Consider the following 57951-nt stretch of genomic DNA (forward strand, 5'->3'; position numbering starts at 1 on the left):
TAACTACAGTTTTGAAACCAGCATGCCTAATTAACTATAAAAAAGCTCAAAAATCAAACTCAACAGAAATTGTGTTACAAATTGTTCCCCAGTGTTATCTGTGGGGTTTTTTCATCTCTCATATACAATTGATCACTGTAGCAATGCCTTCTCCCTTTTCTCTCAATCTGCCTCTCCCTTGAAAACCTTTCTTTTAACACTCTGTAGCTGGATCATCATTAATCAGGATTATGTTCCTCTTGCTTCTACACAAGAGAGATTTTGATGAAAACAAAGCTTACGCATCTCTTTCTAGACCACCCAAGCTTCTGCATATTAGTAGGAAAAACCAATCTGTTGCACATTTAAGTACATACACAGTAATTATGGATGGCCCCCAGATGTAGCAAGCCAAATGATGATAAATCTTGCCATCCTATGCTATAGTAGCAAAGAAAAAATATATCTAGTCATAAAGCATTACAAGCAATTCTGCCATTGTCTGCTCATACAACACGCACAGCCAAAATCAGATAAACCACATTAGAACTTAATCTCATCTAAGAATACCAACCACTGTAGCAGCCATCTCCAGTCTGGTATCCTCCTTCATATATCTTGGCCATCTTGGCTGAAGATTCTGAAGCCAGAATCCAAACACATCTGGATGGCATCAGGATAGGGAATGATCTATATATTCATTTAATGCTGAATGGGGGGGGGGGGGAGAGATCTTCAAAGGAAGCAGGGAAGAAATGCAAAAATTCTACTTCAAGGTACATATGCTCTCTGGAAATTAGGTTCAAAGGCAACCTACCTTTCATTGCTGTCCACTGGAGAACAGTGACAATATTAATAATAAACCTCATTTCTTAATTACTGAAGCTCGGATGGAATACTGAAACTGAAATTGGTCTGATCCAGCAGGCTCTCTAAATTCCTCCCTCTGACTTGTCTGGTGTCTTCCTTCAATCCCCTTTATAGAAGTGGGGCTGCTGATCTATCTGGCAGTTGTTTGTACTTCAGAGCAAAGTTAGCAACCTGGTCTCCAAATGTTTGGACTAACTCCCATTAACCATATTTGCTGGAGACAGCGGGCTGCCTATATGTTTTAAAGTGTCGAGAGACTAATTCCAATATGATAGTCCTGCTAACAATTCACTTCTTATGCTTGCTTCTATGCTTAATGCTAGATATTTTGCATGTCCAAAGTCCACTTGAGATGTTAGCAGCTAATCATTTTATGCTATATGTCCAATATAAGTGATGCACCTGTGTTCCCAGTGATGAACTGTATTCGGTGCATGGTTAGATTCGCCGTTCCAACACGACATTGGAGGGAGAGATACTTACCATAAATCAGGAAAAGCATCTTCCTAGCATAAAGTGAGTTGGGGGTCATTCTTTGTCAAGGGGACTAGGTGAAATTGAAGCCTTATTTGAAAAGAAGCCATCATAAAAACAAGATATGTGATAGGAAAAATGTGTTCTTTCTAATGAAAGAAAAATGAAGACGATTGAAGGTGAGAAAAGAGCAATAGGAAAAAAGTGCTCTTTCTAATGAAGATGATGAAACAGCTGTTTTCTTACCTTCAATCGTCTTCGTTTTTATTTCATTAGAAAGAACATACTTTTTTTCTATCATATATGTTGTTTTGTGATGGTTTCTTTTCAAATATGGCTGCAAAAATCACTTGAGTGGACACCTGGTCCACTTGACAAAGAATTACCCATGGGCAGAGGTTGCAGTCATGATTTTCCCAAAATTGCAAAAATATAGCCATCATACTATTAAATAAACCCACTAATTGGACTCCTCCAAGGCCTCCCCTCCTGATTGTAATGCAATTTTGAGAGTGTTCAAGGAGATATTCTTTTAAATACCTGGATCCTTACAACATTACAAATTAATCTCAACACTCGAAGTACAGTTCAGTAATCCCAGTGTGACAGGACTAGTGAGATATGTGCTTTATATCCATCCCTCTCATGAATTAGGCAGATTGGGTGAAATTTTATAAATGGATAGAAAAGGAATATAGATAAAAATTAAATTATTATGATTAAAGGAAAAAATGGGAAAGAAATTGAGGACTTATGAACTGCAAGATAAGGACATGGAAGACTTCCATAAAAGCTGGGACAGGTGGTATATCTGGGTTGCAAAAAATAAATTAGAATAAAAATTTAATTAATGAAAGTAAAATTAAAAAAAAAATTAGGAACCCCAATATCAAATTTAGAAGTAACAAACTCAAATACTATTTATATACATTAATATACCATAGCACCATTATACCATTGAAACAAGGATATACGATTGATAAAATGATATGAAGATAATGGAAATGTATTTATGTAACCGATGTATAACAAAGCAGTAAAAGGAAGATTTTCCTTTGTAGATCAGACATAAGCTGCACACAAAATTCACTACTCCTAGAGTAGTTCCAATTGTAAATAACAATATCAAATATGTAATATATAAAGCAGAGTGCTTTATTTTCTCTCTTTTATCTTTTTTCACACTTATTTCTTTTTCTACTCACCCTTCCCTTTTTTCTTTACTTAACTCTTTGTGTATATACTGTTGTATTGTATGTATTGTTGTTTGTTATGTAATTTTAATGTAAATACTTAATAAAACTTTTTTCTAAAAAAAAAAAATTAAATTATTATGATTAAAGGAAAAAATGGGAAAGAAATTGAGGAATTAGAATAAAGAACTCTAGAATAAAGAAATCTAAAATAAAGATTTAACAATATAGATATGATGTTAAACAATAAGTTTAAAAGTGATGTTGACAATCCAAAGAAGTATGGGAAAACATTACCAGTCTGTTAAATGTAGTATGTATTAGAATTAGGGAAGGGTTTAGAAGGAGAAAGGGGAAGTAGAAAGGAAGGAGAGGGAGGTTAGGAAAGGGGAGAGTAAGAAAGTAGGGAGATGAGGAGGAGATAGAGAAAAGGGAGTGTAAAGAAAGGAAAGAAACACTGATCAATAACAGCAAGATTAGGTGTTAAAATAGGCTGTTGAATTTTGAATGATTAGAAAGTGTGTGTGCTATTGAAATATTCTTAAGGTATATGCAGTGGTGGTCTACTAGCTGGAATGCTAAATTGTGCTCGCAATTTTGCTTCTGTACCTGTGGAGGTAGCAAAATCGTGCACGGAGCTGCAGGTGTGACCGTGTTTCGACAAGGTTTTTTTTTTGCTTCCACGCATGCCGAAATACGGGCGCACCTGCAGTTCTTGCACGATTTTGCTACCTCCACAGGTGCAGAAGCAAAATTGTGCGGGCCCGCAAGCACTTACGAGCCCAGCGGCAAGCGCAATTTAGCATTCCAGTTAGTAGCTCATCGCTGGGTATATGTATTAATGTATATATGGAAATTGTGGAGAAAAAAATAAAAATTAAAAAAAAGAATTAGGCAGATGCAGTCTGCACCAGTTACAGTTTTTGGGCTGAATTCAAGATAGCTTCATGAAGGATTCATTGCAGCAATCCAATCCAAAAGCTCCTTGGGCATGGAGCATTGACATTATGATGGAGTTATCCCAGTCCATATAGGATAGTAGTTGGCAACGTTTGTCAAAGTTGGATGTGGATATGCAAGTACTATATCTCCTTTAAAAGATTGTGCCATCCCATTTTCTTTTGTTTGAAGGCTTTCCAATAGCTGAGAAATCAGAAAACATACTCACTTCTCTTACCCCTCCCCAAAACACAAAACCACCCAACTACCATGAACCTAGTGTTTCTGGCATTTGCCTTCAAAGACAAGAAGCAAAAATACTTTCCAAGTCCTCCCATGACTGAGGCCACGAGACACATACACAACTTGACTTCCAGCTCTCTCCTCTCCACCTCTTTTGTTTTCTCCAGCATAATGCATTATTTCTCTGTTGTTCTGAGCTCTGTAACCAATAACAAATAGATCAAATAGATTCTGGTTTGGTGTGATTATTGCCAGGGTACAAGCAACACAAACATCTGCATTGGCTTTCTCCCCAGATTTCCAGACTGCTGTTAGATCATAATACAGAAAATCCTTTTCCTGCCTCCTGTTCTTTTGCTGGATGGGCAAAACAATACAGCCAATAATTCTTTTTGAACTGGAGATCTAATTCAGGAATTAAGCCCTGACATTTAAATGCCCTGTAATTAAATGATGCTCACAGAGCCAACACTTTGAGGGCTCCTTCAGAACAAAAACAAAACAAAACGCAAAGTTATGGACCCACCTCTAAAGAAACATTTGGATCCTGGTTGTTTTAAAAAGTCTCTTGACAGCTAATAGATCAAGTATGAGGTTTTAAGTACAGATATGGATTCGTTCTCACTGCTTCCATAGATTCATTTCCTGTTAGCATCAGCTAGTTATTCCCTGAGCCCTACTGAGAATAGGGGCTACCTCTGTGTTTTGCCACAAGGACAAAACCAATTCAAAAAAGTTAACAACTACTTTTGTCTTCAATGCTTGTTTATGAGTAGTGATGTAATCGTTGGCATGTGTCACAAGAATTTATGAGAAACATGTTTCCTCATCAAGAGATGAAAATATGAATAGTAGCAAGAAAAAAAGTACACAAAGAAAATGTTGCCATTATCTGTGCCAGCCTTACCCAACTTGATACTTGACAAGATGTGTTGCACAATATTTGGGTGTTTGTCCCAACAAGTAGAGAACACACCTGGTTGACCACGGCTACTCTTTTATACTGGTTTCTTTTTCTGGATCGAATACATGAAAGGTTATTTCATGGAGATAAGAACTTGAATGCAATTATAAATGTTGTCTTCATCAATCTTGGGAAACATGAAATTAATCAGGGATCTAATCTCTGTCTGGGAAAAAAAGGCCTTTGTCCATCAAAATAAGGGAGAATTGAATGAGAGGGGTCTTTCTAAGCAGAAGAGCTACACAAACCAAGATTAGGTTTGCTTAACTTATATGGGCTCAACATTTCTTAGCTCCTGGAACACCAAGTATCACCTCTTCTCTGCAACCCTGAACAGAAGACTGTGTTCCCAAAACACTGATCTTTCTCCAAGCCAATTAGCAGAGTTTATTAGTCCATGTGTCAGCCATTCAGTCTTGGACATGCCGCCTCCTGCCTGTCATTTTCCGGCGCTGGGACTTGCTGGTTCGTCCTATTCTTGTGATTTGGCCTCTGTTCTTTGTCCCTTGTTTGTGGTTGTTCTTTTTTCTTTTCCCCTTTTTCTGAGCACGGGAATGCAAAGAAGCAGTGAGGGAAGAAATTCTGTGGACAAGAGAAGAAAATAATGATGGTTTCTCAGTTTTTAAAAAATAAAAGCTAGCTTTTAATTCTCGGGTTTATTCACCCTCACCTATCTTCCTCGTAAACATAGCTGCTGTAGTTTTCAAACTACCAGTAGTCCTTGACTTACAACCAGTTAGAACTGGAATTTCTGTCATTAACTTGCTGAGGTCATAAGTCAAATTAGACCTGATTTTACAACAATTTTTAAGCAGTTGTTAAACAAATCACCGCAGTTATGCAAATCCAGCTTTCCCGATGGGCATTTTTTCTTAGAAATTGGCAAAAAAAGTTGCAAATCAGGATGAATGTGCCACAGGATGACGCAACTGGTCATAAATTTGGTTTGATTACCAACCTCCTGAATGATTATGCAACCCTGGAAATGATCATATGTGCAAGTACAGGCTATATTTTTTTTCCAAAGCCATTGAACAGACATAAAATGAAAAGTTCATTAGTCAAGGGTATTATACTGGTTTATTCAATGACATTATAGTGGCATAAAAATCTAATAAATAATAATAATAATAATTATTATTATTAATAATAATTAATTATTATTATTATTATTATTATTATTTATTAGATTTGTATGCCACTATAATGTCATTGAATAAACTATTATTATTATTATTATTATTATTATTATTATTATTATTATTATAGAAATTATGATTATAAACACAGCTTAGAGCTATGTGCATCCATCCAATTTTAGGATCTTTAAATATTTAAAGACAACTCTGAGCTTTAAAGACACACAATAAACAGATAAGGGGAAAAATAGTCTCTTTGGACTAATTATGACTTGAACATTCCTGTTATTTTAAAAATTTCCAGTCCTCTTCTATTTTATTTTTACATGGATTAAAAAAACCCTGTACATCTGAAATTTTCTGGGCAGATTATAAAAATTAAATGAAACTATGCAAATTGCAGCACTATTAAGCGATAACAAATCAATCCATATTAAGTAAATAAACTCTGCAGCAATAAATTTAGAACTAGAGGGAGAACAGAAACTGTAAAATAAAAAAAAATCCCAACATATTTAAAAGGGCAAAAAAACTAACTCATTTGCCTGATGGGAGAAATATATTTACTAGGTGTAGGGATATTTGTATACTTTCTAAACAAGGTACAGTGTTCCCTCGTTTTTCACGGGGGATGCGTTCCAAGACCACCCGTGAAAAAAACATTTCCGTGAAATAGAGAAAATATATTTTTTAATATATTTAATGAGTATTTGGACTTTTAAAACCCATCCTTTGCATTAAACAGCCATTCTCTAATGTTTCTCAGCGGGAACTACATGTGATATCCTACCAGTTTCTTTAATATAGTACAGTAGTACTGTAGAAGAATTTTATGAATTTTTAATGGATTTAAATTTTTTAATGGATTTAATCCCCCTTTGAAAACCCGTGAAATAGCGAATCAGTGAAAGATGAACCCTGAAGTAGCGAGGGATTACTGTATTCCATAAGAAAGAACCAGCGATGAGAAGATTCTTCAGTCACATTTCTTCCTATCTCAGCCAGTAATATCTTTACATAAATAACACTTTCACATAATCCTCTATGCCCTCTTCCACCTGACCCTACCATACTTAATTCTATTTTTTATTTTTAATATCACATCCCATACGTATCTACTCAGAACAAAACCCCTTTAAGTTCAACGGAGTTTACTCTTCACTCAATGTTAGAATAACCTCTAAGCAAATCTTCAGAAAACAGGTGGGACATTCTAAATGGTTTGATAATTGAAAGTAAGCCACACAATTGTAATACCTGTCAGACAGAAGAGGATCTCTAGCTTTCTTGGGCAATGTACATGTATTCAAGGCATCTTCTCCTTCTGGCTCAGTATTTTCATTCTAAAAAGAAGATATGTCAGCTAATAAAGAACACCGCAATAAAACCCCTAGACATGCAACTAGAAACATGATTTGATTTTGTAAGCAAAATATTAAAACCTGAGATTAAATGTTAACACTTTAAAGAGCCGGGGTGGCGCAGCAGGTAGAGTGCTGTACTGCAGGCCAATGAAGCTGACTGTAGATCTGTAGGTCAGCAGTTCAAATCTCATCACCGGCTCAAGGTTGACTCAGCCTTCCATCCTTCCGAGGTGGGTAAAATGAGGACCCGGATTGTGGGGGCAATATGCTGGTTCTGTTAAAAAGTGCTATTGCTAACATGTTGTAAGCTGCCCTAAGGAGATGGGCAGCATAAAAATCAAATAGATAGATGCTAGATAGATAGATAGATAGATAGAGAGAGAGAGAGAGAGAGAGAGAGAGAGAGAGAGAGAGAGAGAAAGAAAGAAAGAAAGAAAGAAAGAAAGAAAGCAGCAATCAATACCAAGACCAAAGGTGTAGAGCCAAAACGTGGCATCAATCATTTAGCACAGTGGTGAAATTTGGCTTCTAGTTGGATGCAGGCAGGCTATTCCCTTCTATAAACTTTGAGAACAGCTCAAAAGACATATTCAAACATAGTACTGGGATCTTGCCTATTTGGATGCACAAATACATGTATGTGAGAAATGTGTAATATAACAATAACACTTAGACTTATATACCACTTCACAGTGCTTTACAGCCCTCTCTAAAACGGTTTATAGTCAGCACATTGCCCCCCAAAATCTGGGTCCCCATTTTGGAAGGATAGAAAGCTGAGTCAACCTTGAGTGGGTTAGAATTGCTGGCAGTCAGCAGTATTAGCCTGAAATATTGCATTCTAATCACTACACCGCCATGGCTCTTGCATAGTGATTAAAGTGTCAAATTATGGCTGTGGAGATCATAGATTAATACTTCTCACTAAGGGATGTTGGCCAGTCTTGGGCTCTTCTGCCAAGCCTCTTTTGCATATTTTATTTTTGTGCCTCCTAGTCAATGTTAATTCCTGATGACGGGCTTATTTTGTTTCCCTAAGATTTTATATATCCTTCCCCAAATCACCATCCAATTTTTTTTTTTTGTTACTAATATTTCCCCCCTCTTCTAAATTGCTTTCTTTGTGCCTATAGACCAGTGATGGAGAACCTATGGCATGGGTGCCACAGGTGACACGCAGAGCCATATCTTTTGGCAGGCGAGCCGTTGCCCTAGCTCAGCTCCAATGTGCATGTGTGTGCCAGCCAGCTGATTTTTGGCTCACAGAGAGGCTTTGGGAGGGCGATTTTGGATTCCAGAGAGCCTCCAGGGGGATGGGGAGGGCGTTTTTACCCTCCCTCAGCTCCAGGAAAGCCTTTGGAGCCTGGGGAGGGCAAAACATGAACCTACTGGGCCCACCAGAAGTTGGGAAACAGACCGTTTTGGGCCTCCAAAGGGCCTCCAGGGGTCGAGGCAAACTGTTTTCACCCTCCCCAGTCATTGAATTATGGGTGTGGACACTCCTGCAGGCATGATAGCGTATACCCACGCTCTTTCGGCACCCGAGGAAAAAAAGGTTCACCATTCCTGCTATAGACTTATTTATGACTATATATGACTTCTACTAATAGTTTGAATAAACCTTAAAGTCTATAGATCTTATAAATATTATTAACTTTAAGTATTTCTTCTATCAGAAAATCTATTATTTTATCTACCATTTTTAATTTATAAAGCCTCTTTTATCTATGAGAAATATGTTAATACTAATATAATCTCTAATAAATATTAACTATACTGTATTATAATTAAACCTTAATATAATCTATACAATATTCAACTATATTATCTATATAATATTTTAATTTATAATATATAATGATAAGCATCCGTTATAATTGGTCTCTAACAGGTATATGTCTATATTATATTATAAACAAATATTAATTCATTCAATATATTTTATACCAAAAAAATGTATATAAATATATTTTTAAATGAGTAAAAAGTTTGGTTTTTATAGCTGTACCACAATCATGGTTACAACATAATCACTGCTTTTCAAGTAGAACTCGCTTATCAGCTTCTGGGTGCAATTCAAAATCCTGGCTTTCACTGATAAAGCCCTTTATGGCACAGGGCTGGGTTATTTAATGAACCAGCTATTATGGATAGCTGTCCATTCCACAAAATCCAACATAAAAGATAAAATGTGCTCTGAGTCCCTTCAAAGCCAGGGTGGCGCAACAGGTAGTGTGCTGTACTGCAGGCCACTGAAGCTGATCTGTAGGTCAGCGGTTCAAATCTCATCACCGGCTCAAGGTTGATTCAGCCTTCCATCCTTCCAAGATGAGTAAAATGAGGACCCGAATTGTGGGGGCAATATGCGGGCTCTGTTAAAAAGAGCTATTGCTAACATGTTGTAAGCCGCCCTGAGTCTAAGGAGAAGGGTGGCACAAAAATTGAATGAATGAATGAATGAATGAATGAATAAGGACCCGGATTGTAGGGGCAATATGCTGGTTTTGTTAAAAAGTGCTATTGCTAACATGTTGTAAGCCGCCCTGAGTCTAAGGAGAAGGGTGGCATAAAAATCGAATGAATGAATGAATAATACCAGTAAGAATGTATGAGGAAGACCTTTTAAAATTATGGAGGTATACATTCCTATCCCAAGCAGCATATCCTGATATCTGGACAGCTCTGAATTTATATATGATTTAACCCCCACCATCACACTCACACAGAGTAAGATGTTACATTTTTGTGCCATTTTATATTGCATTGTGTGTTCCTACAATTGTTGTTCACTTGCCTGCCTTCTACACCTAGGTTAGCCCACTAGAGTTGCATTTGTGAATTGGGCAACCACATAAAAATTACATATAAATATTTTTGTTAAATTAACAAGTTAATAAAAGACAGATATATTACCTCTGTTAGCCCCAGCACACGAGCACCAGAAAGGTCTAGGTCACTGATGGTAGTAACAGTGACCGTATGGTTTGGGTGATCATAGCTCACCGATTCTGTTTGGGATGTCACTAAATGTTCCAACTCATCAGCTTCTTCTGAGAAGATGAAATAAGTACAGTCATTTTTTTTGTGTGTGCAAAGGCAGTTTCTTCAATAACTCAGTTAAAGAATGGCATCTATGTGCTAAATGAAAACCTTATGGAAGGAATTATTTAAGCTTAGACCTTTCAGCCCTGCTAAGAGGGTCACTCAGAAAGTAATGCACCCCCCCTTTTTTTCTCAGACTACGGTAATGAAGGTGCAGAAAAGAGCAACCAAAATGATTAGGGGACTTGAAACCAAGACTTACGAAGAGAGATTGCGGGAACTGGGTATGGATAGCCTAGAGAAAAGGAGGGCCAGAGGGGACATGATAGCCGTATATAGGTATATGAGGGGTTGCCACAGAGAGGAGGGGGCTACTCTATTCTCCAGAGAACCAGAGGGCCGGACGAGGAACAACGGCTGGAAGCTGACCAAGGAGAGATTCAACCTAGAAGTAAGGAAGAACTTCCTGATGGTCAGAGCGATCAACCAGTGGAACAACCTGCCTGCGGAGGTTGTGAACTCCCCAGCTCTGGACACTTTCAAGAGGAGATTGGACTGCTATTTGGCTGGGGTGCTTTAGGATTCCTGCTCAGGCAGGGGGTTGGACTTGATGACCTGCATGGTCCCTTTCAACTCTCTCTCTCTCTCTCTCTCAATAAATAAATAAATAAATAAATAAATAAATAAATAAATAAATAAATAAAGGAATGAATGAATGAATGAATAAATAAATATGAATAAGAAACTTTAGATATACATTATGTGAATTGTCAGGAGTGCGTGTGTAAGTTTTGTGTTTCTTCAAACAGATAGCGTAGCTGCAGCAGTGTTTCGAAATGGCATCTATAAGTGATGTACGTTATAAGCAGCGTGTCGTCATTGAATTTCTCACTGCGGAGAAAGAAACTGTTGGGAACATTCACAAATGTTTGTGTACAGTTTATGGAGAATCTGCAGTCAACAGAAGTACGGTCAGTTACTGGGCACAGAGGGTGAGGCCATTAGAAGAACAGAAGAACAGAGGGTGAGGGCCATTAGAACAAGGAGTGGTACCGACAGGGCATACATGTCCTTGTGTCTCGCTGGAGGAAAACCATAGAACAAGACGGAGATTACGTGGAAAAATAGGGAGTGTAGAAGAAACATCATTTCTTTCTTGTGTGTAAGTTTCATTGATTTCAATAAATAATTGTTGAAGGAAAAAATGTGGTGCATTACTTTCTGGGCGACCCTCGTACATTCTATTATTTCTTTATATATGTAGGTTTAATGACAATTGATGTCTCCACCTCCAAACCTATAAACTGGAATATTTTAAGAGATGATAGACCTTAAGGCAGGTTCTTTTGTTATCTTTATTTGCCACACAATCATCATTATTTACTACACTACACAATTCCACCAATGATGGACAGACTTCTTCAAGCTATCAAAAAAAAGAAAGAACTCCAAACATCTCTTTAGCCATATCCTGACAACCTTCTCTACCTTTTCATTTGCATCATTTACCTATGAAAATATTATTTCAGTTTTTTATATGTATATTTTCTTCAAATGCTTATTATAGCAGTAAAACCTAATACAAATATACATAAAGAGAAGAGAAAGGGTTAATAGTGTAAGGAATAAGGAAAAAAGAGAAAAGTAGAAATATTAAAAAAAAATGCCTTTCAATCTTCACTGCAAATTTAAATAAATTTAGTGACTCTTCACACCTTACAATTATTTTTTCATCTCATAATCCCATTGCTTATCTATAAATAAATCCATTAAAAATCATCTTTTCAATACTGGAGTCAGTAGAAAGTCTATGCAGTAATCATTCTTCTAAAGACAAAAAGTTTATACAGTGAAAAAAAAATCAGCACTGAATGTCTGTCTCCTTCCAAGTTTGCGGAGAGGGGCGGCATATAAATCCAATAAATCTAATCTAATCTAATCTAATCTAATCTAATCTAATCAACTGTTTGTAATTAACAGCAGTGGTCTAAACGTAATCATAATTGAGTAATACAGAAAACAACCCCTAGTAAAAGTGTAATAAAGATTATAGATTAGCAAAACTATTCATTAACTGGTCAAATTAAAAGGTGGTTTGAATCATTAGTCATATTCATTAAACCTTATCTTAGAGAAGTTGTATTGATCAGCTTTCTGTTGTCTAAGTTGTCATCTTATACATTTTGGGATTCCAGGCTACATCTTCAAATAGGACACTTACCTAAGGCTTCTTCTCTCTCCTTCAACATCTTCACGTATTCTTTATGTCTCTACAAGAGAAGCAAACAAATAGATCTTCCAAGAGTTTTCAGATCATCTCCTAAATTGACTCAAATTGCTAGTTAAAATCCTGCCAATGAGAAGTCATGCACTATTCCTACTATGTCGCTGTAGTGGAGTATTTGGTAGAATAATGGTACTGTGTGGTATTTCTATATCAACTTACCAAAATCAATTTACTCTGTATTATACAATCAAGGCGTACAATATCTGGAATCTCACTTAAAACAAGCCAGTATAACCCATGGCGCTCTAAGCAAAGCTCTCTTTTCCTTCCCCACAAAATCTTTGCGTCAAAATGCAAGCCATATTCAGAGGTACTCCATTTTATTTCCAAGCACATACAGTACAGCGTTCCCTCGATTTTCGTGGGGGATGCGTTCCAAGACCGCCCGCGAAAGTTGAATTTCCGCGAAGTAGAGATGCAGAAGTAAATACACTATTTTTGGCTATGAAAAGTATCGCAAGCCTCCCCTTAACACTTTAAACCCCTAAGTTGCAATTTCCCATTCCCTTAGCAACCATTTAGATTATTACTCACCATGTTTCTTTATTAAAGTTTCTTTAAAAAAGTATTGGACGAAAGTTTGGTGATGACATATGATGTCATCGGGCGGGAAAAACCGTGGTATAGGGGGGAAAAACCACGAAGTATTTTTTAATTAATATTTTTGAAAAACCGTGGTATAGACTTTTCGCGAAGTTCGAACCCGCGAAAATCGAGGGAACACTGTATATCTTTGTTGTTTAGTCAAAAGTAAGGTCAATTTAATTTGGTAATATACTGGTATAACATAATTAGAGCGAAGTCAAAATGGTGAGAGTAAGTAAAATATCAAGCAAATGCAATTTACATGTTTGGAATATCAATAATAAATGGCAAAAATGAAGGCAGCTACCCAAAATGTTTGAAAAAAGTCATTTTTGGAAGGAAACAAAACAACAGCTGCTTTACTTTTGCAGCTGTTGCAGCTGTCCATTTCCCAGACAGATCTCAGATGAAATCATACCTCTTCCTTCATCTTCTTTTCTTCCTCCTTCAATTTGCGCTTTATTTCCTCCAAAGCTACTTTCCTCCTCTCAACCTTACGTTTGTGAAACCCTGTCAAGAACTCCCTGGAAAGAATAAGCACAGTAGAGTAGGCAGCAATAAGTTAGGATTACCCTTCTGCCCATGGAATCGGTATTCTACAAATACCTTATCCTGCATAATCAGTAAGCAAATACCTGCACATACAAAATATTTTAAAATTTTATTTATTTTGATTCACTGATTATTTATATGCCGCCCCTCTCCAAGGACTAGGAGAGTCCTATAGATAAAAGCATACAATGATTTGCCTATAGATAAGGGGGTGTTTATGCATATGTTTTGGGAATGTCCGGTAGTGCAGAACTTTTGGAAAGAAGTGCAAGAGGGTACTAATAGGATGTTAAATATACGATAGACAATTACAAAGGAAATGGCAGTATTAGTTAAAAGGAATGAGTTGGGAGAATTTAGAGAAATAAAAGAAGCAGTGATAGAAAGCGCTCAGGCGGTAATAGTATTGGGCTGGAAGGATGCGACAAAATGGACAATACAAAATTGGTATCGGTACATGGCGGATCATATTCAGTTTGAGATTATGGATAAGAGGATGAATTTGGTCAACAGAATTCGAGACCAAGGTATAAAGAATAAATTAGAATTACTTTATAATATGTAAATAGATATATTGCTCTTGAATTAAAATGATATATAGAAAATATGCCCCCCATTTTGGTGGAGGGGTATGAATGTTGTTTGGTGGTGGGCACTTTAAACATTGAGCACATTGTTATGTGTGGTATGAATGTTTTATTGATATATTGTTATTTGTATATATATTTATATATATTTGTTTTCATAGATTTTCACGGGTATATGTATGTAGATTGTTCTGAGTTCGGGTTTTGCCCCGTGTAATATTTTGCCTGTCTATGCGACGTTTCGGTGAAATCACATTCACCATCATCAGGCTGAAGTTGTAAGCTTCGTGCTGCTGTAAATATATATTTACAGCAGCATGAAGCTTACAATATTTACAATATTGTATAATATTTACAATATTACTATACAGTGGAACCCCGACATAAGAGCTGCTCTACTTAAGAGCAACTCGAGATAAGAGCTGGGAGGGGAGAGATATTTTTGTTCTACTTACAAGCCCAAATTCGAGATACAAGCGCCAAGGAGCTGTCTCCTGAAGCCAAACGCTAACTTCCGCGTTCGGCTTCAGGAGACAGCTGCGAAGCGGCGCGCGTGTTTTAAAAGGTTGCAGCCGGCCTGGGGGGCTCGGGGGGGGTGCTTGCAGCTTTCTTTCTTGCTCTTTTTCTTTCTCTCTTTTACCTTCCCTTCCTCTATTTCTTCTTTTCTTTCTCCTTCCCACCTTCTTCCCTCCCTCCCTCCCTTCACTCATTCCTCTCTTACTCTCCCCTTTCATAAGTTTCCTTGCTTCCTTCCTCTGTTCCTGTCCCTTCCCCCTTTCTTTCTTTCTTTCTTTCTTGCTCTTTTTCTTTCTCTCTTTTACCTTCCCTTCCTCTATTTCTTCTTTTCTTTCTCCTTCCCACCTTCTTCCCTCCCTCCCTTCACTCATTCCTCTCTTACTCTCCCCTTTCATAAGTTTCCTTGCTTCCTTCCTCTGTTCCTGTCCCTTCCCCCTTTCTTTCTTTCTTTCTTTCTTGCTCTTTTTCTTTCTCTCTTTTACCTTCCCTTCCTCTATTTCTTCTTTTCTTTCTCCTTCCCACCTTCTTCCCTCCCTCCCTCCCTTCACTCATTCCTCTCTTACTCTCCCCTTTCATAAGTTTCCTTGCTTCCTTCCTCTGTTCCTGTCCCTTCCCCCTTTCTTTCTTTCTTTCTTTCTTGCTCTTTTTCTTTCTCTCTTTTACCTTCCCTTCCTCTATTTCTTCTTTTCTTTCTCCTTCCCACCTTCTTCCCTCCCTCCCTCCCTTCACTCATTCCTCTCTTACTCTCCCCTTTCATAAGTTTCCTTGCTTCCTTCCTCTGTTCCTGTCCCTTCCCCCTTTCTTTCTTTCTTTCTTTCTTTCTTTCTTGCTCTTTTTCTTTCTCTCTTTTACCTTCCCTTCCTCTATTTCTTCTTTTCTTTCTCCTTCCCACCTTCTTCCCTCCCTCCCTCCCTTCACTCATTCCTCTCTTACTCTCCCCTTTCATAAGTTTCCTTGCTTCCTTCCTCTGTTCCTGTCCCTTCCCCCTTTCTTTCTTTCTTTCTTTCTTGCTTTCTTTCTTGCTCTTTTTCTTTCTCTCTTTTACCTTCCCTTCCTCTATTTCTTCTTTTCTTTCTCCTTCCCACCTTCTTCCCTCCCTCCCTCCCTTCACTCATTCCTCTCTTACTCTCCCCTTTCATAAGTTTCCTTGCTTCCTTCCTCTGTTCCTGTCCCTTCCCCCTTTCTTTCTTTCTTTCTTTCTTTCTTTCTTTCTTGCTCTTTTTCTTTCTCTCTTTTACCTTCCCTTCCTCTATTTCTTCTTTTCTTTCTCCTTCCCACCTTCTTCCCTCCCTCCCTCCCTTCACTCATTCCTCTCTTACTCTCCCCTTTCATAAGTTTCCTTGCTTCCTTCCTCTGTTCCTGTCCCTTCCCTCTTTCCTTCCTTCCTTCCCACCCTCCGTCCATTCATTCACCCATTCCTCTCTTGATCGCTTAAAGCCGGTCCCTGCTGCAAAAAGGGTTGGGGACCTCTGTCCTACAGGATTGGGTGGCAGAGAAGTTGAACATATGTAAATTTAAAAGTTTAAGAAAGTTTACAAGTTAAGTGAAAGAAACTTCATTATTCATTTATATGTACATGTACATTTCTTCATTAAAAACATGTCTTTCTGCATAATTTAGACTAACTTTGTGAGTTTTTTGAGGGCTGGAACCAATTAAAATTATTTACATTAATTCCTATGGGGAAAAGTCGTTCGAGATAAGAGCTGCTCGACTTAAGAGCCCAGGTCCGGAACGAATTAAACTCGTATCTCGAGGTACCACTGTATTTACAGCAGCACGAAGCTTACAGCCTGATGATGGTGAATGTGATTTCACCGAAACGTCGCATAGACATGCAAAATATTACACGGGGCAAAACTCGAACTGAGAACAATCTACATATATATATATGTATGTCACATGTTTTTTTGCTGAATTTGAAAATTAAGGGAGACTAGGATAGATCTATTTCGGCCTTATTTTGGCCTCATCAGCTTGCCATACCCACTGGGAATTGAACCTGCAACCTTTGCCTTGTAAGGCAGAGAATTATCCTCTAGGCTACAGTATCCAATCCCTTCAGCTCTGTACCAGGGAAAGGGTTACATATTTTTGTGTCGAATTACCCTGGTGTATTGAAGGAACAGCTCCTTATTTGCCTCTTGGCCCAACCCAGGGCCATTTCTAAGGTAGTTAATTTTATTGATTTATGTGTCACATGTTTTTTTTGCTGAATTTGAAAATTAAGGGAGACTAGGATAGATCTATTTATATATCTATTATATATTTATATATATTTATATATCTATTATATATTTATATATATTTAAAAATGCAATGATTTGCCTATATTAAACATTCCCATGTAGACATCTCATGATGTAGTCATGATGCCGACTAACATAGATGTATGTGTTGGCTACTGCAATACATTACTTAAGAGGCTAATTCATTTGTGCATGAGGAAAAGTGGCAGAACAAACTGGATAACCATAAAGCTACAGTTTTTTTAAGACTCTCAAGGAGTAATACAGGTAGTCCTTGGCAACTGCAATTGGGACCAGCAACTCCTTTGCTAAGAGATATGGCTCTGGCAGACTTACACTTGTCCCACAGCAAGCATAAAAGTGGATCATCCAAGGTTAAGCACAACATCTTATGCCTGACTTCCTGGTGGCTTCTCCCTTGATTCTGCTTGTTGGAAGCAAGTGTTTGGTTTTTAAGAAGAGCCTGGACAGTCACTTGTCTGAAATCCTATATGACCACGAGGAGAACCTACGGCACGTGTGCCAAAGGTGGCACGTGGAGTTATATCTGCAGGCAAACAAGCCTAGCTCAGCTCCAGCGCATATGCGCTTGCCGACAATCTGGTTTTCAGCTGGCCCCACTCATGCTATCCCTCCCCTCTCCCTCCCAGGAGTCTTCATTAATTTTTTTAATTTACTTGATTTCCCCAAGATGAAGAGGAGAGTAACTCCCATCACTTCTCAACCAGCATTAACCACCCATTGAATAGGTTCTGTAATCCAAAACAACTGGAAGGAACGGCATTGGGGGAAAATCGACTTTGAAGGGAATTCCAAAATTCTAGCAAGTTGCCTCTTTTGTAAATAAATCCATTATGCTGTGCATTCTGTTGCACATGTACACTGAAATCTAATAAGGTAAAGCAGTGTTTTTCAAACATGGCCACTGGGTAGGAATTCTGGGAGTTTAAGTCCACTCATCTTAAAGTGACCAAATTTGAAAAACATGATGATGTCCGTCCATGGTTTTCAAAGAAGACCTTGACATCTTGGAGGGGATATCAAGACTTGTGTGTGAATTGGATTAAAGTGAGGGAGAAGTGCACATAGTCAGCCTCACCCTCTCTTCCCAGATTCCATCTTATTCCAATAGCAGGACAAGAGTCGAGACAGTTGGAGATGGTTTGGGCGCAGTGGTTGACCAGGCATCTTTCGTGTCTAGCCATGCTCTTAGCATACCACATCGCTTGTACAAATCTCTCTCTCTCTCTCTCTCACACACACACACACACACATCCTATCATTAGTAATTTCTGCAGAATGCTCCAAATCTAAACAATCTATGCTTAACTCAGGGTGTCCAGGGGGGAAGCATTTTGAAATTTCCTGGTTTTCCCCTGACATTTCCCTGTAACCTGCAATCTAGTTAAGGTGCTGCCGTAGATGACGTCACACCAAACAGCTAAGCCATGGATAAATATCGGTAGCTGAGGAAGCAAGTTGTTGTCACAGTTATGTTAATTTTTGCTTGATTCTGCCAGGCAGCGCGGTCTTATAGTTGCCACGACTGGAGACCCCTGTACTAAAGCAACGTATGTCTGAACCTTGCAGCAAGCATCTCTGTTCAGCTTCAACTCTTCTCTCGCCATGCAAAGAGCCACCCGGTAAACCTCCTCTCCTCGCAGGGGGCTTCCCCACGGGAGAGATCTGCACCCCGAAAAATCGCACGTGGCCCAGCCAGGGCCTAAAGGGTAGATCTCCTGGGCCTGCTCCTTTCCCCTCTCCCGCACTCACCGCCGGCTCTTCTCATCGAAAGACACAACTCTCCGAAGCATCGCTTTCCCATCGCGCCTCGCTTTCTTCTTGCGGCCCATGCCGGCGATGGACCTCTTCCAATTCCGCCGGGCAGAAGCGGAAACCGACGCTCCGCCTCTTCCGTCGCCCTTGCAGAAAGCTCCGCCTCTGCTCTCACTTGAATTAATCATTGCTGGCCTTGCTAGGCATGTTCTATGTTACCGAGGTCCTTAAAAAAAAATAAAGTCGTGCAATCCTTACGCGACTTTTGAGACTGCCCTGTAGTATCCACCGCCGAAATATTTGGTGGGCTAGGAACCTAAATTGCTTCAGCACGCTTCTGTATCTGGTTAGCCAAAAACAGAATAGAATAGAATAGAATTCTTTATTGGCCAAGTGTGATTGGACACACAAGGAATTTGTCTTTGGTGCATATGCTCTCAGGGTAGATAAAAGAAAATATATATTATTTATTTATTTATTTTGTCCAATACAAATTGAAAGTTAAAGAGAATAAAAACATGTAGTAGTAAATATCAGGGAAAGGATAGAAGAAAAGAGATGAGAATAGAATACGTCAATGAAGAATAGAGGAAAAGATATATGAATGGAAGAAAAGATATAGAATAGAATAGAATTTTATTGGCCAAGTGTGATTGGACACACAAGGAATTTGTCTTGGTGCATATGCTCTCAGAATACATAAAAGAAAAAGATACATTTGTCAAGAATGATGTGGTACAACACTTAATGACTGTCATAGGGGTCAAATAAGCAATGAAGAAACAATCTAGATATAGGAGGGGCAATTGGACAGGGGACGGAAGGCACACTAGTGCACTTATGCACTAGTGAGGTACAACACTTAATGACTGTCATAGGGGTCAAATAAGCAATGAAGAAACAATCTAGATATAGGAGGGGCAATTGGACAGGGGACGGAAGGCACACTAGTGCACTTATGCACTAGTGAGGTACAACACTTAATGACTGTCATAGGGGTCAAATAAGCAATGAAGAAACAATATTAATAAAAAATTTAGGGTACAAGCAACAAGTTGCAGTCATACAGTCCTAAGTGGGAGAAAATGGGTGATAGGAATGATGAGAAAAAACTAGTAAAAATAGAAGTGCAGCCTTAGTAAAAAGTTTGACAGAGTTGAGGGAATTATTTGTTTAGTAGAGTAATGAACATGAGCAAATCTCAAAAAATGAGCAAATCTGATCATATGGACAGCAAAGGCTGTGTTATCAAGGGTAGTTTCAAATACATGCTAAATCTATTTATTTTATTTTATTAGTAGTTTATATAAACATAACATAGAAAGTAATGATAAAAAAGACAATAGGACAGGGACTGTAGGCAGTGTTCCCTCTAATTTTTGGGGGGGTGGGCGGAAAAGTATAGTGTCTGAGCGGCAATCCCTTTGGGACTGGGCGGCACAGAAATAATAAATAAATAAATAAATACATAAATAAATAAATAAATACACAAACAAACAAATAAACAAACAAACAAACAAACAAACAAATTAAAAAACCACCCTGTTTTGCCTCAGAGAATTTCAAAATAAAATACTGTATTGTGTGTCTATAACAGTGAGCTCATAATAGGGCAACTCTATCAATATCAAAATGCCACTTAAATAGTTGAGCTAGTTTCAAACTAGATTTTGATTTTCTTTCTCTTTTCCTTCCTCTCTTTTTTCTATCTGTTTCTCTCTCTTCCTCTCTTCCTCTCTCTCTCCTTCCCTCTCACTCTTTCCCTCTCGGCTTCTGGGCAGGTTTGGAAAACTCTGAGTTGATGATGATTTTTAAGTGAGCGATTGCTCACTGCTCAGCTTAGAGGGAACTATGACTGTAGGCACAATGAAGTGCTTATGCATGCCCCTTACAGATCTCTTGGAAATGGGGAAAGGTCCACTGTATACAATCTAATGTTGAAGATTTGGGGATTTGGGGAAGAAACAACAGAGGTAGTGAATTCCAAGTGTTGATCACTCTACTGCTGAAGTCGTATTTTTTGCAGTCAAGTTTGGAGCGGTTTAAATTTAGTTTGAATCTGTTGCATGCTCGTGTGTTGTTGCAGTTGAAGGTGAAGTAGTCACTAACAGGAAGGACATTTTGGTATATGATTTTGTGAATTATGGTTAGATCAGTTCAGATAATAATGATACTATGATTATTATGGTTTAGTTTTTTATGAGCCCAGTGGGGTTGGCAACCTAGGATTTAAATGTTTCCTTCCACTTCTTTTACTAAACCATGATGGGAAACAGATGATGTTGTGGTGGTGGTGGGGAGGGAACGTATCTATATCTCAGTCTCTGTCATCTGAAGTTTTAAGTTTCAGTTTCTGTGGAACATATGGGTAGCTTGCACTTTTAAATGGTTTCCTGGATCTTTCCCATATACCTTATCTGGTATATGCATGTGAAACTGCTCTCTAAAGTTCACTGCCGGGTACAAGCCACAATACTGATGTTGTACTTTTCTTACAGAAAATAATAACAGAGTAACTACATCAATAGTAAACAGGCTCCCTGGGGAAAGTCAGCAGGTAGATTGGGATCTAGCAATAGTACTTTGACTTTATAACATTCTAAGACAGTGCTTCTCAAATGGTGAGACAGTCCCTCGCCCATGGTGTGTGCAGAGTGATTCCAAGGGGCGCCTGACCCTGGGGAAACATGGGTTTTTATTGCTGTAGGGAGCAGGACATGTTCCTACCTGTCACTTGTACCCGTACCTCCATCGCGTCTCTCAGCATTGGCAGCCCATTCTAAAAAAAAAGTCTTGCAAGTTCAATCAAACTTCTCAAACTCGTGAGACTTTTTCTTTTAGAACAGCTTGCCCTGGACACAGTACTGAGGAACACAATGGAAATACTGGTACAAGTGTCAAGTAGGATGCGCGTCTTGCAGTGGGGTACAATTTGGGGGTGGCAGGTCAGGTGGGTTGGGCTGTGATACAATGGTGTTAGAGAGTTGGGGGGGGGGCGCAAAATGTTTACTTCTTGTGAAGGGCATAACAGAAAATAATTGAGAAGCACTGTTCTAAGCAGAGTCAGCAGCAATGGTTCCTGTTGGCATCCTGTGTATCACCTCTCCTTTGCAAGCTGCATTAGCTGCCAGTTGGGTTCCAACAAGGGTTCCGGTTAGAATAGAATAGAATTCTTTATTGGCCAAGTGTGATTGGACATGCAAGGAATTAGTCTTGGTGCATATGCTCCCAGTGTACACAAAAGAAAATATAGATTTGTCAAGAATGACTGTCATAGGGGTCAAATATGCAATGAAGAAAATAGTCTTCGGAGAGGGGCGGCATTCAAATCTAATAAATAATAATAATAATAATAATAATAATAATAATAATAATAATAAATATCTTAGGATACAAGCAACAAGTTACAGTCATACAGTCCTAAGTGGGAAGAAATGGGTGATAGGAATGATGAGAAAAAACTAGTAGAAATAGAAGTGCAGACTTAGTAAAAAGTTTGACAGTGTTGAGGGAATTATTTGTTTAGCAGAGTGATGGCATTCGGGAAACAACTGTTTTTGTGTCTAGTTGTCTTGGAGTGCAATGCGCTGTAGCGATGTTTTGAGGGTAGAAGTTGAAACAGTTTATGTCCAGAATGTGAGGGGTCAGTAAATATTTTCACAGCCCTCTTTTTGACTCGTGAAGTATACAGGTCCTCAATGGAAGGCAGGTTGGCAGCAATTGTTTTTTCTGCAGTTCTGATTATCCTCTGAAGTCTGTGTCGGTCCTGTTGGGTTGCAGAACAAAACCAGATAGTTATAGAAGTGCAGATGACAGACTCAATGATCCCTCTGTAGAACTGTATCAGCAGCTCCTTGGGCAGTTTGAGCTTCCTGAGTTGGCGCAGAAAGAACATTCTTCATTGACATGGAAGGATACTGCAAAATCTCCATTCCCACCCCACTCTGGGGCCAGCCAGAGGTGATATTTGCTGGTTCTCTGAACTATTCCAAATTTCCGCTAGTGGTTCTTCAGAACCTGCTGGATTTCATTCCTGAACTGGAGGCTCTTTTAAGGCTGCCTGTTTGTGTAGAAAAATTCAGGACAACTTGAATGCTTTTGATTCGTCTTGAAATTCCAAACCACTTTTTTTTAAAAAAATATCCAAATATGATTTATGCCAATAGGTGAATGATTACAAGAACCCTGAACTTATGAAACGGGTGGGGAAGTTACACACAGTATTGGTAATCACAGAGCAATCTGCAAAGTGCTTAAACTTATGAACTTGTCCTTTAGCGCCTTCTGAGATGGAAAATCCGGTTTTGTGGTTAAATAGCTGTACTTCCCTTTAAGTTTACACCCACAGGGTTGGTCTCCTGAACTACAGCACTCTCCTGTCACTTGAGCCTACCTACCGACCCTTCCACCTGAACTTGCTTTGGATTACAAAATCAATCTATCCTTCAAGTTGCTGTGCAGGGGCACCTGGCTGTTGTTTTCCTGTCATTCTTCCCTTGCAAAAAAAGAAAATCTACCTCTCTCCATAGTTTTGGTCTCCTGTACATGTAGAGGAGAGAGAAAAGGCCCCGGAGGGTTAAAAAAGCAAGTGAGGAAAAAATGGCTGCAGAAGATGAGAAGAATACAAACCTCCTCCAGGAAGTGTGGAAGATAAAAGAAAACACCATGTGTGCAGATTGCGGGCAGCCTGGTAAATAAAGGGGGAAATGGTGGTGGTATAAATGAACACCTAGCAAAGTTAGCTCTTGAAAGTAAGCAATTGCAGTAACTTGGAAGAAATGTAGATGGAATAATTATGCCTGACATTTAGAACAAGAAAGAGAGAGTTAATGTATGATTTCTTAAATATGTCATGGAATGCAATGTATGCTATATATTGTACGTTAGGATTAAGGATTAAGGATTCTGTAACTCTGCAGACAATTGTATGCCGATTTATATGCCGCCCCGAGTCTACGGAGAGGGGCGGCATACAAATCTAATAAATAGATAGATAGACAGACAGACAGACAGACAGACAGACAGACAGACAGACAGACAGACAGACAGACAGACAGACAGACAGACACGATCTAACACCAGAATATGCTTGCTGTTGTCTCTGGGACGTTCCATTCAGAAATGAGAATCTATGGCAATCCAGATGTTACTGAACTACAATTCCAAATTGCCATCATGACTGGCCATGCTTCCGATGGGAGGTGGGATTTGAAGTTCAGCATCTGGGAGTAGGTAGGGAGAAAGATTGTTTCTACCATCAAAGAATAAGAGTGAATTCTTTGGAAGATAGAAATGAAGAATTGTAGCACTACTGTATGGAGATTGTGGAAGGGCCAGGAAAGCATGAACTCACTGGACTTAAATTATTTAAGAGAAGGACTACAATCCAGGTAGAGACAAATATGTGAAGGTATCCAGTTTTGGGGGGTATTGGACAAAAAGATTGGTTTACTGGGGAAAAACTGGTTTCCCCCCCTAAATACTGGAAATAGATAATTTTAAAAAACGTAAGTATTGATTTTTGGGGGGAGGGCCTGCATCCTGCAGATGGCATGTACATTTGAGGTTTAACAAAGCACTTGGGCTGCAGGGCTGGGTGGACCTTTACCTGGAACTGATGCAGACCACTGAGAGGTAAACATAATAAAACAATGGGATATTATCTAATAAAACCTTTTGCATAAGGTATTATTTGACCTTCGATATTATAAACAGAAAAAGCAGTACGCAGCTTTTTAATCTTGTTTGCATTGTTTACAGTCTGGGTAATCTGGACCAGAAAGGAGAGAAATGTAACAGGTCTTGCCTTTGATAAGACATGGAGTTAAAAGCCTTTCCCAATTCTCTGATATACAGTATTTACAATATTTTTGTATACAGATATACAGTATTTTTGCCAGGCCCTTAATAGGAGTTCCTACAAAATGCAAGCGGCTGATTTGGGATTTTGCTTTACCTCCTAAGGGGAAGGGGAATGATTTAGGGGATTTATATTTTTATTTTGGATGGCACCAATCTCACCTTTGAAACTCCCCCAAAATAGAACAAAAATAGAGTTTAAAAAATTCTGCCCTACTCATTTCATGACATCACAGTATTTTATTTATTTTTATTGATTTATTTTGTCCAATACACAATAATACACAATGAAGGTTATAGAGGATATAGTAGAGAAGAAATACGAGATATAGGAGAGACAATAGGACAGGGGACGGAAGGCACTCTAGTGCGCTTATGTAAGCCCCTTACTGACCTCTTAGGAATCTGGAGAGGTCAACCGTGGATAGTCTAAGGGTAAAATGTTGGGAGTTAGAGGATGATACTACAGAGTCCGGTAATGAGTTCCACGCTTCAACAACCCGATTACTGTATTGTGCGGTATTGTATGGCCTACACACCTCCAAGCAGCGTTCTGAAAAAGACCCCGAGGAGAGTCCATGTCAGTTCTTGATTGAACAATAACCTTGAGACATTAAGTTGAGGAAAGGTATCACAACTTATGAACAATCCACAGCAGTGATATAATTAACTGATGATTATTTGGGCTTTAAGGAACTTAGACTCCTTTTGATTTATTGTGCTGAAACTCACAACGGTCAGTCCGTAGCCACTGATGTTATTTGATTCTGTTCAGATCCTTGCTGGGTCTCCTGTACATTGGGTACTTTCATCTGCCATGGGTGCTCAGAAATACACTACAAGATCCCTCACATAAGTGAAGTCAAATCAATAATAAAGCAGAATTGCTGGGAAGAGAGCCAGATACAGGTGAGTACTATCCTGAGAGGTCTTTAATGGCTTGCTTCTTCCTTCCAGAAGGTCAGCTCTATGTTCCATTACAGGCGGTAATTAGCAGTTTTCTACAGAATATGGGGATTATTGGAGCTTTGGTAACAGTAGAACGCTCTCTACATGGGGCTACCTTTGAAAAGTGTTCGGAAACTTCAGATCATGCAAAATGCAGCTGCGAGAGCAATCATGGGCTTCCCCAGGTATGCCCATGTTAGACCAACACTCTGTAGTCTGCATTGGTTGCCAATCAGTTTCCGGTCACAATTCAAAGTGTTGGTTATGACCTATAAAGCCCTTCATGGCATCGGACCAGAATATCTCCGGGACCGCCTTCTGCCGCATGAATCACAGCGACCGATAAGGTCCCACAGAGTTGGCCTTCTCCTGGTCCCGTCGACTAAACAATGTCGTTCGGCAGGACCCAGGGGAACAGCCTTCTCTGTGGCGGCCCCGACCCTCTGGAACCAGCTCCCCCCAGAGATCAGAATTGCCCCCACCCTCCTCGCCTTTCGTAAGCTCCTTAAAACCCACCTCTGTCGTCAGGCATGGGGGAATTGAGATATTCCTTTCCTCCTAGGCCTATACAATTTATGCATGGTATGTTTGTGTGTATGTTTGGTTTTTAATAAGGGTTTTTAAATTATTTTAAATATTAGATTTGTTCATATGCTGTTTTATTATTGTTGTTAGCCACCCCGAGTCTACGGAGAGGGGCGGCATACAAATCAATCAATCAATCAATCAATCAATCAATCAGATAGATAGATAGATAGATAGATAGATGATAGAAAGATAGATAGATAGATAGATAGATAGATAGATAGATAGATAGATAGATAGAAGTGCTGCTAATGAAGATCATTTCAGTGGAAAGGGAGATGATTGACAGCATTTGCCTTTTCTCGCTTCACAGTTTCTGGCCCAGCACGGGAATGCACTGGCCAAAGCAACATATGAGGCTCATGTACCTGCTTATTATTACCGCCCATTTTACAGCGACTCTCAGTAAGTGCTATAACTCTTGGCTAGAGAAGATATGGGAAAGTGATGGCGAACCTTTTTTCTCTCATGTGCCAAAAGGGTGTGTGTGCCCTCGATAGCGTGCATGCCCATAATGCAATGCCCTCCCCCCATGCATACATGCACAAATCCCTCCCCTCCCAATTCCCCTGTGCATGGACACAGACCTCACTGAAGCCTCTGGAGCCTGTGGATGGCGAAAAATGAGCCCAACAGGCCTACCGGAAGTTCGTTTCTAAACTTTCAGTAGGCCCGTTTGGCTGTTATTTGCCTCCCCCAGGCTTCAGGAGACTTTCCTTAAGTCGGGAGGTGGGGCAAAAATGGCTTCTCCCACCTTCCAGAAGGCTGAAAATCAATGCATATGTGTGCACTGATACACCTCACTTGCCCTCAGATATGGCTCTGCGTGCGACCTGTGGTATGCTGTTAGTATGTCTCGGAGCAGCTAGGCTGCAAGTCCTTTAACATACGCAGAGCAGAGTTTTTGGTAAGAGTGTGGATGTGTGATACAGCCAGTACCGACACAGACTTAGTATGCTAAATGTTGGTATGTCTCGGTATAGCTAGGCTACGAGACCTTTGACATACACTGAGCAGAGAATTTTAACAGAGTGTGGATGTGTGGTAAAGCCAAAGGAAAAAAGACACAGACTTAGTTATGCTTAATAAGTACTATTTACATATACGAAACAGAAACAATCCATAACAAGCACTAAGCCATACAATATAATAAGCACTAAGCAAACACACTCCCCCCTGAAGGCAAAGCAAAAACGAATGAGTGTTAAAGCGTCATTGAGAGAAGGAGTACTGGCACCCTCTTATGGCGAACCAGCCCAAAATATTTAAAGTGATAGTACAAGAGACTACAATAGGTAGTTTACAATGGCAAACCCTAACAACCATTGTACCTTGTAGTAACAATCTCCCCCTTTGGGGTTGACATTTAAACACAGTCCCTTCACAATGTTCTACCCTATTTCATCCCATCTGTTCTAGGAACTTGGCATTTGCACTGTACCTGAAAACCCCAGTATTCTTATCCCAGAACCAGCCCAAAATATTTAAAGTGATAGTACAAGAGACTACAATAGGTAGTTTACAATGGCAAACCCTAACAACCATGTACCTTGTACTAACACTAAACAAGTATTATACATATTTACAAGCACAAAGCAGAAATAAACAACAAACCGCACATAGCCTCACGAAGCAGAAAATACTCCCCCCACAAGCAAAGGCAAAGTGTGAATGAGCTATCCAGCATCATCATCAGGAGAGAGTGCTGGCGCCCTCTTATGGCGAACCAGCCAAAGTCCTTAAAGGTATATTGCATCAAACTACAATTGGTAGTTTACATATATGGCAACCCCAAATACTGGTGCGTACCATGTACTAACATGCATGTGCCATAGGTTCGCCATCAGGGGTGTAGGACAGTGATGGTGAACCTTTTTTCCTCGGGTGCCAAAACAGAGTGCATGCACGCTATCATGCATGTGTGAATGCCCACACCCATAATTCAATGCCTGGGGAGGGCAAAAACAGCTTTCCTCTCCCCCGGAGGCCCTCTGGAGGCCAGAAACGGCCTGTTTCCCAACTTCTGGTGTGCCCTGTAGGCTTGTGCTTTGTGGTCTCCAGGCTCCAAAGGCTTTCCTGGAGCCAGGAGAGGAGAGAATCCCAGCGACCGGTTAGGTCCCACAGAGTTGGCCTTCTCCGGGTCCCGTTGACTAAACAATGTCATTTGGCGGGACCCAGGAGAAGAGCCTTCTCTGTGGTGGCCCCGACCCTCTGGAACCAGCTCCCCCAGATATCAGAGTTGCCCCCATCCTCCTTGCCTTTTGCAAGCTCATTAAACCCACCTCTGTCATCAGGCATGGGGGAATTGAATTTTTTCCCCTTCCCCCTAGGCCTATAGAATTTATACATGGTATGCTTGTTTGTATGATTGGTCTCTTAAATTGGGGTTTTTAGATTACTTTTTAATATTAGATTTGTTACATTGTTTTCTTTATTGTTGTTAGCCACCCCGAGTCTTTGGAGAGGGGTGGCATACAAATCTAAATAATAATAATAATAATAATAATAATAATAATAATAATAATAATAATAATAACAACAACAACACCCTCCCCCATCCCCCTGGAGGCTCTCTGAAAGCCAAAAACGCCCTCCCAGAGTGCCAGCAGATATGGCTCCGTGTGCCACCTGTGGCACCCGTGCCATAGGTTCGCCATCACTGGTATAGGAGATTGGGTGGTAGGCAGTCTTGGACTTCTCTTACCTGCTTTTTCACTTGTGCTGTTGTCTCACAGAGTCCTGAGAGAGCAGTGGATACGAGCAAAGTATGAACGGAAGGAATTCCTGGAGCCAAAGAAAGAAGTTCTTTATTCCAACGGTAACAATTCTATGGTGGAATTTCTACATTTATTTACCTTTTATTTATGCAAATGTATATGACTTTTGTCTTAATCAAATTAAAACTCGGCAAATAATCTTTCCAAACAGCATCTTGGAAGCCCTGAAGCAAAGCCCAGGGAGAGCTGTTTAAAAATAATTGCACCCAGATATTTAATTTGATATTGATAGAAATCTATCTCTGAATATAATCCTCTGCCCAAGTGGAAAATAAGGTTGAGTTGTCAATTTTCCGAGTCCGTGGAGAGGGGCAGCATACAAGTCTAATTATTATTATTATTATTATTATTATTATTATTATTATTATTATTAATAATTTTACCTTTATGCAGACTCCTGAAATATATTTGTGTTGTTCATATACAGTATAATGCTAAAATATGATTTATTTATTTTTTACATTGGTTTGTTGGACAAACCACACTGCTCTGGATCCCAATCAAGATGAGATAATGGATACTATGAGGCTCACATAAAATGTTATGCCCAAAGCAAGCAAGCAAATAAATTACGACTTCAATTTATATGTGAAATGCACTATTAGGACTAACTTTCAAAACTGACTGTAGGAGCTGTCAGAGAAGACGGGATGCTGCTATGTGAGCTTATAATAAGCCTGGGTAGCAAGTATTAGCAGGATGAGAGATTCAAGAGGAAGATTAGAGTTAGGTGACAAAATATGTGGTTTGAGAAGTTGCCAGTTTCCATTCCTGGTATCTTCTTGTAACCTGGTGAAATTGAAACTTTGGAAATGGCTGCCCAACTATGTCTAAAATACTAGGTCAGATGCAGTGTTTCCTCTAATTTTTTTTTAGGGTGGGCGGAAAAGTATAGTGTCTCAGCGGCAGTCCCTTTGGGACTGGGCGGCACAGAAATAATAAACAAACAAACAAACAAACAAACAAACAAACAAATAAAAAAGCCACCCTGTTTTGCCTCAGAGAATTTCAAAATAAAATACTGTACTGTGTGTCTATAACAGTGAGCTCATAATAGGGCAACTCTATCAATATCAAAATGCCACTTAAATAGTTGAGCTAGTTTCAAACTAGATTTTGATTTTCTTCCTCTCTTCCTTACTCCCATTCTTTTTCTTTCTCTTTTTCTTCCCCTCTTTTTTCTATCTGTTTCTCTCTCTTCCTCTCTCTCTCTCCTGCCCTCCCACTCTTTCCCTCTCGGCTTCTAGGCAGGTTTGAAAAACTCTGAGTTGATGATGATTTTTAACTGAGCGATTGCTCACTGCTCAGCTTAGAGGGAACTATGGTCAGATGATTCAGTTTTATGATTGATTGCTACTCTACATATAATACCATTGTTTTGTTACTGTTTGCATGCAAAAAAACACAGAAAGCACACATAGTAGCCAGTTTGGTTTAATGCAGTTATAGAAACGCCTTTGTTTTCAGAAACAGTTTCACACACCTGCAGAGGGGAGAAGACGATTGCAGAGTCCCAGAGATACAGGTGTAATTAAAGCTGTTCCCATATCCCACATTGCTTTCTGGAGGAATTAATATCAGCTCAGCGATCCGCTAATCAGGGTTTGGATATGGGTTTGAATAATACCATATCCACAACACAAATCACAATTGCAGAATGTCATTAAGTTTCTTGTTTCTTATCAGTTTCTTGGCAGTTCTGTGTTAGGAAAAACGTCAGAAGAGAAGGATTTAGGGGTAGTGATTTCTGACAATCCCAAAATGGGTGAACAGTGCAGTCAGGCGGTAGGGAAAGCAAGTAGAATGCCTGGCTGCATAGCTAGAGGGATAACAAGCAGGACAAGGGAGATTGTGATCCCACTGTATAGAGCGCAGGGGAGACCACATTTGGAATACTGTACTGTGTTCAGTTCTGGAGACCTCACCTCCAAAAAGATTTCAATAAAATTGAACGAGTCCGAAGACGGGCTACAAAAATGGTGGACGGTCTTAAGCATAAAACTTATGCAAAAAGACTTAGTGAACTCAATCTGTATAGTCTGGAGGACAGAAGGGAAAGGGGGAAACATGATTGAAACACTTAAATATGTTAAAGGGTTAAATAAGTTTCAGGAGGGAAGTGTTTTCAATAGGAAAGTGAACTCAAGAACAAGGGGACACAATCTTGGGTTAGTTGGGGGAAAGATCAGAAGCAACGTGAGAAAATATTATTTTACTGAAAGAGTAGTAGATGCTTGGAACATGCTTCCAGCAGACTTGGTTGGTAAATCCACATTAACTGAATTTAAACATGCCTGGGATAAACATATATCCATCCTAAGATAAAATACAGAAAATAGTATAAGGGCAGACTAGATGGACCATGAGGTCTTTTTCTGCCGTCAATCTTCTATGTTTCTATGTTTAACCAAAATGACCCGGAAGGCAGACAGCAGCTGCTTATGTTCTTGATGTTTAACCAAATAACTACTATCAGGCATACAGTTCACTTTTCAGAAACCTCTTTTAACAAGCCCATAGATAGTTCTACCAGTAATAAACACTTCACTGTTGTCCAACATAGGAAGCGACATAGTGTGTCAGCCTGCAAAAAATGTAACAGGAACAATTCTAGCTCAGTATCTGTGGTCTGTACATGTTAGAAGATGTGAAATTATACATCAGAGGGTTTGAAGACTTTCTCATGGGGAGACAGCAGAACAAATTTAGAAATTAAAAAAGTTTGTTTTTTCTCCACATTCTTTGCTGTAAAGTGTCCCCAGGTGAATTGCTAGTGCTAAATAAGGTAATAAAAGCCATGCCTGATTGAAAATAATGGCCCTGCCAGAGTTAAGGGGGTCTGGACAATGGGTGGTCCACATGCATAGGAGGAGAGCATTACATCATGGATTTGGTCATGTGCACACATACAATCTTGCATGCGCTGATTGGCACCCGAAACAAAATAGGTTCTCCATCACTGACCTAGGCTTTAGAATTTAATCTGATATTGATAATTTGATATACTCTAGTTCTCACTTAATGACCATTTGCTTAGCAGCTGTTTGACATTCTGATGGACCCCAGAAAAGGTATTTGTGACCTGGATTTGAAGTTCCAATGTTTGGAACTTCAAATATTTGTTCCTCGGTCATGTGATCACAATTTGGGCACTCGGCAACCAGCCTGCATTTATGGCTGTTTGCAGGGTCTCATAGTCATAGGACTGCAATGTACAATTTTTTTTGCCGGAAACCAGCCTTTAATTCTGGTTGCTGGCAAAAAAACATCCATTGGGTATAACGCTTCACAAACGATGTTTTGCTTAACAAGTACTCAAAAAAAAAGTTGTAAAATTGGATTGGTCATGTGAAGACTCACTTAACGATGGGGAGAATTTAGGGATGTACCATAATTCTGTGCTTAATTATAGCCATGAGTCAAGAACTATCTGTTTGACCCAGCTATTGTGACTTAAACAAGCTCAAACTCAATCCAGACAAGACGGAGTGGCTGTGGGTTTTACCTCCCAAGGACAATTCCATCTGTCCGTCCATTACCGGGGGGGGGGGGGGAGAATTATTGACCCCCCTCAGAGAGGGTTCGCAACTTGGACGTCCTCTTCGATCCACAGCTAACATTGGAACACCCTCTCTTGGCTGTGGCGAGGAGGACATTTGCCCAGGTTCGCCTGGTGCACCAGTTGCGGCCCTATTTGGACAGGGGGTCATTGCTCACAGTCACTCATGCCCTTATCACCTTGAGGTTCGATTACTGCAACGCTCTCTACATGGGGCGACCTTTGAAAAGTGTTCGGAAACTTCAGATTGTGCAGAATACGGCCACAAGAGCTATCGTGGGGCTTCCTAGATTCGCCCACGTTTCTACAACACTCCGTGGCCTGCACTGGCTGCCGATCAGTTTCCAGTCATAATTCAAAGTGTTGGTAATGACCTTTAAAGCTCTACGTGGCATTGGACCAGAATACCTCCAGAACCGCCTTCTACCGCACGAATCCCAGCGGCCGATAAGGTCCCACAGAGTTGGTCTTCTCCGGGTCCCATCGACCAAACAATGTCGTTTGGCGGGCCCCAGGGGAAGAGCCTTCTCTGTGGCGGCCCCGGCCCTCTGGAATCAACTTCCCCCGGAGATTAGAACGGCCCCCACCCTTCTTGTCTTTCGCAAGTTACTTAAGACCCACCTATATCGGCAGGCATGGGGGAATAAGACATCTCCCCCAGGCTTATTATATTTTATGTTTGATGTGTATGTGCTGTATGGTTTTTAATTGTTGAGGTTTTTATATATTTTATTATTAGATTTGTTCCATTGTTATACTGTTTTTATTACTGTTGTGAGCCGCCCTGAGTCTTCAGAGAGGGGCGGCATACAAATCTAATAAATTGAATTGAATTAATATATCCGAATTAAAAAAAGATTCAACTCAGCCAGTACTACAGCTTGCATTTCTTCTCCTAGGCCTGAAGGAAGGGATCCTGTGGAAACGAAGCCAAGATAATCAGCTGTATCGGCCACGCAGATTTCTTCTGTCTGAGAAAGAGAGATGTCTGAAATATTTCGTCAAACCGGATGTGCGTAACAACCAGATTTTAAGTGACTCTTGTACGCAGAGTAGAGCCTTATTTAGGGTCAGAGAATCATTGGATTCTCTAGATGTCTCTACAGTTCTTTTTCTTTCTCACTATCAATTCAGCTTCCTGCAAGAACTAATTTTTTAATATTTCACTGGGTACAAAAGGATCTTTTCTTTTTTTAAATGGGTGAGGGCAGAGGCGGAATTTTGTAACACCCTACGTCGGTGGTTCTCAACCTGGGGGTCAGGACCCCTTTGGGGGTCAAACGACCGTTTCACAGGGGTCTCCTAAGACCGTGGGAAAAGACAAATTTCTCATGGTGTTAGGAACTAAAGTTTTTATTCTGGCATCCTGTAACTCATTTTTGCAATCCGACCAATCAGGCATTTAAAGTGGGAGTGTCCCTCTGACCTTTTTGCCAATCAGCTTAAAACTCTGTTGAGAGGATTGGCACCAGACTTATGGTTGGGTGTCACCACAACATGAGGAATTTTATTAAGGGGTTGCGGCATTAGAAAGGCTGAGAACCACTGCCCTATGTCTATCCATTAATAGTGTACAAATAATAGAAAAACCACTTTCTTCTCAGGCAAAAGAACCCAAAATAGAAGTTAAAATCGACACTGTCAATGCCATGTTCCAGACGGAAAAGATGAGGCATCCCAATGGCTTGCAGATCACTTATCTTAAGCATAACAAGACTTGCAACATCTTTGTTTATCACGAGCATGGGAAGGTACGAGGATCTGGTGTATATGTTTATTGCACAGCTATAGGGAATTATGGAAACAGTCTGAAATGTTACTGCAATCTTAAAACAGTACATTTAAGATCCTCACTAGAGCAGGGCAACATCATTCCTACTTCTTGGGGTTTCCCCCCTATCTTCAACTCTTCCCTAGAAAAGAACCTACGTGCAATGCAAGAACTCTCCATTCGTCATGAGCTATTTTATTGCCAGTAAATTTATGCATAGTTGGACGCCCAATAAAGAAATTCTCTTTAGATGAATCTTCTGCAAGCTTTTCCAGAGCATGGTTAAAACTTTGCAGAGTTCTATACCTAATACAGTATATCTAAAGACTGGTTTTTTTTTTCCTTTTTCTCTTTTAATTCTTCTTTCAAAGCCTTTTCTTTGGGCCCATAATTAATTTAAGAAGAAGGAAATAGGTGCATATGCATTGCAATAAACCTGTATTCTAGTGCATTCTATGAATTTCTCTGGAGGTTTCTATGGGGATTCTCTGTCAACCAGATCATGGTTGTCCCAAAGGTGCTTTTTTCAAGAGACAACTGGACTTTCTGGTTTTTCTTTGAAGACGTTTCGCCTGGCGGGCCCCAGGGGAAGAGCCTTCTCTGTGGCGGCCCCGGCCCTCTGGAATCAACTCCCCACAGAGATTAGAACTGCTCCCACCCTCCTTGTCTTCCGTAAACTACTTAAGACCCACCTATACCGCCAGGCATGGGGGATTTGAGGCATCCTTCCCCCAGGCTTATTATAATTTATGTTTGGTATATATGCGCTGTTTGGTTTTTAATTATGATAGGGTTTTTAGTTTTTTAATATTAGATTTGTGCTATTATAATATTGTTTTTATCGTTGTTGTGAGCCGCCCCGAGTCTTCAGAGAGGGGCGGCATACAAATCTAATAAATTATTATTATTATTATTATTATTATTATTATTATTATTATCATCATCATCATCATCATCATCATCATCATCATCATCATCCAAGAAGCTTCTTCAGCTCTGACAGGATGGTGGGACCATCCAGGCAGAACTGAAGAATCTTCTTGGATGAAAAGTGAAATGTCTTAAAAGAAAACATCTTCAGAGAAAAACCAGAAAGTCCAGTTGTCTCTTGAAAAAAGCACCTTTGGAAGTTCTTTATACCAATCAAATAAATTCCATGGAAGTAAACTGAAAATTGTTTGTGAGTAGATCACCTTTAAGATCAAGTTGCCGGTCATAGTATAATATTTATAGTGCTTTTTCTCTTCCAAGGAAATTGTGGACTGGTTCAATGCAATCCGTGCTGTAAAATTCCATCACCTTAAAGTGGCCTTTCCTGGAGCTAGTGATGAGGAGGTAAAAAAATCTTGCAAAACCAGATTGCCTATTAACTGAACTATATTAGAGATGATGTGATTTCCTTGTGACATAACCAGTCTAATTAATTTCAGATTTTTGGCTATCTTCATGAAATGGGATAATCATAAGTCTCTGGACTCATGCATGTTTTCTTCTCTGTCCAGCATGAATAGCTGGATAAAATAACAATTCATCCAAATCTTTAATTGTTCAAAGTAGCTAAGATATTTTCACAGATAATCCTCATAATTTTTTTTTGCTGCAGCTGAAAACCCGATTGACAAGAAATTTCCTAAAAGAAGGTTATATGGAAAAAACTGGACCCAAGGTACAACTTCTTATTGCTACTTATTATTGTGTTGTTTTTTGTTACACTTACCCAAAAGAAGTTCCAATAGAAGAGAATATTTGTAGCTCATGATTAAAATGTGAAGTCCTTGATGTGTTTCATCTTGGTTATTTGCTTGCAGAGATTTCATTACCTATTTTATTTATTTGTTTGTTTGTCAAACATGCACAAGATGGCAGGTATAGATATAAACATAAACACAAACAAAGGAAGTAAATACAGATAAATGGGGACAGTAAGACAGGGACGGTAGACACACTGGTGTGCTTATGCATGCCCTCTCTTAGGAATGGGGTGAGTTCCATGGTCGACAGTTTGATGTTGAAGCTGTAAGGGTTTGAGGCTGTAACAACGGAGTTGGATAGAGCATTCCAGGCGTTAACCACTCGTATTTTCTGCAATCAAGTTTGGAGCAGTTTACCTTGAGTTTATACCGATAGTTTGCCTGTGTATTACTGTGGTAGAAGCTGTAAGACCTTGTAGCAGACACAGGGTATCCAGCAAACCTGGAAAACAGGGAAATCAGGGAATTATCAGGGAAATCAGCGGTTCGGGAAATATCAGGAAATGATCAAGGAATTCGTGAAAATAAATGGAATAAATCAGGGAAAAAACCCAAACTGTATAAAAAAGTTTAAAAGTCAGGGGAAATCGTGTTTTTTAAAAATGGATCACGCTGCCTGGCAGAATCAAGCAAATATGAGCATAACTGTGGCAACAACTTGCTTCTTCAGCTATCAATATTTCTCCACAGCTTAGCCGTTTGGTATGATGTCATCTATGATCGTGCCTTAACTAGATCACAAGTTACAGGGAAATGTCAGAGAAATATCAGGGAATTTCAATATGCTTTCCCTCTGGACACCCTGCAGACAATTTTGTGTACAGTACTATGTTTAGATCACACCACAGGTGGTGCAGTTTCAGATTGTCCAAGCCCAGAATTTCAAGTCTAGTGGCATAAGGTAGTCTATTGTGAGTAGAGAAGTGGAGTACTCTTCCCATAAATAATAATAATAATAATAATAATAATAATAATAATAATAATAATTATTATTATTATTATTATTATTATTATTATTATGATGATGATGTCAGTACAACACAGCAAACTAGATCACTATGCTGGATTTCGTATTTCATCACCAGTCGGGCGCTTCCCAAGCACCTAGGACTGTGTGATATAGCGGCGAATTATGTTTGCTGATCCCAGTAAAGCGGCCTTTTGCAATTGACAGATGGAGATTTTGTAAATTCCAATGGTTTTCAAATGTCCGCTGAGATCCTTTGTTACTGCGCCAGCGTGCCAAGTACCACTGGGACCACTTTCACGGGCTTATGCCAGAGTCGTTGCAGCTCGATTTTTAGATCTTCGTATTTCACTAATTTCTCTAGCTGCTTCTCCTCAATTCTGCTGTCTCCTGGGATTGCGATGTCGATGATCCATACTTTTTTTTTCTCCACGATCACGATTATTATTATTATTATTATTATTATTATTATTAATAATAATAATAATTAGATTTGTATGCTGCCCCTCTCCATAGACTCCGAGCGAAATATCTCTGGACCCACTCAATCGTGTATTGTCCTCTCTGTAGACTCAGAGCAAAATACTTCTGGATCCGTTCAATCGTGTATTGCCCGATATACAGTGAGGATTCCAGGGGGATAAGCTGTATTCAAGAATTGGTCTGGCAAAGATTTTGTATGCCCTAGTTAGCAATACAATGTTACTGGGGAAGAAGCTTCTCAAGATTAGGTTAACAACTGTTATTGCCTTTTTGACAATGTGTTGCAGTGAGCTCCAGGGCTTAGATTGTTTGAGATGAATACTCCCATGTTCTTGACAAAGTGAGGGTCGTCTATAAGATTGTTTCCACCCAACTTGTATTTGATGTTCTGATTTTTTTGCCAACTGCGCGACCATTCTGACACATAGTCAGGGTCACTTTGTAGGGCAGTAGCATTGTCAGTAGTGTTAAATAATTTTACATCATCAGCAAAGAGGACGCAGCTGCTTTTAATGTGATCACATAGGTCGTTGATGTAAAGCAGAAAGAGTGAGGGTCCTAAAATGCTGCCTTGGGGGACACTGCTGATAACTAGTGCCAGATTTAATAGGGCCCTCTCTATTTTGATTATCTGTTGCCTACTTGACAGGAATGTGGCTACGCACTTGTGCAGGGATCCGGAGATGCAGTAAGAACATAGTTTCAACAATAGCTTTTCATGCACCACTGAATCAAAGACTTTATAGAAGTGTAAAGTCTTTGATTCAGTTCAAGTTGCATCTATTGCTTTACCCTGGTCAAGATGTGTGGCCCAATGTATCTACAGTGTAGGAGTTTTTGATTACAGGACATTTTTTTCTAAAACCAATCTGCTTGTTTTGATAGCAGGTTGTTTGTCTCTAATTGGATGGTGATGAATTGGCTTATAATTGATTCCATAACTTTACAGATGACGCAAGACAGTGAGCCTCACCTTTTCTTCCACAGATGAGAACTTTTGAGTTGATTTGTTCAATAAATCATTTGTTTGTTTACAGCCAATAAATATTTAAAATATTTTCCGGGGTCTTCTCCAACCTCAAAATTCAAAAGTATTACAAGGCCTAGACTCCAAAAATGGTTGGTCCAGGACTAAAAATGAATTTGATTTATTGACTCAATTCAACTTCTTGTGTTAACATAATAAACACTAAGCCATACACCATAGTTATTTTAAGTCACAAAGTCCATTCTGGTTTAGTATTATATGGGAAACCTTTATTGTAATGTCCTTGAAAGATTGACTGGCAAATGTAAAAAAAAAACCAGTGACAAAGAACACAAGTAAACCCAAGACTCTAGAAATTGACTCTAGCACAGGTTAGGAATTGAAGTTGTTTTTAATGCTCCTGTCAAAGAATGACCAGGTGAGGGCGCTCTCCTCTTATAAATGTCTGCGGTTGGTTTTTACAGCAGAAGGAATGTTTCAAGAAGCGCTGGTTCAGTCTAGATCACCGAAGGCTGATGTACTTCAAACACCCTTTGGTAAGCCAGTAATTGATTTTGCCTTTTCTCTCACCTTTCTGATTTACTCAGGTATATAGACCAGCGGAAACATGGCCATTTTGTTACTTGAAATAAAAATAAGGTTATTAGTTTTTTTAACTCAATCCTGTAGCTACCCAAAAACATCTATAATAATTTCATATTTTTTCCACTTGATTTTTTGCATATCAAACCCCTATTAAAGGCAGACCAGACTGTTTCTCCTTTTATTGATTGTGTACTCTAAATTAATAATTCACAAGAAGAGTCCTTCACTCCTCCTCACGTAAGAAAATACCCTACCCCTCCAGACTTCAAATACTAAATCTAGAAAATTTACAACTACGCCATCTCCGAACTGATTTAACTGTTGTTCATAAAATCATACATCATAATGTACTCCCTGTCAGTGACTACTTTACCTTTAATAACAACAACACAAGAGCACGTAATAGATACAAACTGAATGTAAATTGCAGTGGTCACTGCCTGGAACTCATTACCTGACTCTGTTGTTGCTTCCGCCAACCCCAAAATCTTCAACCTTACATTATCTACAATTGACCTCTCCCCTTTTCTAAGAGGTCTGTAAGGGGGGTGCATAAGTGCACTTATGTGCCTAATGTCCCTGTCCTACTGTCTTATTATCCTTTCTATTACTACGTTCTACTTATGTTACGGTATGTTATGTTAATATGTACTATAATACTATACTTGTTTGACAAATAAAATAAATAGATAGATAGATAAATAAATAAATAAATAAGAGAGAAGAATTCTTTCCTCAATTTGTAAAATTGGAGGAGGCTTTCCCAATTCAGTGCCTTCCAAGATATTTTTGGATTGCAACTCTCTGAATTTTCTACCAGGATATTGAAGTTCATTCATCTTTGAGTTTTATATGTTCTGCATATATTCCATTATTAGTCCCAAAGATTGAGAATCCTTCGGGACGGGACGGCATAGGAGTTGAATTAATAAATAACAAACAAACAAACAAACTTTATCAAGAATCCAACTTTGACATTTTCCAGTCCTAACATCTTCTACAATCAAAGAAGATTGTGCTTACGATATTGCTAGGATCCTAAGGGTTTAGAATCCAACTTTAGAATCCAAAGATTCTTCCCACTCAAAGCTAAGAAATTTCCATCTTTAATCCCTCAATGTAACATGTAATCCTCAAAGCAAGTCTATAATAGAAAAAAAAATAAAAATATAAACAATATACATGTACCCTGTTTCCCCCAAAATAAGTTATCCCCTGATAATAAGCCCAATCAGGCTTTTGAGTGCATGGCAATAAGGCCAAACACTTATTTCAGGGTTCAAAAAACCCACCAAAACACAGGATCTTATTTTCAGGGAAACATATGTATATTTAAAACAAATTTATACGGCATATTGTCCAGCATAGCTGGCTGGAGAATTCTGGGACTTTAAGTCCAAAAGTCTTAAAGATGCAAAGTTTGAAGACCTTTGGGTTAGTTTTGTAGCTAAAGTATTGGCAAGTAAATACATACATACATACATACATACATACATACATACATACATACATACATACATACGGCTTAACATTGAAACAATTCCTGGAAAGTTTCTTATTTGTATATACTTGACCTCTGCACGAATGTTTAAGAAGGGTTGTGAGTCAATCTTTTTTTATTACAAAAATATATGAAGAAATTGTCCAGTGTAGCTGGCTGGAATATTCTGGGAGTTGAAATCCACAAATCTTAAAGTTGCAAAGTTTGAAGACCTTTGGGTTAGTTTTGTAGCTAAAGTATTGGCACATTTCTCCCTTCTCAGAAGAACAACAGTACCTTGAAAGTATTCTGTTATAGAAACACAGAAACATAGAAGACTGACCGCAGAAAAAGACCTCATGGTCCATCTAGTCTGCCCTTATACTATTTCCTGTATTTTATCTTACAATGGATATATGTTTATCCCAGGCATGTTTAAATTCAGTTACTGTGGATTTACCAACCACGTCTGCTGGAAGTTTGTTCCAAGGATCTACTACTCTTTCAGTAAAATAATATTTGCTCACATTGCTTTTGATCTTTCCCCCAACTAAGTTCAGATTGTGTCCCTTTGTTCTTGTGTTCACTTTCCTATTAAAAACACTTCCCTCCTAAACCTTATTTAACCCTTTAACATATTTAAATGTTTCGATCATATCCCCCCTTTTCCTTCTGTCCTCCAGACTATAAAGATTGAGTTTATTAAGTCTTTCCTGATACGTTATAAGTTGTAACTATAGTCTAGAATCCCAAAATGACTTTTAAGGCACATGTTGCCCCTTTCCCCATCCCCCCCTTTATCCCATGCAGGATGCTTTTGCTAAAGGCGAGATTTTCCTGGGCAATGGGGAACAAGGATATAATGTCATAAAAGGATTGCCATATGCCATGAAGGGTAGTTTCACTTGGAAACATGGCATCGTTATTGTAACTCCTGACCGCAAGTACATCTTCACCTGTGAGACGGAGAAAGAGCAGGAGGAATGGAGAGCTATCTTCAGCTATGTGATAGAGCAGCCCATGACGCCCCAGGAGTATGCAAGTAAGTTCCAACAGGGTATTTTCATTCTATTCAGCCATGAGAGATTGAAGACAGGGGATTTGCTGCTTTTTCTCTTGGCATTCTTCACCTCCTGACTTGGTAAATTAAAAAAATAAAAGAATTAAGAAGTAAAGACTGGCAAGCTACATTAAAAACTATGTATCTTTATCCGTGTGTCTTTCCACATGCCTTTGAGTTAAGTTTAACTTCTGTCGACTGCCTTGACAAATCCATGCAGTTTTCTTGGTAAGATTTTGGAAGTAGGTTTTTCCATTGTCTTCTTCCTAAGACTAAGAGAGTCTGTCCCAAGGTCACCAAGGTAGCTTTTTGCTTAAGACAGAACTAGAACTCACAATCTCTCAGTTTTTAGCCCTATCTACTACACCTAACTGGCTCTATGGCAATAATAGCGAACCTTTTTTGGTTCACGTGCCAAAAAGCGCGGGTACGGGGGGATTCCGCGCATGCGTGCCCACACCCATAATTTTATGTGTGTCTCCCCCGTTCATGTGCATGTGACTCCACCCGCTCCCAGCACGTGATAGAAACATAGAAACATAGAAGATTGACGGCAGAAAAAGACCTCATGGTCCATCTAGTCTGCCCTTATACTATTTCTTGTATTTTATCTTAGGATGGATATATGTTTATCCCAGGCATGTTTAAATTCAGTTACTGTGGATCTTTCCGTAAAATAAAATGATAAATAGATAGATAGATAGATAGATAGATAGATAGATAGATAGATAGATAGATAGATCAGTAAAGTAAAAATGATGGCACACCTATTTTTCACTCTCCTCAGGATTCAGAGCCTTTTGCCTGGGGAGGGCGAAAATGGCCTTCCCTCACCCAGAGGCCCTCTAGAGGCCAAAATGGCCTTTTTCAAGTTGAGAACAGGCCATTTGTGGCCTCTGAGGGGTGGAGGAGGCCTTTTTCACCCTCCTCAGGCTCCTAGAAAGGCTCTGGAGCTTGGGAAGAGCAAAAAATGGGCTTTCCCCACCCCCTCTGGAGACTGAAAGCAGGATGCTTCCCAACTCCGAGTGGGCCCAGAAGGGCTGGAAAATCAGCTGGCTAGCACACCAGGCCTAGCTCGCTTGCCCACTGATATGGCTCCGTGTGCCAGTTGGGTAATCCTGGCTGGGGAATTCTGGGAGTTGAAGTCTGCCAGACTTAAATTCACCAAGGTTGGAGACCTCTGCTCTGAGGTAAAGGTAGAGGTTTCCCCTGCCCAGTCGTGTCCAACGTTACGGGGTGGTGCTCTTTGATTCTTAGGCAAGGGAGCTAGCATTGACTGAAGAAGCTTCTCTGATCATGACTGTACACCGAGACATATACAACATGTTGGGTAGTAAAATGCAGCTGAAAGTCTGTAAAGATTCTCAGTCATATAAGTCAGTGTTGGGTAGTAAAATGCAGCTGAAAGTCTGTAAAGATTCTCAGTCATATAAGTCAGTGTTTCCCAACCTTGGCATCTTGAAGATATCTGGACTTCAACTCCCAGAATTCCCCAGCCAGCGAATGCTGGCTGGGGAATTCTGGGAGTTGAAGTCCAGATATCTTCAAGTTGCCAAGGTTGGGAAACACTGATCTAGGTCATGGTTGTCCCAAAGATGCTTTTTCAGGAGGCAACTGGACATTTTTTTTCTTTTGAGGATGTTTCGCTTCTCATCCTTCTTAAGCTCTGATTGTACAGTGGATAAGACACTTCAATTCCCTACTGTGCTGCCAGAGCTGAGGAAGCTTCTTGGATGAGAAGCGAAACATCCTCAAAAGAAAAAAAAACCAAGACAGTTTAGTTGCCTCCTAAAAAGCAGCTTTGGGATAAAATGTAGCTGTTATCTCTTGCTGCCACTAGGCAGTGCCCACAGCCCTTCTAACTCGTCTCTTCAGCCAAGAGGCCTAGAAAAGTAATTTTAAAATAAATTATGTCACATGCTCAGCAATAACATAAGTTTAAATATAGACTTGCGGAATTATCTCCCCCACCACCACTTTGCCTATGGCTGTTCATGTTTGCTCAACCCAGACAAGACGGAGTGGCTGTGGGTCTTACCTCCCAAGGACAATTCCATCTGTCCGTCCATTACCCTGGGGGGAGAATCACTGGCCCCCTCAGAGAGGGTTCGCAACTTGGGCGTCCTCCTCGACCCACAGCTCACATTAGAGAAACATCTTTCAGCTGTGGCGAGGGGGGCGTTTGCCCAGGTTCGCCTTGTGCACCAGTTACGACCCTACTTGGACCGGAAGTCACTGCTCACAGTCACTCATGCCCTCATCACCTCGAAACTCGACTACTGTAACGCTCTCTACATGGGGCTACCTTTGAAAAATGTTCGGAAACTTCAGATCATGCAGAATGCAGCTGCGAGAGCAATCATGGGCTTTTCCAAATATGCCCATGTTACACCAACACTCCGCAGTCTGCATTGGTTGCCGATCAGTTTCCGATCACAATTCAAAGTGTTGGTTATGACCTATAAAGCCCTTCATGGCACCGGACCAGATTATCTCAGGGACCGCCTTCTGCTGCACGAATCCCAGCGACCAGTTAGGTCCCATAGGGTGGATCTTCTCCGGGTCCCGTCAACTAAAGAATGTAGCTTGGCGGGACCCAGGGGAAGAGCCTTCTCTGTGGCGGCCCCGCCTTCTGGAACCAACTCCCCCTAAAGATTAGAATTGCCCCCACCCTCCTTGCCTTTCGTAAGCTGCTTAAAACCCACCTCTGCCGTCAGGCATGGGGGAATTGAGACCTTCTTCCCCCTAGGCCTTTACAATTCTATGCATGGTATGTATGTATGTATGTTTGGTTTTTTATATTAATGGGTTTTTAATTGTTTCTAGCATCAGACTACTATTGTACACTGCTTTATTGTTGCTGTTAGCCGCCCCGAGTCTCCGGAGAGGGGTGGCATACAAATCCAATAAATAAATAAATAAATAAATAATAGTAGATTTATAATATATTTTCTTTTTTCAGTTGAAGCGAATTTCAGGATCAAACATTAACTCTGAGGAAGAGTGAGTCGCTGCTAATTTCTGAGGCTACCGTTTTTGGATAACACAGAGAAATGCCTAGGCATTTTCTCAGAGCTGGAAGAAGTGTTGAAAGAAATAAAATCCATTTTGACAGCCCTGTGCCAAAATTCTACTGGACACCCAGCCCTCAAAGTCCTCTGTGATTTTGACCCTGAACTACACTTGGTGTAGAAATAAGCAGCACTATGACTGATGTAAAGTAGCTGAGGGATGCCACTACCGTGCCCTACGATGAATTGAACGGTTTGTTTTGCATTGACCAAAATGTGCATATTCCCACCTTGGTGCTACCACTGCTTGCTGCTGATTGGCCACTATTGGCTCTACTTGCTTGGGATTATGATAGAAGTGAAGCAAAAATCTGGAACAAGAAGAAGGATCATTAGCCTGGAAAGTAAACTTCGCACGCTTCAAAAATGGTTTGGAATTATCTGTCTTTTTAAGGCTTCCATGCAACACTGAAAAAAGATGTGTCTGTTTTCATTTTTCAGTTGTGACTTTAAAGCAGCTGATACACACACACACACACACACACACACACACAAATAGCAGGAAACTTTACTAAACAGTAGAGTAGTGGTACAAAATTTGTAGTACATTTCTTTTAAAACATTTTCAAAGTTTCTCTCCTGGAAGCTATGTCCTAAAAAACGAGATTGCAGGAACTGGATATGTTTAGCCTTGAAAATGAGGGTGATGGGTGGGAAATATGATAACTGTCAATTTCCGAGGTTGGTGATAAGATCCTGGCTGAGTTAGAGGCAGAATCATAGAAATATGATTTCTACGAATCTACGGAGAGAGGCGGCATACAATTTTAATAAATAATAATAAAAAAATAATAATATGAGGCTTGCTTTAACATGAGTTCTTGCATCGATTGAGAGCTGGCTTTAATTGTCTAAAAACATCTTTTAAATCTATGATTCTCCAAATCTCATCATGTCTGTCACAGACCACTGCATAACATGATGAGCATCTTGATTAGATGAAGACAGATATCGGATATAGAAACATAGAAACATAGAAGACTGACGGCAGAAAAAGACCTCATGGTTCATCTAGTCTGCCCTTATACTATTTCCTGTATTTTATCTTACAATGGATATATGTTTATCCCAGGCATGTTTAAATTCAGTTACTGTGGATTTACCAACCACGTTTGCTGGAAGTTTGTTCCAAGGATCTACTACTCTTTCAGTAAAATAATATTTTCTCATGTTGCTTTTGATCTTTCCCCCAACTAACTTCAGACTGTGTCCCCTTGTTCTTGTTTTCACTTTCCTATTAAAAACACTTCCCTCCTGAACCTTATTTAACCCTTTAACATATTTAAATGTTTCGATCATGTCCCCCCTTTTCCTTCTGTCCTCCAGACTATACAGATTGAGTTCATTATGTCTTTCCTGATACGTTTTATGCTTAAGACCTTCCACCATTCTTGTAGCCTGTCTTTGGACCCGTTCAATTTTGTCAGTATCTTTTTGTAGGTGAGGTCTCCAGAACTGAACATAGTACTCCAAATATGGTCTCACCAGCGCTCTATATAAGGGGATCACAATCTCCCTCTTCCTGCTTGTTATACCTCTAGCTATGCAGCCAAGCATCCTACTTGCTTTTCCTACCGCCCGACCACACTGCTCACCCATTTTGAGACTGTCAGAAATCACTACCTCTAAATCCTTCTCTTCTGACTAAGAAAACCATATTTTATTCCAGATATATTTAAAATATCTTAAAATTACAACGCTACACAAACGATTTTGTGTGTCCCATTTTTAAACACTTAAATTTATGAAAAAAGGAATTCTTTTTAGTACCAGCCAACCTTTTCTGTCATACCATAGAAACTAGCATTGATTCCACTAACTAGATTGTCTTATTCTATCCTAGCTCTCTTTCCTAACATGGCTCTTAATTTTCCATTTTTATTCTAACACAATTAAGGACTTTTTCTTCTCTATTATAGCAATGCACAAAAAGGGAGAAGCTGGGGTTGAGAGAAAGCCAAAGGAAGAACATGGGAGTTAGATGGGTGGGAAGACATGATGGTTTAAATACACAGTGTCATTCTTCATTAGCTATCAGTCCACTAGTTATTGCTGAGAATATTAGCATTTGAGTGTGAAGCGGTGAGCCAGACACATTCCTCCACCATAAAGGGCAATGCTATTTTTGAGTAGGGGACAGTTGGATAGCAGAAGAATTGAGGAAGAAATCTGTTGGATTGCTCCGAGAAGATTGCATTAATGGGCTAGTAAAAGAATGCTGGAATAGAAAGAGAGGTTGAAGACTCACAGATGCACAACGGACCCAATCTTTGGAGATTGAAAACAGAAAGAAGAAACCATGCTGTTTCATTCATAATGTACTTCTTTCAGCCATGGTCTTTCTCTAAGAAATGATAAGAAGCATCGCCGAGCATGACACAGAAAGAAGACAGTTGCCATCATTTCTTATGAAGAATCGATTTCTTTTCTCACATCCAACCTATTGTGATTTTTTCCGCCCATCAGCATTCCGAGCTCTCCTTATTGATCTTAATTGCCAGACTTCTGCAGAATTGGAATGCATTTTGGCTATTCGGTATAATGGCGGAACTCATTGAAGAACCATTCTGGGGCAATTTCTCAGATGAAGAAATGGACTTCAAGGAGCAGAGTTCTCTCACGGCAGTTTTGGGAGCCATCCTCCTCCTGATGTGCTTCATTGGGGTGACTGGAAATATCTACACACTGGTGGTGGCGTTTGGCAGCACAGCGCTTCGTTCAGCAAGCTGTTTGTGTGTGTATGTTATTAACTTGGCCTTGGCAGACTTACTCTACCTTTCCACCATCCCCTTCGTGGTTTGTACCTATGTTGCCCAGGATTGGTTCTTCGGAGATGCAGGATGCCGATTTTTGCTTAGCTTGGATTTGCTCACAATGCACGCTAGCATCTTTCTGCTGACGGCCATGAGCTTGGAGCGTTATTGGGCAGTGACCAAACCACTAAAGGTTAGGATTGTTGGGAAGAGTTATCACAAGGTCGCCAGCCTTGCCGTATGGCTTCTGTCATTGCTGCTTACAATACCAATGATGGTCATGATCCAGCAGAGGGAAGGTGGGAGCTATAAACACATTTGCTTTCCCACGTGGACACCTGATGCCTTCCGAGTCTACCTCACGGTTCTCTTTGCCACTAGCATCCTAACGCCTGGCCTTGTCCTAGCCATATTGTACTCACGTCTTGGATGGAGCTATTGGGTTTCTACAAAAACTATGCAGCCCCAGGCGACGGGCAGGGTGTTGAAACAGAAGCTGTTCTCCAGGATCTTCAGCATCATTGTGGCCTACTGGGCTTGCTTTGTACCGTTCTGGGCTTGGCAGTTAGCCAAATTGTACTGGTCAATGGACTTGGAGATTGGCCCTACTGCTCAGGCTTACCTCAACTTTGGCGTTACCTGCTTGACCTATAGCAACAGCTGCATCAACCCATTCCTTTATACCTTGCTAACAAAAAATTACCGTGAGTACATGTCAACTCAATGTGAAGAAAGACAAGGCAGACAGTATGCCTTCTTCAGAAGGGTGACAGATACAAAACGTCAAGTAGAACTTGCATCTGCAGCACAGGGAGTTGACCAGATTGAAGAAACAGTAGATATCCGTTAATAACATTGGAGATTAAGCAATTTCATTGTCTTAAATCTGTGAATTGTTTTCAAGTTGTTTTCAATGGTTGACCTCTCCAGATTCCTAAGAGGTCAGTAAGGGGTGTGCATAAGTGCACTAGAGTGCCTTCCGTCCCCTGTCCTATTGCTCTCCTATATCTCCTATACCATTCTTCTTTCCTATATTTATTCTATTCTTTCACTGATATATTTTATTCCTATTTCTTCTATTCTTTCTTAGATATATTTTACTATGAGTATATCCTCTATAACCTTCATTATATATTTACTATATATATATATACCCAATATAACTCTCAATGTGCAATGGACAAAATCAATCAATCAATCAATAAAAATAAATAAAAACTAATTTTTGGCCTCTGGATCCAAGAATAACCACGTTGTTTGTCGATCACATCAACTTTTTAAGCTACGGGATACCATCAAAAGTCATACGAATTGTGCATTTAAACGAAAGGAAAGTGAAAATGTATCAAATATACTGTTTTACAAAGAATAATTTTATTCATATAAAGGCTATAATAGTTACTACAAGTTAAATTGTGTTCATGCAAATCATTGTTTTTTTATTGCACGGTAATTATACATACAGTAATAAGGTAAAATTTTTCACTTATAGCTTTTTCTGGAGTGTTTAATCTGTGGACATTCTCGCTTAATGCTCCAACAATAGTCAGCCATCATATGTACATCCCATCTACCTTGATACCGTGTTTCCATGACCTTCAAATCTTGGTGGAATTGCTCACCCTGCTCATTACTGACTGCACCAAGATTTTCCAAGAAGTTAGCAAGACGGCTATGTAAAAAATGCAATTTGATACTCAAGTTGCCTAATTAACTATATTATACATATAAAGTGTAGAGAAAAAACTTGACATGGTAGAAGAAAACTAACTACAGTTTTGAAACCAGCATGCCTAATTAACTATTAAAAAAAGCTCAAAAATCAAACTCAACAGAAATTGTGTTACAAATTGTTCCCCAATGTAATTAATGTCAAATATGTCATTGTTCCTGAGTTTCATCCAACTCACTTAATCCAAGAACTTCAGCCTTCTGGGTTTTGATAGCACATGATAGGAACTCATGCAAACTAGTGAGAATAATCCTGCTAACCTCTCTAGACCTTAAGATCACCTCAGCCTACATTTTCCTTACTCTAAACTATCAGGCACACTTCCAAATTAAACATGGGCTGCAGCAACTTCACATTTTTATTTTCTAGGATTGCTGGTGAAGATTATGAAGGCTTAGAGCTATTGTTTAGAAGGAAAAATAGTGCTAAAGAATGGGACATTGCTTTGAGTTCTAGTAAATTATTATATTATTATTCTTCAGAACCAGTTGGGAGATATAATCGGCATTAAAGGACATGTCCATGATAAATTGGTAACAGTAGATGTAGATGCTAGAAAAATAAGTGCAAAATATAATATGTTTTGCTGTCGGTGATTCGGTCAGATAGCCAAAGGGATTGAATCATCCTGGCACCTATTGGCCATTTCAAGCCATTGATCTCTGGGCATCTCCTTCCAGGATTATTTTCCTTCAAGGAAACAAGAGAATCTACCTTTTTCAAATCAGGCTTTCCTGCCCCTGGCAGAAATTGCAAACCACCTCTTGGGCAGGCTCAAGATGCAAGACTTACGAAAAATTATTTCGCTGAACTTGGGGAGGTTTTATTATTCTTACAGGTGGCTTTATCTGCAAATTGGATGCTTTTTCAAAACTATATACCTGCACATGCCACTGTTGTTGAGAAAAGATTAGATGAACCATTGGGAGAAAAAAGTTTAGAAAAGAATGCTCACTCTTAAGAAAGAAACTCAAAATAACCCAGCCTGGTTTGATTTTGTTTGGCATGAGATATAGTAAACAAAAATAGACAGGCTTAGTTTCAAGATATTGCTATTATATCTAGAATAATAAAAAAAACCATTTCTGAAAACACTACTGGCCTATTTCTTGTCTATTTATCTCAAAGTATTGGCAGCAATATGTTTTCTTCTAGTTCCAGAGTGGGTGGGTAACATTATAAATGCATGGTGGGAGAAGGCTCAGTGTCTCCTCCATCATAATGCTGGGCGAGATCATCCAAGGGCATGGGGTGAGGTATCATCAATATGCCGATGATACCCAGTTATACATCTCCACCCCATGTCCAGCCAACGAAGCAGTGGAAGTGATGTGCCGGTGCCTGGAGGCTGTTGGGGCCTGGATGAGTGTCAACAAACTCAAACTCAACCCAGACAAGACGGAGTGGCTGTGGGTCTTGCCTCCCAAGGACAATTCCATCTGTCCATCCATTACCCTGGGGGGAGAAACATTGACCCCCTCAGAGAGGGTCCGCAACTTGGGCGTCCTCCTCGATCCACAGCTCACATTAGAGAAACATCTTTCAGCTGTGGCGAGGGGGGCGTTCGCCCAGGTTCGCCTGGTGCATCAGTTGCGGCCCTATTTGGACCGGGAGTCACTGCTCACAGTCACTCATGCCCTCATCACCTCGAGGCTCGACTACTGCAATGCTCTCTACATGGGGCTACCTTTGAAAAGTGTTCGGAATCTTCAGATCGTGCAGAATGCAGCTGCGAGAGCAATCATGGGCTTTCCTAAATATGCCCATGTCACACCAACACTCCGCAGTCTGCATTGGTTGCCGATCAGTTTCCGGTCACAATTCAAAGTGTTGGTTATGACCTTTAAAGCCCTTCATGGCATCGGACCAGAATATCTCCGAGACCGCCTTCTGCCGCACGAATCCCAGCAGCCAGTTATGTCCCACAGAGTGGGTCTTCTCCGGGTCCCGTCAACGAAACAATGCCACTTGGCGGGACCCAGGAGAAGAGCCTTCTCTGTGGCGGCCCCGGCCCTCTGGAACCAACTCCCCCCAGAGATTAGAACTGCCCCTACCCTCCTTGCCTTTCGTAAGCTACTCAAAACCCACCTCTGCCGCCAGGCATGGGGGAATTAAGACTTCTTCTCCCCCTAGTTTGTACGTATGCTGGTTTTATACATTAAGGGGTTTTAAGTTAGTTTTTAGTATTGGATTTTTACTGTATATTGTTCATGTATATTGTTCATGACTGTTGTTAGCCGCCCCGAGTTTTCGGAGAGGGGCGGCATATAAATCCAATAAATTGAATTGAATTGAATTGAATTGAATATTATTTTCTCGTTGAAAAGTGGAAAGTCAAACTTTCAGTTAAAAAATCAACTGATCTCAAAGGCATATAAGAATAAATAAATAGCTGCTCCTTAGCTTTCTGTAGTATTATTGTATTCCTGGCATATATGCTATTTCTAAAGTGAGAGCTCTGCACTAATTTAAGAATAGCTCTAGACCTCTGAGCTCATTATATCGCCTTGTTTAGAAGCGGAATTAATTCATTTCTGGATCAGCTCTGATGCATTTGAAATGAATTTTTTCTTGGAAAACATCTTGGCTCCTTTGAACCTATGGATGATTGTTTCTCCTTCGTCAAAACACCTGGCTTTAGAATCTGGGCTTCATCTGGTTTTTATTTTACAAACTATCAGACCAGCAGGTAACAAGACTATAGATGAGGCAATTTATTTCTTCTTGAGGTGGAATGGGGAGGAAAAGGGGATTTTTATTAGTGGACGACTTCTGGCAGCACTGGGTTAGTGATCTTTGCTCCTCATTTTTAACATTTTGAAATTGGCAGATTTGTAGAGGATGACAGATTTTATTTATTTATTTCTTCAAAATCAGGAAGTGGAAGAATAACTGAAAATATCATTAGAGTCATTAGATTAATATTAATTTTAATTGAGCCATGTGGATTTCATTAATTTTAGTTAAGCCATGTTGATATACTGCAATCAAGTTTATTATTGGATCTAGCTTATTAAACTTAATTTGCCTGAACTTGTTATTTGCATATTGATTTTATCCCATCAACTTGTTACAGAGTCTTAGTAAAAACATAGATATGATGTTTTCCCTGACCTGGTTTTCAGATCTTCCAATGATGCAATTGCATCCACTCTTGCATATACCACTAATTTAGGAGGACTTTAGGAGAAACATGCCCATAGTTCTACCTCTTACAATACTAGACAACACAGTATCAATAGTAGAGACAGTCAAATTTCTAGGTTCTACCATATTTCAAGATCTAAAATGGACAGCTAACTTCAAAAATGTCATCAAAAAAGCACAACAAAGAATGTTCTTTCTGCGCCAGCTCAGAAAGCTCAAACTGCCCAGGGAGCTGCTGATACAGTTCCACAGAGGAATCATTGAGTCTGTCATCTGCACCTCTGTAACTGTCTGGTTTGGTGCTGCAACCCAACAGGACCAACACAGACTTCAGAGGATAATCAGAACTGCAGAAAAAACAATTGCTGCCAACCTGCCTTCCATTGAGGACCTGTATACTGCACGAGTCAAAAAGAGGGCAGTGAAAATAGTTACTGACTCCTCACATCCTGGACACAAACTGTTTCAACTCCTACCCTCAAAACAACGCTAGAGAGCACTGAACACCCGAACAATTAGGCAGGAACAGTTTTTCCCCGAACGCCATCACTCTGCTAAACAAATATTTCCCTCAACACTGTCAAACTATTCACTAAGTCTGCACTACTATTAAACCTCTCACTGTTCCCATCACCCACCTCTCACAAATGACTGTATACGGTGGTGGGTTGCTACCGGTGCGGTAGGTGATTCCACAACAGTAGCGGCTGCCAAATTGTGCAATTTGCAAATTACCTCTTTTTTTCTTGAATTTTCATTCTTTTTTGCTTCCTGCACTTGTGCAGAAGCAAAATCTCATGAGGGAACGCTTGGCACATGAGATTTTGGTGATGTTTTGTGTGTAGCGCATATGCGAGAATCCCCATGCTACATGCGCAGAGCACCAGTTGGTAAGATGAATCCGCCCCTGACTGTATGACTGTAACTTTGTTGCTTGCATCTTTACAATTTATATTGATAGGTTCCTAATATGATTGCTTATTTGTACCCGGACTATCATTAAGTGTTGTACCTTATGATTATTGACGAACTTTTCTTTTATGTACACTGAGAGCATATGCACCAAGACAAATCCCTTGTATGTCCAATCATACTTGGCCAATAAAATTCTATTCTATTCTATTCTATTCTATTCATTATGTCAGCCTGATATAACGCCTGGATGGCTGTAATATCCTAGAAAGAAATTCTATTATCCCCTCAATTCCCAGACTTCTCATCTATGGTAGATATGTAACAAACTTCTTACCAAAACTAAGATGGTAAAAATGACAACTTTAACAAGGCATTTATTGAATTGTTGTCTATGTACTTTCTCAACTATCTATATCTGTGATATGCAAAAATGCTAAGAATTGTAATCCAGCACATCCAAAAGACATTGAGTTGAAAAAAGTGTCCTAAAATATATAGAGATCACCATGTGGGATGTACTCCATTACTATAGCGTCAATATAATCATCTAGTAAGATGTTTCATTCTCACACATTGAGCTTTAAGCCTGTCTTTTGATTCTCTTAAAATTATGATCCGGTACAATCCAATAGGGAAATATAAACTATCAGAGAAAAACACTTGTGTTTACTCTGTTCTGTTTAAGATTGAGAATGGGTTCATTAACAGATTATTTGCACATGCAGTGCACTTTAAGGTGTGGATATTCATTCATTCATTCATTCATTCATTCATTCATCCATCCATCCATCCATCCATCCATCCATCCATCTATTTATTTATTTATTTAATTTGTATGCCAGCCCTCTCCGTAGACTTGGAGTGGCTCACAACAGTAATAGAAAAACAATGTACAATACAAATCTAATAATTAAAACTAAAAACCCATAATTTAAGAAAACATACACACAACATACCATACATAAACAGTATAGGCCTGGGGAAGTTATCTCAGTTCCCCCATGCCTGACGGCAGTGGTGGGTTTTAAGGAACTTACGAAAGGCCATGAGGGTGGGGGCAGTTCTAATATCAGGGGGGAGCTGGTTCCAGAGGGTCGGGGCCGCCACAGAGAAGGCTCTCCCCCTGGGCCCGCCAAACGACATTGTTTGGTCCAGTTATGTCCTGTAAGCATTTCCAATACTCCAATTAACAGAGAATGCTGGCTATGTAAAAAGAATACACACCATAGAAATCTGGCATCTCATCCTCTTCTTAAATATTTCTACCACTATGTGGTATTTTACAGCCACGTGAGACATTTTCTATTTGAGTGAAAAAGACAAACTCTACCCAAAGATAAAGGCTGATTTATAGCCTGCCAAGTTTCACCCAAGACAGTTAAGTCATTTGCACATTCATTAATTGTGCATTGGTTAATATTTTTAATCATATCAAACATCATGATCTTAGCTCATCCTACTTCTGCAATTGCTGGCAAACTCTGTCTGCAATATTATTCCCCAACTCTACAGTACAACAGCTTGTTCCAATCTAACTTTGGAAGCAACTTCTGACATTGGAAAATGGAAAGGCAAATGGAACAGGGCAAATACACAAGAGAACAGAAATGCATAATCTGATGTTCTGTCCTGAATGTATTTACCACAATCTCTAATTAGTGTATCCCTCTGCTTCTTTAGTACTCCAGGAGGGTAAAAAGGAAAAATAATACACACCATAGATTTACTATTTTTTAAATGCTGCCTGGACCTAAAGGGAAGAGCAGCACAAATCTTAGTAACTTGCTATCAAAAAATTAAAGGGAAAGTTGTCTTCCTGGACATCTGGTGTTGTGGTTAGCTCTGGCCCAGCTCCTGCCCCAAGGACTGTGGATGTGGGGGAGACATCCACATGCTGGAGGCCTGTTTTGCCACCCCCCCCCCGGTGGAATCTGATGATGAAGGCTCCTCTGATCAAGAAGACATGAGTGACAGGGAGGAGGAGAGTGTGGCAGACAGCTCAGAAGGAGATCAATTATCTAGCTCCTCCTTGGATTCAGAACAAGAGTTAATGATACAGCCACGCATGTGGAGAGCGATGCATAGGCAACAACAACTGAGAGATTATTATCAAAGAAAATGAGGCCACCTGTGGTTGGGTGGGGCTGTGGTAATTAGTGAGGCTGCTATAAAGAGCAGCCTGTGGGTTTGGCCATTGTGGAGGATTATCTGATCTTTGTGTTTCGTGACTGCTTTACTGACTTTGACCTTTTGTGTGCTGATTTTTCCCTGCTTTGAAACTAAACCAGAGCAAAGTGTGTTTCACTTTGTGAAAGAAGAAGGACTGTGAATTGCCTCACAGCTGCAAGCTAAGTATCACAGAACTGATAAGGGACTTGTACAAATTACCAGTTTGTTTGGAGACGAGTGCTCTTTGCTATACCAAAAGAGGGCTTAGTTTCAGTGAATTTTCATTATAAAGAACATTGTTTTGAATTTTCAAACGTGTGTGTGTGTCTGAAATTTGTACCTGTGAATTTTTGGGAGGAGTCTACCAGAGAGCCCGACAGAACATCTGGTAGAGGATGTCTTGTGTGCTCACAACCTCAAAAAGGCCCATTTTCATGTTGGGATTAGTCAATGATGCAGAGCAGCCATTCATCTCCCAGCTGTAAACCAACCCCAAATTCAATAACAGTAAGTAATATAAATTTTCAGTTGATTTTTGTTTTTAAAAGCCTGTTAAATCTCGAGTGGACTTAGGGAACCTATTTTGCTTTTAAACAAAAACCTAACATAAACGTTCCATTTAAACCAGGCCCTTTCTGGCAACAGATGTTTAGAACAACAATAACAGCAATTTAAAACCCTGGCCAGAGCAATGTTAACCCAAGCAGAAAGGATAAACGAGAGAGCATATCAAGCTTTTCCCTAGATCAGAGGTCTTCAAACTTGGCAACTTTAAGATGCAAAACAGAAACAAAATGTAATAATATATAGTGTCAGCGTATATAAAAATAATATTTATGTATAGTGATGGGCGAACCAAACCCGCACAATTCGGGTCCGTACCGAATTTTGCATTGTTCGGTATGCCGAACACGAACCCGAATTTTTTTGAAACTTCGGGCAAAGTTCGGGGTCGCATTCGGCGTTCGGAGCTTTGACTGGCATCCAGGAAGTGATCACCTTGGCGTCCTTAGCAACCTGCCGGTATACGTGATGTCAAAGCTCCGCCTCCGGAATCTCTTGGTGGGATTCCCCATTCGGGTTCGGGTTTGGTTCGGGTTCGCCCATCACTATTTATGTAGTATAGATTAGAGCAATATTAATAGATAAAATAAGTATTTATAAGCATGGTCAACTTTTTACCGATATAAAATAAGAGATATCAACCCATGTTATTCTTTTTTGCTTTATTTTGTTGTATTTATTACAAACGTGTATGTATGTATGTATGTATGTATGTATGTATGTATGTTTCACATGTTTTTTGCTGAAATTTTAAAATTAAGGGAGACTAGGATGGCACCATTTCGGCCTTGTTCGGTGCCATCCTAGTCTCCCTTAATTTTAAAATTTCAGCAAAAAACATGTCATACATACAGAATATAGTGGTCAGCTATGAATAAATTAACTGCCTTGAAATGGTCGTGGGTTGGGCCTAGAGGCAAAAAGGAGCTGTGACGTTCCTTCAATACACCAGGATGATTTGACACAAAAATATGCAACCCTTCCCAGGTGCAGAGCTGAAGGGATTGGATACTGTAGCCTAGAGAATAATTCTCTGCCTTACAAGGCAAAGGTTGCAGGTTCAAGTCCCAGTGGGTATGGCTAGCTGATGAGGCCAAAATAAGGCCTAAATAGATCTATCCTACTCTCCCTTAATTTTCAAATTCAGCAAAAAAACATGTGATATATATATATTATATATATATATTTAATGGGTTCGTTTTTTGAACTGAATACACTGCATAATGAACTACAAATTTGAACTGTAATGTATACAGGTTATGATTTGTGGAAAATCTATCAGATTTATTCTGTTCTTTTTATTATTCTGTGAAAATCAATCAATAAATTCTATAAAAAGGAAAAATAAGAAACAAATAAGTTTTCAAGGGACTGCACAGTTTGTAATCAACTCTGTTGTTTTAAAAGAAAAAACATTACAGTCTGAACTTTTTAGAATGGATTCCTTAGAGCAGGGGTGTCAAACTCACAGTCCGTGGGCTGGATGCTTCACACGCTGGCCACACATTTTGGCTATATAAGGGCGAGTCTCATGACAAGCTTGTGTGGAAGTCAGTGTTTGAATGTGAGAAATGGCTGATTTGATCATGCTTTTGCTGTGAATTACAAATGAAGACGCTGAAATCTGTATTTCCAGGCTTCCTGCCAACTTAAAGTGAGTCATGTTAATTAGAGACTGGAGATCAAAGAGAGACTATTTGGGAGTTTACATTACTGCATGATACTATAACGAGCAGCTGTGGCGAATGGACTTAATTCTGGGTTTGGTGATGTATTTTAACCCTCATTGCTACTAAACTATTAGAAATTACTTGCTTAAATCTTGTCAAATCTGTATCTGTGGACCTATTTCTTGTGGAGCTCATTGCTTGGACAGAACACTTAGGTCATTAGATACAGTATGAGTACTCCAAGATCTTTGACAGAGATGCACGACCGGCGGCTTAAATCGCTGGCTGAAATTGCCCCCGAAGCAGTGCGACGCTGCAGGTGGCTCCGTTGAGCCCTGAACTTCCGGTTTCCGGTGAA

At 39.7% G+C, this 57951-nt stretch overlaps 3 protein-coding genes across 4 annotated transcripts; 2 read left to right on the top strand and 1 right to left on the bottom strand.

Moving 5' to 3' along the window:
• Positions 1-4445: 4445 nt before the first annotated feature.
• On the bottom strand, positions 4446-18892 carry NOL12 (nucleolar protein 12). Its single transcript, XM_070756164.1, has 6 exons — positions 18757-18892; positions 13498-13603; positions 12429-12477; positions 10079-10215; positions 7059-7144; positions 4446-5244 (listed from the first exon to the last, which is right to left on the bottom strand). The coding sequence occupies exons 1-6, from the start codon at positions 18834-18836 to the stop codon at positions 5073-5075; spliced, it is 630 nt and encodes a 209-aa protein (XP_070612265.1). The 5' UTR covers positions 18837-18892; the 3' UTR covers positions 4446-5072.
• A 4250-nt stretch (positions 18893-23142) lies between these two features.
• On the top strand, positions 23143-50221 carry LOC139169667 (arf-GAP with dual PH domain-containing protein 1-like). 2 transcript variants are annotated; one of them, XM_070756161.1, is made up of 11 exons: positions 23143-23449; positions 25394-25527; positions 26465-26556; positions 28887-28969; positions 33387-33499; positions 34092-34238; positions 35510-35593; positions 35862-35924; positions 38912-38983; positions 41323-41554; positions 44535-50221. In XM_070756161.1, exons 1-11 carry the CDS (start codon positions 23359-23361, stop codon positions 44561-44563), a joined length of 1140 nt encoding a protein of 379 aa, XP_070612262.1. In that variant the 5' UTR covers positions 23143-23358; the 3' UTR covers positions 44564-50221. The 2 variants fall into 2 exon arrangements, with proteins under 2 accessions (XP_070612262.1, XP_070612263.1); XM_070756162.1 differs by lacking the exon at positions 38912-38983 and having other exon boundaries at positions 23272-23449; positions 44535-45460.
• LOC139169668 (urotensin-2 receptor-like) lies at positions 47185-50221 on the top strand. Its single transcript, XM_070756163.1, has one exon. It carries the CDS (start codon positions 47185-47187, stop codon positions 48244-48246), a length of 1062 nt encoding a protein of 353 aa, XP_070612264.1. The 3' UTR covers positions 48247-50221.
• Positions 50222-57951: the final 7730 nt, after the last annotated feature.

The sequence above is a fragment of the Erythrolamprus reginae genome, chromosome 6, assembly GCF_031021105.1.
Source record: "Erythrolamprus reginae isolate rEryReg1 chromosome 6, rEryReg1.hap1, whole genome shotgun sequence".
Lineage (NCBI taxonomy): Eukaryota > Metazoa > Chordata > Lepidosauria > Squamata > Dipsadidae > Erythrolamprus > Erythrolamprus reginae.

Bases quoted from the DNA above. Each gene is read 5' to 3' on its own strand.
- NOL12 (XM_070756164.1), bottom strand. From the start codon at position 18,836: ATGGGCCGCAAGAAGAAAGCGAGGCGCGATGGGAAAGCGATGCTTCGG. The intron at 13,604-18,756 runs GTGAGTGCGGGA...TATTCTTTCCAG, and splicing joins TTCGATGAGAAGAGCCGGCG to GGAGTTCTTGACAGGGTTTC. The intron at 7,145-10,078 runs GTAATATATCTG...TCTTCTTTTTAG, and splicing joins GTGTGCTGGGGCTAACAGAG to AATGAAAATACTGAGCCAGA.
- LOC139169667 (XM_070756161.1), top strand. From the start codon at position 23,359: ATGGCTGCAGAAGATGAGAAGAATACAAACCTCCTCCAGGAAGTGTGG. The intron at 26,557-28,886 runs GTAAGTGCTATA...GTTGTCTCACAG, and splicing joins CCATTTTACAGCGACTCTCA to AGTCCTGAGAGAGCAGTGGA. The intron at 35,925-38,911 runs GTACAACTTCTT...TGGTTTTTACAG, and splicing joins TGGAAAAAACTGGACCCAAG to CAGAAGGAATGTTTCAAGAA.
- LOC139169668 (XM_070756163.1), top strand. From the start codon at position 47,185: ATGGCGGAACTCATTGAAGAACCATTCTGGGGCAATTTCTCAGATGAA.